Below are 72,089 nucleotides of genomic sequence, written 5' to 3'. Positions count from 1 at the left end.
CGAACAGCCATCGCTCTGCTTTATCTCTTTTATAGCATGAAACAGGCTCCGATGCCCGCATAAAAAGATTACTTAAGGGCGCATTTAGATTGAAACCCAGTGTACCAAAGTATAGCAATATTTGGAATCCCCAAGTCGTTCTCGCATTAGTTTCAACGTGGTTTCCCAGCACAGAACTTCCTCTTGAAAAACTTACGAAAAAAACATGTTATTTTACTTGTACTTTGTACTGCACATCGCGTACAAACTGGCATTGATTAAAATGAAAAACATACAAATATCAGATATTCCGATTAAAATTGCAATACCTGATTTAATCAAAACGTCTGCACCTGGCGCTATTTTGGTAACACAAAATAAGACAACTGGACGTCAGGGAACGCTCTTGCTGACACACAGAGCTTCCCACAGAGTAGCCACGAATACGACCGTGAGCCGATGTGTACAGCAAGTGTTGGATGCGGTGCGGCGGGTGTGGACACAGCAGTTTTCGGCGCGCATAACACGCGGTACGCATCCACGTCGGCCGCGCGCGCGGCTGGAATGCCGATAGAGCTGCACAAGGCTGCGAGTTAGACTCCCACATCTCACATCCTTTATTAGATTTTATAATAGACTTACTGAAAACGAACACACGTTCGCAAGAACCATTTGCTTACTTAATACGCAAATTATACTATTCTAAATTAATAATAATAATAATCTTTATTTATAAAATTATTATACGATTGTACGATTTAAAAATTGTTATAATTGTGATCTTAGAAGAAAAACCGTTATATGTTCATATCTATATATATTTTGAATAAAAATATAATATAGTTATCGATTAAGCCTCTGGTTTTTAATTTACATAAAATCAACTAGAAACAAAACTGAATACTCCAAAACTCTACTTGGTTAAATATTATATCGAGAAAGTAGCGACGAAATATAATAGATGATCAAACGAACTTCTTGAAGTGAAGTTCGATCACTATTATGCGAGTCGCTTTATTCGAAGATATAATCAACACCCAGAGAGATTGTTGATTATATCTTTACCCTTAACATCGTTATATCAGAAATAAATATTCTCAAACTCCCAAATAAGTTTTGCTTTCCACTCTAAAAGGAATGAGGATAGAAAATGACGGTGACATTCAACTGTCGTTGAATGTCAACGTCAAACCATTTTTCTTTTCTCTAAAAACCGTGCAGTATTGCCTAACAAGTTAAGGAAACTACCTGGTTAAATATTATATCTTCGAATGAAGCGACTCACATAATAGCGATCGAACTTCACTTCAAGAAGTTCGTTTGATCATCTATAACCTTACCTTACCTTTAAAATTACCTGATGCTAAGCGACGATGTGATAAACGAAACAAACGGGTACACCGTTTGTTTAAAAAAATATTTACTGTAACCTTGAACAGTCTAAAATCGGCATTTCGGGACACATAGTGAGCATATTTCACTCCTTCGTACATATTTGTAAGCATTAGGAAGGAGAAGCTAAGCGCTTCGTGCAAATGGGTGGTATAACGACATTAGAATGGAGCATTCCGGACTTTCTAGTCGACCTAAGGAGGAATAGTGAAGGTGGAGCTTAATTCAAAAGTTTCTGCGCAGTTTTTGTAACGTATCCGATAGAAAACCAACAAGCGAACCACTTTTTTTGTGGTGTTCAAGTTTTTGTAGCTTTCACGCCACAAGAGAGTCGTTGCTAATAATATTTCATATAATTATTAATACAAAGATTGAGCACAAAGCAAAATTCCCTCGATCCGAAAGGAATCGAACTTGCGTCTATGCCATACCAGGACGATCGCTCTACAACTAAACTACAGATCGATTCAGCAGACCTAACGAATTTCTGTATGCATTTGTTACAGATTTTTAATTTTAGCCCCAACTGTGAGAAATCTATGAAAGACTTTCTTCGCTCAACCAGGTACCTTTAAAGCTACCAGAGGTATGCAAGGGATGTCGCTCTATAAATTGTAATATTGATTGTTATGAATATTATTATTATATTTACTACTATGATATCCATTAATTATTTGTGAAATGACTCCACTAGTTTGTTATAATTATTATTAATAGAAAGATTGAACATAAAGGAAAATTTATTGTCTAAAAAACTGTTTGGAAAGTCACGTACAAAAATATGTTGACACCTTCTACAATCTTAAGGCAGTTTTATATGCGAACCTGCTAGAAACTCAAGTCATCTCTGAAAATAAATCTATCTTCACCGACACAAATCTTCATAATGTGAAAGTCATTGCCCTTTTCAATTTCACTAATTATCTGCTGTAGAGAAAAGGAAAAAATGTTGTTTTCAAATCGGTTTTCAATACAATTAATTCATAGAAGGTATTTTTATATAAACGTTGGAAACAAAGGAAAAACTTGCTAACGATTGTTACTCGATCAATACTATTAATTCCAGATGAGGTCGACGACGGACCGAGTTTACCCAGAAGTTATGCCTAGCCTGTACATGAAGACGTGCTATTTAGGGTATCTTATACCTAACAATATCCATCACTTATGAATTCTTTGACCATATTAAGCCTAATATGGTCAAAGTAACGCGCGCACACACTCATAGCCCGGCACTAGGGAAACTCTGTGTCGCGGGTGCCATTGACACACACATAGACAACCACAAATTACACCCAAGCTCACGAGAGAAATACATGTAGGCCATATAAATATTTCTCCCGGCCCGGGAATCGAACCTGGGACCTCAGCGTGGTATCTTCAAATTATAATTAAAGCGCGATTTTTTTTTATGATGTCAAATGACGGAATGAACAAGTTGTACGCCTGATGGTAAGCGTAACACCTGTGCATGGAAGTTGCAGTGCCACTTAGAGCTTTAAATTGCAAAGAACTGAGTGGTACTGCCACTGCACCTGACACCCTGAGACTAAAGATGATACGTCTCATGTGCCTGTAATTTCACCAGCAGCAACCCTTCAAAACCGGAACGCGGTAATGCTCACATTACCTACTGCTTGGCGGTAAACAGATAAGGTGGCAATACTTCCCTGGACGAATTCTTTCACAAATAACAGATGGGCTATGGATATTCTCTGGACGACTGTATTTTCTACATCCTCACGTTCCAACAGGTGAGACTGTAGACGAATGTTAGCCTTTTTTGTATATGTGTAAAAATATTTGAAATCAACTCCTTTTAAATTGAAAACCAGAGGATTTACATAGGAAATGAAACTATTTTTCCGGATTTAAATCGCGTATATTTGTTTTTTCAAACAAACCGACGTTTCGGGCCCTTTACAGGTCCCATGGTCACGGTTGACCGGTGTAACAATCGCGAAAACCTAAGAACTCGATACAGAGGATTTACATTTAAAATTTGTATTGAAAGTTAAAACTTTTACTACAATTTACATTATGATCAAACATTTCTACAAAACGATAAATAGTTCAATGTTTTAAGAAAATTGTGACAATTCAAGTGTCTATGACAATATAATTATAGCCTTTAAAGCGTACATCAAATAACCCGTTCATTTACCTAAACACTGTCGTTCTATAAAATAGTAATTACTCGTTTTGATACACATAATCTCGATGAAACGGATTAATTGTAGGCGTTCAATCGACCAAATTTAAATGTAATTTGTGTATGTAAAATGTAATTTAAGTTTTTTTACCTAACAAGTATTGTACTAGTAAAAATAAAAAAAAATTGCCAAAATTAAAAATAAAACCAAAAATAAAATAAAATCCACGCTCTTACTTAATCTAAATTGTATAAAATCATTTGTAACATTGTAAAAATAACATTAAAATTGTCTAATTAATAAAATAGTATAAATCATTATAAAAAATAAATAAAATAAAATATTAATGAAATAAGAATCTTTTTTGACCTCTAACATTTTTAAGTATAAACATTAATTTTCATTGTTTAATTTCATTAGCTTTATAGATTTATATTCTTGTGAAAGAGTTCGTCCAGACAAGTAAGTACTGCCACTATACTTACTTGTACCACCAAGAAGGAATGCCCATTCCTGGTGCACGTACTGGTGAAATTACAGGCACATGGGCCTTGTCAACTTATGTCACAGGGTGACTCACTCACTCAGACCTTTGCGATTTAAAAGCTCTGAGTGGCATTGCAGCTGTTAATGGATAGACGTGTCGGTTACCACGAGGCGCAAGAATTGCTCGCCGCGTCTTTTGATACTATTGAAAAATTCTCATTACTGTATACTAACAAAGTTGTCTACTTATTAGTGGTCACATAACACTATTATATTAAAAAATCAACGTCAAAAATGTTTATTACACATTAATTAATTGAAAAAATATAGTCGATACAAACTACAAACTGAGGTTGGGACATATTAAACATTTAAATACTTGTACAGGTGGTCCCGTTCTTTCTTACCTCAGATATACTTAACGCGTGTCACCAGAAGAGACGTGGGAAAAACTGTTTCGATAGATCAAATGGTTTAAGTATTTACTATTAAATAATGGTCTTATAAAAGTAATATACTATATACCTAAGAATATTGTCTAAAAAATATGTCAATTCGTTACATATTGTACTGAAATCGTTTGATGTAATATAATAAAATAATCGATCATATAAAATCTCGAAAACTGGGTAAAATAAAAGTCTAAAACGAATTATTTAAGAATAAAATATTGAAAGTTGCACATAATTTTTAAATGGAGATATTTCTTTTGAAGTACTACAGAGAAACTGCAAAATTTTGTTTTTTAACTGAAGCCCATATAGTTATTAAATTCATATTTATGCCAAAACTTGTTAAGTTTAACGACACGCCGCGCCGTCCACTGTGTCGTCAGTCGCCACTGGGCGCTTGTTAACGTCGGATCTGTATCAAATTTTCTACGCCTATTCTTATTTTATTCATATTAATTTTAAACGCGTGATTTACGCATGGACGGCCCTCCACACCTCACCTCCTAAAATCTAGGCTCGCGTTAAAATACCTCGCCTTAATAGAACTGAATTTAAACACAGACAAAGAATAAAATTTAAAGCAACAAAAAATAATTAGAATATTTCTTCTTTAATTTATGTGTACTTGTACCATAGGGCTTTCCTCCCGGGAATCTCGGTATCAACCGTTTTTATGGCATTTTCAAGACTCGAAAATAATAATTTCAGTTTCAGGAATATTGAGTTAATAATACTTTTGAAACTTAAATCACTAAGGAAATGAAACTATTTTTCCGGATTTAAATCGCGTATATTTGTTTTTTCAAACAAACCGATTAAATCACTAAATTAAATAATATTAATTGATACTTGTTCAACTTTGTACTGTAACATACATTTAAACTGTCACAAAAAATGGCATCATCATCAGGAAACAAGTGCAACATAGTAACATAATTAACTAATTTACAGAAAGAGCTTCTTCGGCAACCAACACACTAAGAAAAGTCTATCATAATGCATTAGTAATAAAAATTGTATAACTAGTAATAAGAATTGTAAGTATACTCAGTTATCCTCTACCATCTAATTTTAAGTTATCCAACTCATCATCTTGCTCAGTCATGTACTACCCGCTACTCCTCTCACTATGGCCAAGGCACCCTTAGTCAGTAGAACGGTCTTGTGAGACTGCTTGACCGGCTACTAAACCAACAATCATTATTTATTTCGGTTACAAAACACTGCACCACTGTACATTAGAACTTAGTATAATCTGTAAAAATTTAAGAACGATAGCAATTGAATCACATTAAACGTTTCATTTCTTACGTGCCCACTACGAAAATCACAATATATTTATTTTTAATTTTAAATTTTTAATTTTATAATTTGAGTTAAAAGACATGTTTCGACTTCTTTTTTCTTTCTTTGTCCTTATATTAGGACTATATTCAGTTTGAATAGTATATTGCCACCTTAGCTGTGAGTGGCCGCATAGAAATCTTCCCATGTATAGATATTAGGTCACAAGGGGCACAACAGTGTGTTGCAAGGACAGTGTTGTAGCACTGCAGTCACATTGAGTTAGCTAGGCTAGGCTAACATCCCTGGACTAAAGCGACCAACTTGATTGTGAATTCGATTCAAGGACTTCCACACGAGTCTATGCAGATCGTAACCTGGTGGTAGTTGCTCTTGAGGGGTTCTGTTTCCACAGTCCACACCTAGTGATAGTCGGATAGCCACTCGTAGCCTTTGTGGCTATGTTTTGTCCGTCTAGTGTCTAGGCTATAAGTATGGAAGCCTACTTATGAAATAGTCTCGAAAGTCTCGATTTTTTTCCGGGGCTTAAAGCCCTATTGTACAATGTAAAGTACACGTAAATTATAGAAGCAAACAATAGTGTTGTATATTAAAAAAGCTTTCTACCGATTTTAAAAAAGGAGGAGGTTCTCAATTCGATATTTTTATTTTACATGTTACGCGATAACTCATTTGCATTTGGTATTTGTGAACTGATTTTAATAATTCTTTTTTTATGTTGGAAAGAGGGTACCTCGGTAATGATCTCATTTAAATTGAAAGAAAATATTCCACCTCTAAAGATGCTACTATGGCAAGAATCCGGTTTCGCGCACTTCCCAGTAACCGGTTTCAATAAAACTTTGCAAATAGATGCAATTTCACCAACTTTTGATGTCGGTTTTTTTTACACTGTAGGTACCGAGTTTATTAACTATGACAGGGTGTTTACTCAGCCTAGAAATCGTCAAATTTATCACTTTACCGTTCATGCAATACCCTAAATCGTAAGTGTCAAGTACTTTACATTCATTATTATTTAGTGTATTCCATAAACATTTTTATGGCTGTTTTACTTAACTAAAGCACGTAACTAATCTCTCATACCCAGCTAGCCTTTCTTTGCTATGCTAAATTTTAAAATTTCTTCCGCAGTAAGCTAATAATAATAATGAATCTCTCTGTTTACGACTAAAAACTATTAACACCAGCAGAATACGCCAGCACGTCAATAAATCACTAGCTTTACGTGTTTTCGCTGCCGGCCATCGATGCCACAAATCACAGAGCGTGATGCGATTGACGGCGCCGGACATCCATCTCTCGAACATTTTGACGAATTGTTGCTGTATTCTGCCTTGTGATTAGTAATTTTAGTATCAACTATGTTTTGGTTCGATGGCATATACCCGACTAAGAGTCGAAACACAAAACTGCAAATCGGCACGATGCGAATTCGCAATGCAGAAAACTGCGACGCGAATTGTTGCGATGCAATTTCGTACGGCAAGGCATCTCACTGCCACAGTTCGGGTAACCATTCCTTCGACGATCATCAACCGTAGGTACTGAACGTGTTTTTTAAACTAGGTAGCAACATAGATAGCAAAAAGTATGTTGCACAGCTGTTATTGATAAGAAAGTATAGGAAAAAAACACAATCAATCATCAAACACAGTTCGTAGATTTCGGCGATGCGGTGTCGCATCCCAGTTTTGTGTTTCGACCCTAACGCGTAAGGAAAAAGACAGCCAATGCCTCTACCACTAGTTTACAATGAGAGCTGTCGCTAGCGACTGCGTAAATTGTGCATCGTTTCAATCCATTTTAAACAAAAAGTAAATAAACAAGTCACTGAGATCTAAGATCGGGATCTTAAACGGTCAATTTTATTGCCAACTACAAATCAATCAATTGATTGAATGAATTGATTTGTTTAATTGAGTCATACTAGCGGTTTTCATTACATAACCTATCAAAGCATATTCAAAATTTCCGAAATCTAAATTTTAAATCCTCCATCAAATCCTTACACTTAGATACTCGTTCAATTGCGATTGAAATTTTCCGATTTACTAATCGATTACAAAAACTTTAATTGAATAAACTGAATGTTTTTTTTCCGTACATCACTATGCAATTATAGACTAATCTAAAACTAATTAAAAAATAACTTCACTTTTTGACTATCAATTTTCAAATATGATTTTATGATGTTATTCAAACGAACATTGTTGGAAAAAGTGATGAGATATCAAGTCAAAATCTTCGAAATATACGTGAAAATGTTACTTATTCGATTTATTGAGTGATTGCTTTACAAATTCAACCACACCTTTTTGGTAACATTTCGTTTAAAATGGTTTGGAATAGACTTCACAATTTTGTAGGGCAAATGATAAAGCGCCCCTAGCGGTCACAAGAAGAAACAACATTATGTATACAAACATTTTAGCATATTTCTTTCAAATTTTGTGTAAACCTAGTTTAAGTATGTATAACAAAATGTTCCTAAATATACACGGTTATTTGTAAACTACTAAAAACCTCCCAGGATTTATTAGTGACATCAGAAACAACAACTTTTGTTTCATGACTTTTTACAAAATATAATAAATTTATCAAAAATAAATTTGTAAGTATTTGTTGTACTGTCTGACACTTTTAAGATCTATATTTGGTAGTAAGACAGAAAGTTCAAACTACCAAGCGTCTTCCCTGACGACCTCCACCGCTGCTCCTGCGTTTTGTAATGGTCGGTATTTACTCTAATGTGTTCTTTGTACTGCACAGATTTATCATAGACAGATTTATTTTTGTACAAAAGTAAGTCTAACAATTATTCAAAGTTATGGAACAAAATTTGTCGTTTCTGATGCTAGTAATATAGTCTTGGGAGGTAAGTACACGTAACGGTTAAGTAAGTTGTAATTAATTAGTATCAATAATCAAATCGATGAAAAAAAAAAACATTTACACGCGTTGTGGTAGAAAAACCGGATTGAATCAATAAGTGTGAAGCAAAATTACCGGTTATATTGAAGCAACACATAATCGTGAGCGACTGTTTGTTTCAGTAAGTCGAATGCAAGAAATATCTAGGTCATTTGGTGCATTGTATTTACATAGTAGCTACAGTTTCTTCGCGGCAAAGAATGCAATATGTAATTCGAAATGATCGAAACAATTTATTTATTGCTCTATTAGATACAGAAAAATATAACCCACGTCCTCTCCAATTCTTGAAACTATTGACTAATATTGTGTTGTAGAGAAAGTTACAGTGACGATTTCAAGTGTAATTTGCTTACTTATGAAATAAAGATTATTTGACTTTAAGTTTATTTTTTTTAAAGTATATAGACTTGCTCTTGACCACTACATGCACCTGGACCAAAGATAGGATCTACAATGGAACGAACTCGCCCAGAAGATGCCTCTTCGGTCGCACCGTAAAGATACTCGGGTTGTATGTGCTCGGAAACACAGTCAGGGACTTCCATTCCTGGGGGCATAATAAAACACGTTTGACTGAGGTGATAAAGTTATCAACCTCAACGTTGGTTTGTTTGAAAAAAACGAATATACGCCATTTAAATCCGGCAAAATAGTTTCATTTCCTATGCGTAACAAACGCGAAAACCTAAGAACTCGATATATTATTATTCTCACTCAACATCTTGTAAGTTATATGAACTTACAAAATGTAACTGCTTGTGTTCACACCCTATTTATGAAGAATATCATTTTCCAATGAAACTGGAAATGACATGAACCACGGTACGTAATATAAATGATTTACCATTATTTGATGTTAAATAGCAAACGTGTATGCAAATCAAAACCGCATTTGCACGTGGTCTACATATTGTAACGCTAGCATTAGGATGAGAACACACCGTGTGCCACTCAACAAAGAACGTAATGTGTTGAGATAACTTAAGGTGTAGTGTTACATGATCTGGCTTCCGGCTTCTACACAACTGCATAATAACAGTTAAAATGTAGTCGGAAAGGGTAATAACATATAATTGAATTTAATAAGATGTAGCGTTATGTTTAATGACCGCGGGACTTTTTTTATATGTATTTAAATGTTTAGTATTTTTCCTAAATGGCGAGGGGATAGAAACGGAGAAACATGACGATTTCGTTTGAGAGATATTGTTATGTATCAATAAAGCCGCTATTTAATTTTGTAGCAATTTCTTTTTTATATATACCCTAAAGTACAAATAGCGGACTTAATGCCATAAGGCATTCTCTACCAGTCAAGTATGGGGCCAAACACAAAAAAAACAAAACGGTGGTGCTACAAACAAAAAAAAGAAACAAAATACCATAAGCCTAATATAATAATATTAATATTGTATATGTACCCACAGCAACAAATATGCATCATTTTTGTGTGTTGAATAAAGGTTTATAAATTCTTTTTTATTGTATTACAAAGGCCAAAAAGTTGTATACTTTCCATGAAAACCTGCATTCTTCAAAATGTTCATCGATTCATTCTTTCAATACAGAAATGAAATTATGTATTTTCATAAGTCATACCAGGCTTTAAAAAGTGTGAGACTAAACACTTAAGATTTAAGTTCAACTATATAACGCTTACAATAAGAACTGTCCAAAGTATGGAGCTTAGCATGCACTTGACTGTACAATAAATTGGTTTGTTTTAACGTTAGTAATGCGGTGATTTAGGTAGACACATAAATGTATACAAATATTTAATTAGTAATACATATACAGTTAGTGACATTCATCAGGGATATGAATTGGTACTTTTAGTAATCTATAATTACCCGGACAACTATAAAAAACAAATGCATTGATTAAAAATTACAAAAACAAGTAAAAATTCAAAAAATATATGAACGAATCACCAGCATTTGCACTTAAAATCGGACTCCGTAACACGGCAAGATTATAAACCATTCATAGCCCCGACACATCAAAGTGAGAGCGGGTATTGTGAAAAAGGCAAAGCGGACAATTTAGAAATGCACCCTGCACCGGGAATAGCGAATGAGCGCAATCAAACGTATTTCCCTGGGCGCTGTCGGGTCTTGTTGCTTGAGCGATTGTTTTTTTCATTGAATTGATTTTTTATGGAACTGCAAACTATTTTACTGTGAAGAAAAATTGTTACAGAACAGAATGAACTATATGATAATACTATGAAATAAAATATAATATTAAAGTGAAATGGTAAACTCAAAATACAATTTAACTTTTTGCTTAAACTTAGACGATGTTCGTTTTATATATAGGAAAAATTTTGCTTAGCTTGTCATCGTTGCTCAATCGAACACAAAGTTCGTTTTATAAATCTCAGTAGTGTCTTTGCGTTTATAATCGCCTGTAATCTTAGGCATATATATTAATAAATCTACCCAAATGAAATTGAATAAGGATTTGAAACAGGATTGGTATTAAGGTCTTATTTAAATGGACTGTCTTTATTAATAATAAATGACGCTTGAGTGCACTTCTTTGCGTCGTGCATCATTTGAAAGTTGACAAAATTGCCGCATATTAATCGCACGCAGCACTAGAGCTACGGCTCAAGATCGATTATTGAGTCAATCAAGTGTCGGGTCTTGATTAGTTGAGATGGTGTCATTCAAGACGCCGATAATTATAGTCTGTTAATATACAAGCGGTTATGATATACGGTGTGGAAACTTGAACCCTCACACAGCAGTGCATCCAGAAGTTGCTGGTAGTCCAAAGAAAAATGGAACGCGCGATGTTGGGTGATCATTCAGAATCCGGAGTCAGACTAAGCTATCTGACGTGAGGCGTGGGGCTCCCGAAACTTGGTTGAGTTCAACGCCAAGAAAACCCAGGTATGCGCGTTCAGCTCCAAAAAATCCCCATTCCTTTCACTTCCCTGTCTTCAGGGTACAACGCTGACGCTGCAGGACAAGCTCAGCCTACTGGGAATGAGCATCCGGAAGGACATGAACAACAAAGAGTATATCGAGAGCGTCATCTGTACCGCGTCGCGCAGGCTTGGCATCCTGAACAAGGTGCACCGATTTTTTACTCCAGAGCTGCGATACCTGTTGTATAAAGCTCAGGTCGGAAGCAGCATGGAGTACTGTTCGCACCTTTGGGACGGCTCTGCCAAGTACTTGCTCGATGCCCTAGATGGACTGCAACGTTACGCCTTCCGTGTTGTCAACGATCCTCATGTAACTGAGCATGCGGAGTCGTTACAGCTTCGCAGAGATATAGCGTCTCTTAGCGTATTCTATCGCCTGTACCACGGTGAGTGCTCTGAAGATTTATTCAACCTTATCCCTTCCTCTCCTTTCCATCAGCGGACCACCCGTGCCGGACTGCGTTGCCACAGTTGGACGGTCAGTTCAATACCGTCCCGCACTAAAAAGTTTGGCAATTCGTTTTTATGCCGAACCATCAAATTGTGGAACCAACTCCCGGCGCATGTATTCCCTCCCCTCTATAACATCGGGTCCTTCAAACGTAGTGTGAAGAAGCATTTGGCCAGACCGGCAAAATGATAGTGACGGAGTGAAGATATTTGTGTTTTCCATCCGTTACTCTCATCTCTGGACTTTATTCGCACTTTCGATGGAAAATGACTGCACCGCGCCTGATGAGGCGCGGTGCAGTCATTTTGCCGAGTCACAATAAAAAAAATAAATTTAAAAAAAGGCGTATCATTGCGCAAAGACAGTGGCGTTGTGCGGACCAAATAAGCCGCACAACCGATGACCAGTGAAGCAGAAGAGCGCTGAAGTGAAAGCGAAGACCGGTACTAGAAGCGTCGGCCGTCAGAAGGCTAGACAGACAAACGATATTGTCAAGGTAACTAAAAAGACCTGGACTCAAATGGCCCGACACCGAAGAGAATGGCGTGCAAATGAAGAAGCCTACAGCCAGCAGTGGATGGAAGAAGCCTACACTCAGCAGTGGGTGATTGAAGAAGCATACTGAAGCGAGTGAGATGCATCTGGAGAGTAACTATTCAGCCTTTACGTACTTAGTACCGGGTATATGAGCTGTTCATTATAACGTCCTTAGAACACCAAGTCTCTTACGTGACTTATGTCATGATATAACTTTACGAAATTATTACAAGAAGGATAGATTGCTATAAATCACGCGATTGATATTTTTAACTGCCGAAGCAAAAACAGGGAAGTTACAAGTTCGAAGCCTTTGCTTGTATTATGTGTGTCTGTCTGTAGCGGTTTTCTTTTATTTCACGGCTAACTCGGTATAGTTTTTTGATGTATTTGATGAATAATATTTCTACTCCGTTGTTTAAAGATCATTAGCTCTTTTTCCTATTATAGTAAGGATCTCAGCCATAAAATGAGTATTTACTTTAATTCCATTTGGTCGATAGACATAACATTAGATGTGCTATGTAAAGCCCATGACACTGCAATAATACAGTAACCTTGACCTAATGCAGCAACTAAGACAGTCTGCAGACTACCTAACTCCTCGAGTACTTACACTTGAACTATCGTGTTTGGGCTTATTGAATTAGTCTCGACGAGTAGTTAGCTTACTGATAATGACTAGGGTTTGATGATAAAGAAAGAATGTGAACACTTTTCACTTGTCAGATTGGTGTCAATGAGTAAATAAATAGACAGAGGGTAACTTTATTGACTTTTTAGAGTCCGCAGTTTTGTATAGAAAAATCCAAGGAAAGCGTAGTCATAACAGAAGGAAAATCTCGTGGTAGAAGAATCTGAGATACTGGTTCCACCTTAGCACACGTTCTCTCTTTCGTGTGGCAGCTTCAAAAATGACGATGGTCACCAACCTTCGTAAAGAAGCGGCACACAAAATTAATATGTAAAGACTTATTTAAAGTTTTTAGATAATGCGAATGTTATGTACGTAGAATTATATCTTTACCTAAGAGTTTAATAATATGTTGATGATAAGATTTTGGTCTGTTTATTACATGATCAGTAAAAACTGGAATAGTATTAGGTATAATGGTAATGTCTACAAAACAGTGTGACGAACAACATTATTTCCATGTGGTTTTGCTTTTTTCTAACGACAATAAGATTGAAATTTATAAAAAGAACTTTAAAACGAACCAAAGTTCGTTTTATAAATCTCACCTTTAGCGTTGACTAAGCAAAAATAGAGAGCAAGTTTTTCATACTTACTAAACGAACTTTTCGTAAATTTAAGTAAAAAGTTAAATGAAACGTTGAGTTTACTTCGTAATTCTTGCTTAAACTCAAGCAAAGTTCGGTTTGTACATGCGAATAATTTGCTTAACTCGCCATTTTTGCTTAGTGGACTATCAAGATTCGTTTTAAAAATATCAGCGTAAGATTCAAGTATTAATATCTCGTATCTTGGATGTCCGATTAAAGTTTTTAAAAATGTGAAATTAACAGCGTGTAAACCAAAACTATAAATCTTATTTATATTTAATAGCGTATTTTACAATGTAACTAACACTTCGCACACCATTACGTACTAATAGATCTTGATGATGTATTCAATTATGTTCTCTAATAGATCGCTATCGAACTATGAAACGTAAAAGAAAACTAGTTATTACTGAGGTAGTAGAATTTAGGGAAAACATGGTTAATTTTGTATATTGCTTGTTAAAACTTCATCGTTTGTTTCAAAAAACAAATACAGGTACGTGATTTTAATCCATAAATATAGTTTCATTTCCAATCTTGACACGTTAAAAGCATTTAAGGAACGTTACTCGCGTTTCAGAAATGCAAAATTGAACGTACAGTGTATGTAATTAAATAATTAAATAATTACGTAATTCATTAAAAACTGGAGATAAAAATTGAAAACAGAGAAAAAAATTCATTTTAAGAAACACTAAGTAACCAAAAATTCATAGCAAAAATTTTTTTATGATGCTGATAGTGACGCGACTAGTCGTGCATCTGATGGTAAGCGACACGCCTGTCCATAGCAGTTCCAGTGCCGCTCAGAACTTTAAATCGCAAAGACCTGAGGGGTACTGCCACTGCGCCTGTCACCTTCAGACATAAGTTGATGTCCCACGTGCCTGTAATTTCACTAGCGCCCTTATCCTTTAAAACCGGAACGCAGTACTGTGAGTATTACTGCTTGGCGGCAGAAATAGGTAAGGTGGCTGACTGCTGTGTGTATTATTGATTTAAATGATTAATTGAAGTTTTCACCATTTCCATCCAGTATTGCAACTGAAATTCCTCGGAAAGCAATTAAAAGTATACCTTAAACATAAGGATTTGGGGTGATTTTTTTAGGAATTGTTGAAAGGTTTTCAAACACTTACATCCTTAACAAATTTACAATTCTGATACCAACTGAATACTTAGTAAACCTAAGACTATAATTTAAACGGTAACAATCAATATATTAAGTGATTTCCTAAAACTGGAAATATTCAAAGGAAAACGGTACAGTCTAGTTAACAACAGTTTACTGTGTTACAGAAATTACTACCCCAAAGAAGGGCCAAGTTCCATAAGTCAAAAACGAACACGTGTTATCCGAAATTACTACAAAGCAGTGAAGCTTTATGCCAAGCTAATTTACGATGAAAGACTTCGAAAAAGGATTTCACAAGTTTATTCAGTACATCAATCAAAAAGTCATTTAAAAAATTGTGGCGTGTCTGGTGCGCTTAGGGATTGCAAAATTTTGATTCCCGGTGCTGAGCTCAGCTCAATACCGGTACTCCCGGTACTCCCGATATTTCTTAAAAAGCTTAAAATTAAGCTGTAACCAGTTTTTTTTGGGTTGTCCGTACCTATTCAATAATTTATGTGATAATAACATTATAATTAATAAAGAAAACTTCATTTTCCAATCGAACGAATCGTTTTTATACAAAATATCTATTTGAGGGATAATTACTATTAATTTACATTTACATTATTAATCAAAATGATAATGTCGTAAAATCACATTGCAGTAAGTAATAAGTTTAAGTAGCATTATAATGGCATTACCAATTATTACTAGTGTTCAAAACGAGTACACATCACAAATTAACTATAGGTTTTCGCGATTGTTACACATAGGAAATGAAACTATTATTCCGGATTCAAATTGCGTAAATTTGTTTTTTCAAACAAACCAACGTCCGACTGACTGACGGTCAACCGTGACCATGGGACCTATAAAGGGCCCGAAAAGTTGGTTTGTTTGAAAAAACAAATATACGCAACACATTAGTTACATGAAAAAACTAGTAAACAAAACAATTTTTCACACTTTAATGGTAAATATTACTCATAGTTCAGTAGGTAGGTGGTTCCTTGCTGGAACGGGCAGTACTGGGAATCTATAATCGCGGAACCGGGACTGATTGCACCTCGCCAATATCGGGAATATCGGGAAGCGCGTCTAAGTTCAATTTACATTGCGGCGAAACGGAATGGAACGGAAGCGTCAATTTCGCCTCGCTGCGCGAGAAGACGCGCGGTTCTTTGGAATGCTCGAGCATTCGCGAGCTTTATCGCGACTGCGCCTTGAGGCTGTACTATTTCGTTGATGTTCGACATCACACTGCGCCTGCCTTAGCGCCACTTCCCGCACATTCGCCAGGCGTCGCCGACGGCAGCTGCGGAATGCTCGCAAATGCGCGAGGATCCTCAAGCATGCGCGAGAATTCCGTGGAAGAAGCGCGACGTGATTGTGGTTCATATCTAGTTTGTACGTTACATTATTGACCATAAAGACCATATTTTTTTTGGTGGTGATTATTTTGTCCAGTGGAAAGTTGTCTTCTTATTGTAAGCCTTTTAGTTCGGGCCACCATTTAGAAAAGCGTTTCATCTGTTTAAAATATGTCGATGCATCAATTGATAGGTAAACTAGTGAGAATTTGTGAATAAAAAATAGCAACATAGATTACGCACTGAGACGCATGCAGGTTACTGATGTTTAATGGCGCAAAAACCTAACTTCGCGTAACATTTGCGTTAAATTAAACAAATAGGGTAACAGGCGATCGTTGAAATGCAGACGAGAAGTGCGATGTGTGAATTGAATGAAGATAACTTTATGACGTAATTAGTTTTCTGTTTCACCTATTAGGTAAGTTTCCGAGATTTTGTGGATGACAATTTAGGATTGGGCCCCCACACATACTGGGTACACACTAAACAAAGGCTGCGGAGAAAGTGAAATATGAAACAGTGTGAACGTCGAGCTGGAAATCTTGTATCTGAAGTGTGGTGTAAGCACGGTCTCTTTCCTTTTACTTGCGAGCTCACCTACCCCACAGCTCTCCACGACATAACTATCGTAGTTAAATTTTTTTTTTTCGTCTAGAGTAATCCCGCCCTCCCCTTTCCTGCTGCGAAACACGCGTACTGGCATTTGTAGTCACCGCTTTACAACTTGGCGTGTTCCATCACGAACTAAAAGGTGTGATTGCGACTTCCTCGGTCGCACAGTCGATAAATGGAACCCCTTTCCGCGCATGTGTTACCTCCGTCAGACGACGTGGGGTCCTTCGATCGTAGCGTGAAGAGGCATGTTATAGAACTGCAAGGTGGAGGACTTTCCATTTAACATCAGGTGCAGTGGGATCATCTGTCTGTCACAATCACTATCTGTCATCAAGAAGCTTGAAGCAGAAGTCTGTTGACAATAATTCACATTCAACCTACTTTTATCTGATTATTAACCTCGTATTGTTTCTTTTCAATGATTATTTTCACAAAGAAGTCAAACATCAACAGCGTCAATAGGTCCCTGATTGCGAAAATTCCTTTTTCTGTGAATGAAGCAAGTTGTTTTTCCTTTAACGACAAGCATGCTGTTTCGAGAAGTTTTGATCACATGTTATAGTACAGTGAAAGGGCCTAACCCACTGAATAAGACTAAGGCTTACACATGGCGCCGCGCAAGCAAACGGGATCATGCGGCGTGATCAACTGAAATCGTATATTAGTGTAGACAATTGCGGCAGCGTTCACCGCCACAGCCGCCGCGCTGCTCCGGTGTCGCTGTCGTTACGGCGCCGTCTGTAATCAGCCTTAGTTTTGATTATAATACAATATTCCCATGAAATAAAGAAATTCTAATAATAATAAATGGAAGGCACGTGGAAAGGATCAAATGGGCTAGATTCAGGGAATAAATAATAATAATTATTGTTTTTTTTTTGTTAATCCGAGGGAATCTGCTTACAGATACCCCAGCCCCGCGGGGGCAGAGCCGGGGTCGTACTGTATTTTCGATTAAGCCTTTTTACTGACAAGTATTAGTGTACATACTCATCATGTTTTTTATCACTTTATTTATATTCATGTTGTAGTAATATTTTATCTAGATATTGCCGATTCTCCAATGGATTCTATATTTGAATATCGTTTTTCTTTTTTTTTCTTTACCAACTATGCTTTATTACCTACTTAAGGTATATCTACAATCCTAAATTATTACATCGATGTAAGTGGGTATAATAAACCGAACTCTAAGATAATCTTTTAGCGAATACTTCTAATTCCTTTGGTTTATACGGCTCTGTAAACTCTGTCCTTCATTTTGAGCCTTTTTTAAAACAGTTCGTAGGTATGAAAAGAAACTTTGATAATATCGACGATATTGCCATCGTCAAAACAAAATTTTGTTAAAATCAATTACACGTATAAGTAGAGTGATGGCACCAATGATCGACATTTATAGGGAAGTGAAAAGACAGAATTTGAAATAACTTTCTTGTTTTTAAGCATAAATCAATAGTGATTAGTGTACTTGACAGATATAATCCTCAAGAAAGAATATGATGTAGTATGTTTCATAAGAAATCGATTATAATTATTACTAAAAAAAAACCTAAACTATAATTTCCCTAAATCCAGTCATGAATCCAAAAATCCACTGATTAATCGACACTCATCAATAATGAACACCCAGTAATTGACACTTACAATAAGAAACGTGTTACTATGATAGAAAATTTTGTCGTAAATCTAATAAGATTTATTAATTATTAATTAATAATAATTATTATTATAAATTATTATTAATTATATTAATTTTGAAATAACAAATTAATTTAAAAAAGGTGTCGAACACCGGTTAGCTCATCGGTCACCCTGCATCGATTTGCAACACAGTGTTTGTGTTTTTTATAGTACATTGCAAGTGGGAGCATGCGTAGCATTTAGAGCGTACTAGGACACACCCTTGATACTTCAAATTTTTTTTTTCACACGAGGACAAAAACAGGATTAACTGCTTCACCCATTCTGCCAACATACGAGTTTCCTACGTCCTAAATGCGTCGGCGCAAGACAGCCATACGGCGTGACGTGTTACACAACCCTAGCGAATATCAAGACGCGCCGGCGCACCGGGCCGTAGTCTTGTGACCCGCGAGCGTTAGACACAAACATGTTCTGCAAAGCTGCCGTGAGTAATTTTCCAGTTTATTTTTTATTTAAAAAAAAAAATTGTTTGGAAAGTGTTCTAAATCACGAGTAGGGAATCTTTACGTGACATGTGGTAAACAAAAGTGAGTAACAAAAATCCAGGTGACAAATAATAGAGTTTTTCAACTTACATTTTTGGGACATCCAACAGTAAAGCGGCTAGTATATTGTGAATATAATTTTGAATGTTTATTCGACAGCCTAGCGTATTAAATTTGTTTTCAGTGTGTTTTTGGTTAAAATTATGATAGCAAGCGACAATGTAACTGAAGAGGGAGCATGCTTCTATTATTCAGTCTCGTTTCGTAAAGGTCCGAGTTTCAGGAAAGTCAAGCAGACAACGCATTAAGAAAAGTGATATAAAACTGCTTAGATTTAGATAATTTTGAGATATTAATTATCCGAATAGTATTTGTCGACACAAAACTGGATGATGTTGACCCCGTATTTTTTTAACGAAAAGCAAACAGTCTTATACAAATTATAAAAAAAAAATTACTTATTACTAAACCTTTAGTTCCCTGTACTTATAAGTGAACAAGTAAAAGGTATACGCAAAGACGAGCAATGCTCAATTAAAAGTACGTATTTTTTCTTACTGCACTATAATACTATAACTACTACTGGTAAGTAATAAAAAAAATATATAACTTAAACAAAACAAAGAAGGATTGAACAATTCATAATGAGCATACGAAACCATTTTAAAATCTGATTTGCTGGTGTGACTATTAAAACTACTGCAAAGAAAAATCAAATACGTCAACTTCACTACACTTTGCATTGTATGGGAAAAAGTCCTCTTGATGAAACTGTTGCTACCGTAACATGTTTTACCTTTGGGTTAACAACAAAAAGATCTTTATTTACCTGGATGTTACAGGGAATGAATGTTACTGGGGGTATTTTTGGGGAAAACGAATGAAAAATTTATCCTAATGAGGAAATTTACGGACGACCTCATTCGTTATTCGAAAATTGAGGAAATTTTTGAGTATGTAAATAAACAGTTTAAAATGCGAGCTGCAATGTTTTCAACTTTCATACAGGAATTAAATTTATTTTATGAACAATCCTAATAGCTCAACCTGTTTTGTTGAGAATTCCTTGTAACATTTCTATAGTTATTTATTCCAGATGTATTATAATTGGAAGAGACTAGAGAAACAATAAGCTATTTTGAATTGCAGTAGTCGCATATTATATTTATGTATCTATAGACGTTGTCAGGGATTTGTAATTCGATGAGTTATGTTGACTCCCGTGACTACTATACAATATTTATCGTTTGAACATGTGGTCAGTGGTTTGAACATTTTAAAACTTTTTTTTAATGTGTGCGTAATGGACCTCCAGCACACCTGATGGAACGTGATAATGAGGTCCACGATGGAGTATGCACACCTAAATAATGAAATAATGCTTACTAATCAAACAAAGAAAGAGCGCCTTTATGATATTATGGTTTATGAAATTATAATTGATAGAAAAAATATTTTATGAAATTTGTCCAACTTCTTCTATCCCGATTATTTTCGTTCCACATAATGAAATGATCCCTTCATGAAACTGAGGCGATTAGCACTAAAAATTTGATTAATTATGGAAAATTCACGCTTGACCAAAAAATTTAATATGTCAAAAATATTTTCACAAAAAAAGACTTAATGGTTCCTAAAATAGTTTCCTTATATATTCTATGATTTCGGATTTCCCCGCGAGGACCTATTAAAAAACACTCTGTATGTAATATCTCGATAATAGTAATGTGTTGCCCAGTCTCAAACTAAGGATTTCCCTATACTATGAGTACCAAAGCAACGGAATTCACTCCGGGGCACTACCCAGAACACCCAGCCCAGAACAATTTAGAAAAGTTCATTTTCCAAATTGATCCAAACGGGAATCGATCCCGGGGCCTCGTCCAGCGTTCATAGTGCAAACCGTTGGGCTACTGAGGTCGTCAAGTGTTTGTAAGCTTTGTTCTATATACAATTAGCAATATAATATACAAATATTTAATTCTAATATACAAATATGTAAATTACATTTGATTAAACTCTAGTACTCATTACTAAGGCAGATTCCCCCGAGAAAAACGAATATGAAACTCTAGGGTTTGCTCATTTTACAATGTAAAGTATTCAGGTACTATTGTAAATACTTTTACTTCAAATGTTAAAGATTAAAACATCTTGAAAGAGCTAAATGGGTCACCAAGGACTTTTGTCATCCAAGTACGCAGAAGCTGAATAATATTTAGTATACAGTTTTTGTTTCACTACAGTTTTAAACTTTGCAAATAACAACTTTTGAATATCAACAGGAATCATAATACATTGAGTTGTGCGTGTGCTAGCAAAGTATTAATAAAAAACATTTATAAATAAAAATATATCAAACTTTGTTCAATTATGTATTTACCATGTTGATCCACAAGGTTTTCCTATTTTTCAGGATTTTAGAATACCCCTTTCATGCAAATTAAGTACTACTAAATATAGAAGTCGTTTTGAAGGGTAAGGGTGCTGAAAAAATCACAGGCACATGAGACGTCAACTTATGTCTCAAGGTGGCAAACGCAGTAGCAGTGTTCCTCAGATCTTTGCGATTTAAAACCCTGATTGACACTGCAACTGCTACTGACGGGCATGCCGCTTAACAGCAGGCGTACAACTTGTTCCTCCTGTCACTTAGTACCATAAAAAAGAAATAAAAAAAAAGTAAAGGCCGAAGCAAGTGAAAATCTGAGTCGGGCGAATACAGTAGATGACGTAACACATCCCAACTAAACTGCAATATTCAGTAACTGTGGTGACTTGACGGCTCTGTAAAATACGTGTGTGGTTTGGCATTATCGTGATTTATATATTTTTTTTATAATATCAAGTGTCGGGACCAACAAGTCGTGCGCCTGATTGTAAGCTACACGCCTGTCCATAACAGTTGCAGTGCCGCTCAGAGCTTTAAATCGCAAAGATCTGAGGAGCACTGCCATTGTGCCCGTCACCCTGAGACATAAGTTGACAAGTCCCATATGCCTGTAATTTCGCCTGATATTGTATGATGAAATATCACACCTGGGGGCCTACTATGAGATTATAAGCAGCCAGCCAAGTTCCATGCAGTTCACTTGACGTGATAAAACTGAATTGCTTAATTTCATATCATGACCTACACAAAGTTGAACGGGAATGGCATGATAGGATAATGATTATTGCTTCTTAAACGCTAATTATTCAGTCTCTGGCTGGCTAGCTGACATCTAAGAAGAGCGAGATAGAACTACATACTAAATCACATGAAAGAAATAGACAGCTTTCAGGATTGTACCTGGAAGCGTTCAAGCACTATTAACCGATTGTGGTCAAAATGAAAATAATTTAATTTTTTGTTTAATTTTATTGTTGATTATACTTACTACGTTGTTTTGTAATCTTTTCAATCATACTCCGCAATTTGTCGTACGACAAAATTACAGATTTAAATAGGATTGCTCTAAGAGCTCATAGTAGGCCCCCTGTGCAATTCAAAAGTTCTGGGCGTTTATCATTAAGGCTGGAACAAGTGCCAGATTGACGAATTAGGTTCTTTTTTAATTAAATTCCTGATAATAATAATAGTCCAATAATCACAAAAAAAATATATGATTGCTGGTAGTCCTTAAATAATTGAATGTATTGAACAAAACTACAATTTATTAATCTCTTTTTACAAAATAAAATTTACAGTTACGTCCTTCAAATTGAATAAAAAGCAATTTGTCTTTACATGCAAACATCCGCTGTTTATAAAATTAACACGAAAAAATAGATCTCAGTCGCCTTTCAGGCTTTGCGAAAGATGGACTGCGCGTGTGTTTTTGAGCGGATTTACCACAATACCAAAAAAATAAATCTAAGGTGAAGTGTGGAATTTGTACGGACAACAGGACATCAGACTACACATTTTTGTTCGATAATCGCTTCCAGTGCAACGGAACAAGATACGTCAATGTGTAGCTTGATGTGCTGTTGACTGCATTATACATGCAATTAATATGGCACTGGGTGAGAAGGTTTAGGTGTTCTGGAAGAGAAGGCCTAGGTGTTCTGGGTAGTGCCGCGGAGTGAATTCCGTTGCCCTTGGTCTCTGGTTTGATTCCCGGTAGAACAAATTTTTTGAACTGAAATGAACTTCCTGAACTTGGGTCTGGTCTGGGTTTCTAGTAATGCCTATGTTTGGATTCAGTTTCTCTGGTACAAGAGTTACGTAATACACTCCGCGGCACTACTCACAACACCTAAGCCAAAACCATTTTAGAAAAGTTCATTTCCCAAATTGTTTCTACCGGAAATCGAACCCGAACCTTCTCATGCAGTGCCGACAGTGCAAACTGTTGGGCCACCAAGATCATCGTATTTGTACTATTATATATACTTATACATTATTTTTATTATTTTTACAAATCGCTTAAAACACGACCACACACACAGCGTATCCCGTGAGAAGAAATATTCACTTTATTTAACACATTTGAAGTTCTATATTGTATTGCTATTTCCAAAGTTCGCCCTAAGCAGTCCGATATCGCTCAGCCAATGTTTACGTTTCAAAGAAATATACCTTATTATTGAGAAGCCTAGTTACACTTTGTAGTGCCCATGGCGGCACAAGCTGGCGACGTCAGACTGCGCCGCGTTGCACCGCGGGACACAAAGAAATACCCACTTTATTTAGTAGAAATGAAACTATAATACTGCACACTACGCAGTGTGCCTTTTTCCGCCCACCGCCGCTTGCTGCAGTTCTGTTTCAAAGAAAATAGAAAACAAAGAGAATAAAACCACCACTGATCCAAAACATATCAAAAATATTTGCCCTCGTGACGACGAACCCATGCTTCAACCAGAAAATAGTACTCCAACTTCAATTAAACCTGCTTGTTCTCGCTATTTAGATTTTGACGCTTTTTAATGTTAACAATTTAGTTATTAAAGTACCTATTTTAATGTGCATTTATTTAACCTCTTGTCTTGTTGGCATTTTGCGTAATAGTGGTAATCACTTTTATTTCTTTTTGTTATTCGCCTAAGAGTTTATTTACGTATTGTATAAAACAAATTGAATAATACAAAATAGTTATACTTTCGATGACGCATAATTTATTAGTAAATATTGACATTTGTTAAATGCATTTAAAATACAAATAATAAAAGTACTTGTTTTAATTTTAACTACATACTTCTCTTTTCGACTTCTCTTTTATAGTTGAAAATAGTAGCATTAGTTGTTAATTGATAGGAGGTAACGGTCGAATCATTGCATGATTCACTTAATACTTTTACTATTTATGCCGTTACGATTTTGACTCTAAAATATTATGTAATGTTTATTTTTACGATGGTTTATTCTCGAATGAGGGAACAACAATGTAGGTATAGATGGCAAAAAAACACCTATGACACTGTCTGTATTCTAGTTTACAACTTTTCTTTATTTGACTTTGTGTAAGTACAAGCGCATAGTCGATAGATGGCGAATTAAATTGTTACTAATGCTTAGAGGTCAAATTGTCAAAGTCATTCGCGACTGTTCAAGCCTTAATAAAACTTTCACACTAAACAGTAAAATATTATTTATAAAATGATCATAGACCATTAAAAAAAATGTTTAACGTTAGTGGTAAAGACACCTTTAGAAACGTATGCATTGCCCCTTAAATGAATTTGTGAAGACGACTATTCCGTATATCAATATTATGGTAATACTTATTTTTCTTAAAAAATATACAAATCTTAACATAAATTATCAAAAATATCAGTTATGTATTTTTCTTCCGTTTAACGTATTATTCTAATGATAAAAATGTAATTAGTTTTTTTTATCTACTCCTATACGCTTAAACTGAAACAATTATTATAGTTCCATGGTCTTGGCAACCATTTTATTTTACGAACCGAAACATGGCAAGATGCACGACGTATTGCAAAGAATTGCGGCGCTTTTCTGTACGAACTAAAGGTTGGACCCTATTTGTCAGCACGCACTGCGCACTGTTAAATAGTGCGTCCGCACTAAGCACTTGTTTTATATGTATTTCACCTAATGCTGAAAATCAAGTAAAATGGACAAGCACCTCGCAGTAAAATCATTTAAAACAGTCATTCCAATAAAAACTACTATAAAATAAAAATATTTAACATTCTTTACTAAAATATTTCAAGTTGTCATTACTGTGGTAGGAAAATGAGGTGAATGTGATATTGTTCAGCACGCCGGTAAAACGAATATGAAGCGTGCTGATGGAATCTCTTATAAATCATAATAAAAATATTTGTTTTTGTTACAGTTATGCTTGGCCGTGGTGGTGACCTGCCATATGTGCATAGCTATTCCGTTACCAGAAGCGGACCCCGGGCACCATAAAACCCAGTAAGTATTTAATAACTACTGACTTTTCAATATTTTTTTGTGTTTTAACATTGCAGAGCTATTATTACTTTTATTTAAACTTTCACATTATTGTTGTAACTTTCGCCAGTCCTTAGTTAATTATTGAACTTGAATGGACAATAATTTTAATGTCTCTATTTTTTTGCAGCATAAAAGTACACATACCCCATGAAATACATACAGTTCACCATCATCATGTGGAAAAAATCCCCGTCATAAAAGAAATACCAATCATCCATACAGTGCCAATCCTTAAAGAAGTACCAGTTGTGAAGCCTATACCCATTGTCAAAACGGTACCCTATCCTGTAGTCAAGACCATACCTATAGAAAAACCTGTGTATGTACCAGTCCATTTTGGTCACGATTGGATCTAAAGACCACGTTTCATCTAAGTAGAACCAATAGACTATCGGAAATATCACGAATAAACAAACGACAATCAGTGAATTTCTAAAATAAAAGTGTGCACTTGAAAACTAAAAGAGATTTAGTTTATTAAGCATAACACAGACGAATGGCATGGATATTTGAAACTGTACTGCGCAGGAACATACTATATGCAATAGTGACTTAAGAATTATGGCATTGAAGTGAATATTTCTTGAATCGATTGTCTGGGGTTTTGCTTCTTATGTTTGGTTTGTATTTATAGTGTGCGATCCCCTGAGATAAAGCATATCTTCCATAATGTTTATAGAAAAACTTGACTGGAGGCCAATGTAAGGCCGACAAAAAAAAGGCAGGTCAAAGAACGACCTCACGTACCTAGCTTCGAGCATGTGTTGATTGACTAAAAATTCATAAATAAGGCTGCCTAGCTCATAATCTAGAATACCTCAAGAAAGCTTGTGAAGATATCAGTTTGCATGATTGTTAGTGTTTAGCCAAACCGGTTGTAAAGTTAACCAAATCTAGATATAAGGTGTTTTATATGGTGATTAGAAAATGTTTTTATATAATATAAAATATATATCACACAAACAATTTTGTTTCCTTTTTGTTTTCCTTTGTCCCGCATACAATCCTCCTCTACCTTTCTGTGAGTATTGAAGAATACGGTTAACTATATACGGTTAAATATATACGGTTATTGTGTCTTCCTACTAATATCTTACTTATTTTCCTTGATGATTATACGATTGTTTGTAGGGTGAAATAATTACCTGAAACAAACAAAACATAATAAACAAATGCCATCATAAGAATAGAAAATCTAATAAGAATTGTATAACACGATAAATGTATAAAATCCAGAATTGCAGCGAATCTTGAACACGCTTGAAGACTGCACGGTACCTAGAATTTAACCTCTTCTTAGAAGAGATAATACAATGGTACGTAGATTACGATACAATCTAGTAAACATACCTACACACTAAAGTTATATTTTTCCCAAAGCAAAACCGAGCGAAATACGCCATATCGAACGACGCAACATTATTTATTCAATAACTAGTAATACTTGACACATATCACGTCTCCCATATATTATGTATGTCTGTATACACCTACATCTATGTCTTTCTAGCTATATAGGGTGCTTATAAACATTTTGGAACTCGTTTATAGTAGAACGGGAAGACAAGTTTCTCGCTGTATGAGTATGAGTCATCAGAGGAGAAGCGGGAAAAACTAGATCAAATGGTTTAGGTATTTACTACATATACTCGTATAACATGACAGCCTTACAAAAACATACGATATACCAAAGGATAGCATCTAAAGATTGTGTTAATTTGTTACACGATAGGATGTACATACTTTATCCGATCGTATAAAATCCTGAAAAGAAGCTATAATAAAAGTCTAAAATGAATTATTTAAGAATAAAATATCTAACTTCATACATAATTTTAATATGGAGATATTTCTCTTTAAGTACTACAGAGTACTTGTAAATTTCGGTTTTCAACTGAAGCCCTATCACATCACATTTATTCCGAAATTTGCGAATTATTCAGCTGTTTAACGACATGCCGCGCCACTCCCTACCCCGTCAGTCGCCATCGGGCGCTTGTCGACGTCGGATCTATGCCGAATTTTCTCCGCCTGTTCTTATTTTATTCATATTAATAATTTACAGCGTGCGATTTGCGGGAAGCGAGAGGCGACTCTCCACACCTCACTTCCTAAAATTGTCTAGGCCTGTGACGGTGTCATCTCCTTGCATCGCCTCTCTCCATTCGTATCGTATCGTTTTTTCTTCTTCTACTCATATTTAAATTCAAAATTTTGAATTGTTCCATTATACCTCGCATTCTGATTTTGTTTCTTTCCATCGTCACTCTCTGCGCGATCGCGGTAGGGAAAACATCTACTTTCTCATTTTTGAACCGTTTACCACTTACTTAAATCTCTTGTACACCGTTTACAGTTTAAGATATTAATATTGTTGTTGTACTGAATAAATTACTATAAGCCGGACTTTCGTCTTTTCAACTGCTAAAACTTGCTAAGTAAGACGTATGGAGGCTGTGGGGGCTGCGGAGGCTATTAATACCCTTGGACCAAGCTATATTACTGCTATCCGGGCCATTTTACACTCTGCAGAACGCCACCAGCACCAGCAGCGCTATGACAGGCTTGCGTTGAAATACCTCGCCTTAAGAACATTTTTGTAACAAAAATTATTTATAGTTGTCGGGCATGTTAAAGTAGAAATCGTCTATTAGATGTAAAAGTTAGATTTATACCAAGCAAGCTTCGCACAATAAAAATGTGCCAGACAACTACGATTGCCTCGTCTCAAACTAGAGAATTCCTTGTACTATCAAGTACCAGAGCAACGGAATTCACTCCGGGCACTTCCCAGATCACCCAAACCATCATCAATTAACTAACTGCCTCCGTGGCCGAACGGTTACCATGCCAGACTGCCACGCAGAGGTCCCAGGTTCGATTCCCGAGCCGGGAGATATATTTGTATGGCCTACATTTATTTGTCTCGTGAGTTTGGGTGTAATTTGTGGTTGTCTATGTATGTGTGCATGGCACCCGCGACACAGGGTTTCCCAAGTGCGGGGTTATGTTGAGAGTGTGCGTTATTTAAAAAAAATTGAAAGTTCATTTCCCAATTTAGTTCTACAGGAAATCGAACCCGGGATCTCCTTATCCAGCGCTCACAGTATACACTGTTAGGTCACCGAGATTGGCAAATAAAATCACATACAGTGACAACACGGCTATAAAAAGTGAAACACAGAGAGAGCGGGTGCGCAGCGGGTCGGGCGCGTGTCGGGTCGTGAGCGCAGCAGGTGCAGTTCCGAGTATTTATATAGACTGCTGAGGTGTTATGTCAATTTCATAACACCTCAACAGTGTTATACAAATTTTGTTAACAAGTTGCTTCTATAACGAACGCCGCCTGTAGGTAGTAATCGTTACTAAATGGGATATAAAGGCGCTATAAGTAAAAATTTCGGAATATGAAAAAAAAAATTTCGACTTGAACGTGGTGGTTGAAAATTCAAATACGAAACCGATTACTATTCATGCGAAGGATAAAGTTTTATTATTCCCCTTTTCGAGCATTCAGCATACATCTGTCCCCGATCTATATAGGTACGACAAGTATACGCCACACATATATTTGCGTTCAAAGTTATGAATAAAATATCATTCTCGTAACACAGCTACGTTCGGTGAATGAAGAAATTATTAAAATTGTATGAATGGTAAAAATTATCACTTTTAAAAAGAAAACTCCAAAAGATATATTTTTTATAATAACTAAGTGGCTGGACGAACAACGTTTGTGCGTCTGATGGTAAGCGACACGCCTGTCCATAACAGTTGCCGTACCACTCCGAAACGCGCGTACCGCTGCTGGTACCGCTTGGAATATTCAGTAGGATTGTAATGTAACCAGGAGGCTACATTACAATCCTACTGAATATTCCACTACTACAACTTTCCTGTAGTAGCCTCCGCAGCCTTCGCAACCTCCATACACGTTGCTTAGTAAATTTAGTTCAAAATTCAAAAGGGTAAAGAAATAGTGGTAATAAATCCAGTTTTATAAATATTATTCCCGTTATATTAATATTTGTGATATTTAAAATGTTTATCGCACAAGAGATTTTTGGTAACTGGAAAACGGTTCAAAAAATTAACGAGAAGACGTGTTCGCTGCCGCGATCGGGCAAGGAGTTACGATGGAACGAAACAAAATCAGAATGGCCAGGCAAAGGAATTATTAAAGAACGATTCAAAATTTAAAAACGAGCACTGCACCCAACACCCTGAGACATAAGTTGACAAGTCCCACGTGCCTATAATTTCACCAGCACCCTTACCCTTCAAAACGGGAACATAGTAATGCTGACATTACTGCTTGGCGGCATAAACAGGTAAGGTGGCAATACTTCCCTGGACGACCTCTTTCACAAGGAGTTCTACTGCTACTAAACATGTTTGGGCAATTACGATGTTGCAAGTCCTTTGGTGGAAATCGAACTCGCCAAGATCGCCTTCTGTGTAAGAGGTCATAAGTTTGATTTTACATCAAGAATAACAGCTGGGTTAAACAGGAAAGCCTTATATTTTATTTTGATTCAATGTCATGAAGTTTTTACTACCCTGATATTCATCTATTTTTTTGTAAAAATACTCCACTAATTTATCATTATTGTTGATACAAAAATCGAAAAACACAAAGAAGAATTCCTTCCATCCGATTGGACGTGGCTAATATGTATCAATAATAATAGGAACGCTTTATGCAGAATTAGTAATCTCTTAGGCATCCCAGGGTACCCCGGATTCTCTCGAAAATGTATAGCAATCTAGGGAATACAAAACATCCATCCAAATCTTTGGCATTTGTAATAATAAAAATGCCTTTAGCCGGAGAATATTGACTCTACCAATTTAAAATTCTAAATTTCTTTTAATTTATCTTTAAGCCTTGGAAGAGGCAAGAATCTAAAACACTATTAAAAACAATAAGCTTCATATTGACTTTTATTGAATAATAATATCATGGTAATATTTATTTAATTTTTTGTAAGCCGTGGTTACCCAGGTTTGATCTACCGCCTCTCAAACAGAGGGTTCGAATACGGGGTCGCACCTCAGAATTTCTCTCGGAATTTATTGTATACGAAATTTGATTTGAAATTTACATTGAGTCTTTAGAGGAAGTGTAAGAAGGTTCACAACCAGTATTGGGCCAGTTTTTTGGACTATGGCTAAACCCGCTCCTAAGAGGAGACCTGTGCTCAGCAATGGGTCGTATAAATGGGTTGATGATATGATGTAATATTTTTTTTTAAATCATTTCACTAATTTCGTTCGGTTGTTCCACTAGTGTGTTTGGTTGATTGTAATGTTGTTGTTATCGTATGTGCCACTCAGAGCTTTGAATCGCAAAGATCTGAGGGGCACTGCTACTGCGCCTATCACCCAGAGAGATAATTTGGCACCAGCAAACCGGAACGCAGTAATGAACACATAACTGCTTGGCGGCAGAAATAGCAAGGCAGTACTTCCCTGGACGAACTCTTTCACAAGGACCGAGACTGTCACTAAGTAATATCTTTGTTTAATGTAAATTTGAATTTTTAACGAAGATTTGCTGCACTAATTAGTAACTTGTTTGTAAACTTTTATTTAACACATCTTATGCATTAATTTCATTCACGAACGTACTAATACATTGACATTATATGAAACACCAAATGCGGAAAATCAGTTTGCAAAAACAAATTTTATTTGCACGATTCGTTATCTGTTCATTTACGCCCAATTAATCCTTTTGTTAAATCGCAAATACTTGTTACTGTTCAATTGTTTCGTTTCCGGTCCTTGACAGGTCCGATAGTGTAAAATGGAGATGTCAATATAAAAGCCAATTTGATTGTATTCACGTGAAATGGTTAAATAATTAACTACGGTTAAGGGATTTTTAATGAGCTATCTGGTATAAGTAGGCGGATAATATGTAATAATTTTTTAATTGAAAAGTAAACATGTAGAACAGAGTAACTACACACCTGAAACTTTTGTTATTTACATAGCTACCAAGTTGTATATACAATCTCGCAAAATTATATATTTCTAGCTTCTTTGTCATCAATTTGTAGAATCTTTATAGAAATAACTATTAGATTTGAAAAATATAATGTTTTCTTTTTGTCTTTAAAAGAGAAACCCGAAAATTTGTAAGTTCCCCTAATGGCACGCAAAATTAATTTCTTTTTGTCTTGACCACAAAAGCGAAACTTCGCTTTTTTGCGGGAAATAAATTTTTTTTCATGTTTTTATGATAGAACCAAATAGTCAAAGTCAAGTAATCTTTTATTCCAAAGGTAAAAATTTTACACTTAAAAACGTCATTTTTTAAACTACTGCTCGTTCACTACGCTGACCTCCCTGAGAAGAAAGAGCAAGAAACTCTAGGATTGCTCTCTTCAAATAAACTTAATTGCTATGGAATACACTTTGAATCATAATTTTGTGGAATATGTAATAATATGGAAGACTCATGTTGTCTTTCCATACATCTTTACCCAACACATACTCTTCAATTTTGTAATATGATTAGAAAATAATATTGATAACCCAGAAACAAATATCGTGTGACATGGTGATCTGCATACTTTAAATTTTTAACAAATTTATTAGGAATACATGTACAAAATAGCATACCTGTTCTATAAACAGTAGTTTAATGTATATAGCTTGTTAGTGGCTAGAGGTGATCCAATAGCCAGTGGTAAACCATTGGTAATGTGGTCAGCATTGCAGTACCCTAATGCGCTACATAAACTAGATCAAACCAGTAATTAAGTAAATAATGCAAGTATACTGCATCCGGTGTGTGAGTGTGTGTGGACTGAAATGGAGACGGTACGTCTGTTTCCGGCTTCACTGATTTAAAAACAATGTGTAAAATGTAATATTAGACCAAAAACATTCGACTTCAAAATTGCTACGTGTTATTCTGTTTTTAAGGTTTAGTAGTATTAGGGCTCCTGGTGAAAGAATTCGTCAAGGGAAGTACTACATCTTACCTATTTCTGCCGCCAAATGCTCGCACTTCTGTGTTCCGGTTTTGAAGGGTAAGGGTGTTGTTGACATTACAGGCACACGGGACTTGTCAACTTATGTCTTAGGGTGACGGGCGCAGTGGCAGTGTCCTTTAGATCTTTGCGATTTAAAGCTCTGAGAGGCGCACGACTTGTTTGTCCCGTCAATTAGCATCATAAAAAAGAAAAAGGAGTTCATAATTGAATTCAAAATCTGACAATTACTTTCGGAGTTTCATTCTTTGTTCAATATATCTGGAGAAGATCTCAATATTTACTTTTGAAACAGTAGCGCGAATGAACGATTCGCCTGTAATTATTACGTAACAAAAAAATTGTCACAATGGCGACATTTTTGCCATCGAAATGAAACAATTTATCTTTCTCACTTGTGCAGGTGTACAGTGCTAATAATTCTCTCTCTCCCTCTCTCTCTTTTATAACTCAACATCAACCGAGTTGACCCTGCAGCAGGCAATATTATAATATAGATATGGCCGGCCGTATTTAGTTTGCTCGTCAGACGAAACAGGCGTTTTGTATAAGAAAATCAGGCGACTAATTGTCGGGTAAAAGGTAGGTTAGGTATTTTGTTCATTAAGTGGAAAATTTTATAGACGTACTCATTATGTTTCGATTATCAATTTCTTGTGGCAAGCTGATGGAAATTGTATTGTAAACCACGAACTCTTCGCACTAACACATACCCAACAACTCCATTTATAAATTTGTAACTTCTCAAAACTCTCACAAAATTTCCAAAACGTTATTCTCCTGTGCAAAGTTCATTCAGAAACTTCTTGGCAAAAAAAACTCTTTTCGCTAATGGCGGGCTTAACTTGCAGTGAACATTAAAAAGATTGAAAAAGACCAACTAAGTATAATCTTCCTAGAACAAAACGTAATCTCTTGAATGTCCCGAAACATTTTACCTGAGACCTTCTAAAAGTTTTCGTAGGCGTTTTGTTTTACCTACATAAAATACTATACACCCTATTTTCACATTTCCTTTTTTTTTTTCAATAAACGTTTATTCTGCCATTCTAAAGTTGATTAAAAGAAATTACATACATACAGATGATCACGACGTAGGTAAAAACTATAGAGCTCCACCTGACAAACCTCCTTCGCCTCCTCCACTCCCATCAATCTTCTTGATACTTTTAAAGACATCCGCAGTCTGATAGAGATATGTTCGCCGAGATCTACCTTTCCTCTCGCCTCCATCCACATTCGCTTTATAAAAAAATTGATATCTAGCATTTACCTAGTCTTTGTTTCTCTACTTGTTCTTGGGTGCAATTCGTCTTATATGTTTTGCCTCACCTGTAACATTTATTCGTTTATAAAAGTTGGTAACTCTATACATGCAAGTTTTTCGAAATCCGCCAAGAGGTAATAGGAGCATTACTGCGTTCCCGTTTTGAAGGGTAAGGGTGGTAGTGAAATTAGAGACCCATGGGACTTGTCAACTTATATCCCAAGGTGACGGGCGCAGTGGCAGTGCCCCTCTGAGAGGCACTGCAACTGTTATGGACAGGCGTGTCACTTACCATCAGGTGCACGACTTGTTTGTCCCGTCACAGTAGCATAAAAAAATCATCCACTGACCTAAGGCACAAATTATTACTAAACTCGTATACTACAAACGTCCTCCGTAGCTCAGTTGGAACAGCGATAGCACGTGATATGCGAAAAAATGTCGCTGCCTTCAAGTCCAGCCGAATCGCAGGAATTTTTCTACATATAAGTTTGTTCGATCTTTGCATCAATTCTAACACAAATTACGAATTTCTGTTAATAATTGCTCACCAGCTGTGGATGATGATGATGATGACTGTGCGTACGTTAAGAAGGTATTATCTAATTCATTTTTATTACTAAAAAAGTAATCTAATTTGCGTAATGTTACATTGCTTCTATAATGTGTCATTTGTGTGTGTACAATGTCGTTTAGTTGTTTAGTGTTGTCAATGTTGCATTTTGGTTTTGTATTTTTATCAGTAGAGAACTGTTTTTGCTTATAATTATTTAATATACAGTCTATTACATTGTGATAGAAGCTGTTTGTAGCTGTAAAAATAAAAAAATAAAATAAATAAATAATCATTACTCGCCAATTAACTAAACATGCTATTCGATTTCGTTTTCAATGACTCAAGAAGTTGATACAATTTTAAAGAAAATGAAAGACGTTGTGGGAAAATCTTTACATTTCTAAAGATACGGAACACCACAATCCAACTTACGCAGTACATTTGATCAAAGATATGTTTATTTCATGCATAGGTTCCGTCCGATGTCGCCCGCTATAAAATCTGAAATGAGTATATTCCGAAAGCGGGCTTCATGAAATTTACGTCGTGCGAGTTTCCTGTTACTTTGCTACTTATTAAAGCCTTAGTTAGTTAATGTAATTTAAACATTAAAGTTGAAGCGACACCCAACACCGCCGTAAAGGCAGAGGTGGAGTATAGCATTTTTCGAAACATTAACAGATTTAACAGGAGGTTTATATTCACTTTTTTGGTTAAAGAAAGAGGGTCGCACTTGCGTATCGAAGACCAAGACTGACATTCCATACCATCAAGCGCAGTGTACAAATGGCCTTTACTTTGCTCTGGAACTTACCCAATTGTGGGACATAAATTATTATTGTTTCTTCGCAATATGTTCCCATAATGGTCTCTTGAATAAAAATGCGAAATAAATGTCAAGAATCTTGAAAGAGAGGTTCTTATTTCGTCTCTGCACTCCAGCCTCTTGTTTCGCCGACTAAGTTTGCAAGTTTGAAGTTCCATGAAGGCTTCGCAGTGACCGTCTGGACTATTCAGCTTGATAATCCGACGTTCGACAGCCTGATATTGAAGGTTATTACAAGTGTATTTTAAGATTGTAGAACTGTATTGACGTTTGGAACAATTTCTCTATTTAATGTTTATTTGACCTTAGTAATTGCTTATTTAATTTCGGATAAATTTTATTGGCAAGACAGCGGCATCAGAATTTGCAATAATTTCGAAATTTTGTTCATAATTATACTTAACAAACATTATTACATCATGCATTTAATAATTCAACGATAAAAAGCTATTGTTCCTTACGCACCAAATGGAACTGCTGAAAAGACAAACACCAATCAAAAATTCCGTTATTCAAATTTTAAGACCTACACGTCGTATAATGATTATATTTATGCGAAAATATATTCCAAGCGTCCAAAATTAATGCTCGTAATCGCAATAGCTCGTCTCATTTGTTTAACTCATCAAGGAAAGATCAATTAGGGAGATTAGTTATCGCCTTTCGAGATTACGACATTGCAAGCAAACGAGGGGGTGTGGTGGTAGGTGGCTCCCGAGGCTATACAAAGTGACGAAAACTCAATGTCTTCTTCATTCGAGGTTAGCCCCAGTTGCCTGCGGCCGATTTCGGGTGTCCTTGTAACTTTCACTGCCGATTTTGTACATTTAAGTGCTCTGTTAGGTTTCATTTCCGTGAAAACTTAGCTGTGGAACTTAATTCTTTTTTTTTGTTAATTAAAATGATGGTAACAGAATTTCAAATTATGGTTTACATGGCTCTCGCTCACACTCGCACTGACAGAATCGTTGGCACTCTTCATTATCATGTGATGTGTTTTGTAGAGCTTTATAGCTCGATGTAGCGCAATTCTCATAGCACATAAGACCTTACCCCCCGTTCACCGGCATTGTACTACAGGGGCAGTTGCTTCAACTATATCAAGCACAAGTCCGTTCGTGTATGGAGTAGTACTGCCACCTTTGGGATGGCTCTGCCATGAATGTACCAACTAGCCACCTTGGATTCAATTGCGATTGCGAAGTTGCAAAACCTTAAACACCGCGGTAAAATTGCCTGCTTATCGGTGTTTTACAGGATATATCACGGTGGGTGTGCGATGGAATTACACGATTTGATTCCGCCTCCCCTTTTCATCATCGGGGGACTAGGCGCGTAGGTTTGGCTTCCACCCCTATGTTGTGGATATTCCAAAGATTCGCACGAAGCGTTACGCTTCCATATTTATATGGCGAATGGCTATGGAGTGGAATTCCCTGCCTGCAGACTTGTTCCCTAATCGTTATAACTTAGACTTTTTGAAGGCGAAAGTGAATAGGCATTATTTAGGTGTGCACGCTCCATCGTCGACCTCATCGTCACTTTCCATCAGGTGAGATGGAGGTCAAATGCACACTTACATTTGAATAAAAAAAGTTGTTTTGCAGTATAACTCTTACCGAATAAACAATGGCGCATACATTAGATATAAAACTGTTCACTCGGTGTTTGTCCTGCAAAAGCGCACACAACTCTATAGAGCTTTATACGTTAGAACGTTCTACGTCTATTTATGTGTGTAAACGTAAACGTTCATCGAATACGTAACGGACTTGTCAAGCAAATCGAATGAACTTTAAAATATTCGGTGTGCAGTGACGCGTAGTATTAATGCATCTCTTTCACACGGCGCGTAAACGCGTAAACGCGTAAAGCGCGCTCAGTCATACGTTTTTTATCGAATATTCATTTAACAGACGGCGCTAGTACTGAAGTATCTTTTGGAAGGAAGGCACGCATAATTTTATTAATATAAAATGGCCGGCGAATCTTTTGTGGATAACAATTTAATCTTGAGTGGAAGAAGGGCACATTTTTTTCATCATTTCTCAGATTTTCGTACAATTTTTCAAATCCTGCTTCTTGATTCATTGGATAAACCCAACAGACGTGTTCTCAGGGCGTTTGCTGTGTGAATACTGCGGCTATCCGTCTTTTAAACGCATGAAAATATATCGTGTGAACATCCCGCTGTCTGTCCGTTTATAATCGAGTACGTTAAAAAACGTATAGGACAATGCCGTGTGAACGAAAACTTACTGTGCTCATTATAATCGTCGTAAACAAGCCACTTAAGACTTGTATCATGACATTAACATTAACTGTTGCATAACATTAACGTCACAACAGTAATGCATTTTTATGTAGTAGACTAATAAGTCAAAGGTGCATTTAGATATATTTTTATGTTACGAAGTGACGGGACGAACAAGTCGTACGCCTATCCATATCAGTTGCAGAACCTTTCAGAGCGTTATATCTCAAAGATATGAGGAGGCTTGCCACTGCGCCCGTCATTTCAACACGAGACATAAGTCCCATGTGTTTGTAATTTCACCAGCACCCTTACCCTTCAAAACTGGAATGCGTAATGTTCACATTACCGCTGGGCGGCAGAAATACGTAAGGTGGTACTTCCCTGTACGAACTCTGTCCCTGGGAGCTACTAAACTTTCTTTATCTACATTGCAAATGATTAGCGGGTAGAACTACATAAGGTAAACACATAACTGAAATCGACAGTGATATCAGTACATAAAAATAGTTATTTACTATAATAATCTTGATTAACAGTAAATACCTCCATCCGGGTGTGGCAAATGGCAACGCACTTACTCACGTACGGGAAATATATTAGAAGCTGAAAATGTTTCTCAGGAAACAAATAAACACAAATGAACAGATAAAATAATTAGTACCGGAACACTAACTACCAATAAAGAAAATGTATAAAACCACGGAGTATCAGATGATAATTAATCGATGTTATCAATACAAAAAGGAGGTTTGGAAGATATATGTCGCAATAATAGCAAACCTTGTTGAAGGGATGTCTAAGGTGGCCAGGATTAAAAGTTAAAAATGAGACATCAAATAGACCGCTCCTTACAGCTCTAAAATTGCTGTCCAAATAAACACAGTGAGGGAACACTCTACCAATTAAGATTAACAAAAAAATAGTTTATTTTCTCAATACAAGGAAAATACACATATAATAATAGACTAACAATATTGTATCCCTCGTAAGAGACTAGAGACTGTACTAGGCTATATTACAGCTCACCAGGCCCTCATCCTCAGAGTAGTCGTAAGTAAAGCCAATAATCTTAAAAGAAAGAAAAACAATAAACTGAAAATTTTATTTTTTATCGACATGTTGCTGCACCGTAGCATTGCTCTAACCATTTAAGCCGAAGGACATTTTTCTGTGTGTTCGATCCTTGCATTCGCAATCCTAACAAAACTAGTAGAGTATTTCACAAAAAAATCTCAATAAAGACAATAAAACATTGACCAATGAAAATTACAAATATCTTAATGCTAAAAATGCGTGTTAATGTGCGTAAGTTTGAGTGTACGTAAATAACAGAACTCATCGTCGGTGGCGAGACAAGTCCTGATTGACTACGTCTTCTTAAATAAAGATTTATATCAGACAATTTAATAAATGTTACAAAGTAAGAGCCGAATAGTATGAATCCAATAAAATAAATATAAATGTACCGTATTGAGTTGTTATGTTTTCGCGATTGTTACAAATAGGAAAGGAAACTATTGTTTCGGACTTAATTCGCACATATTTATTTTTTCAAATAAACCAACGTATCGCGCCCTTTACATGTCCCACCACGGTCATAGCTGACCATGTAGTGGGCGTAGTAGTTTGTTTGATTGATTGATTGAACGAATAGTTTCATTGCCTATAAACATGTAAGACAAAGAAAAACATATGTAATATGAAATTATAAGAGTACACAAAAGCCATTTTATACGACACCCCTATTCACCTAATTACTCCGTTATGGTAAAGAATCCTGACAAAAGGTGTTTCATTTGTATCGTGGGATTTTTCCGTGAAAAATGTAATGCATGGCTACGTCAAGAATGGCCCAATTTGGCTTGTTTAACTGCTATCTAGTGGCGATAGCGCCTCCGGAGAGTTATTAGTCTTTAACAAAATTGCAAGAGATTTTTCCCAGTGAGTTATGTATTTAGATCGTATCCAAGGGTTAGTAAAAGACAATAATTCTTTCAGGGTTTAAAAGGTTGCTTTTACCAAGACAATTTCTCATTTTTCTTTCGATTTCTAAATTACAAGTTTTTTTATAGGACTAAGTGAAGGGGCGAACAAGTCATTCAGTCGCTTGTGGTAAGCGTAAGCGTTTATTTTCTGTTTGGTTTGGTTCTGAACGATAAGTAAGGGTGCTGGTGAAATTACGGGCACGTAGGACTTGTCAACTTATGTCTCAAGGTGAGGGGCGCAGTGGCATTGCCCATCGGATCTTTGCTATTTAAAGATCTGAGTGTCACTGCAACTGTTATGGAAAGGCGTGTCGCTTTCCACCATAATCGGTTTAAGACCCGAGGGACACTACCACTGCGTCCGTTACCTGAGACATAAGTTGACAAGTCCCATGGCCAGTATTTTCACCAGCACCCTCACCCTTCAAAACCGGAATGCTGTAAAGCCCACTAGTAAGCAGCAATTACTGATTTAGGTAACGTGGCAATGCTTCCCTGCACGAACTCATTCACAAGGCTACTCATAATCTTGTTTCATTATGTACTTCAAAATTTCTGGAAAAACTCAGTTGATAATTAGAACTCAACTGTTTCTCAAGAGACGTAGGCAATTGTATAACACAAGCCACGTTCAAGTCAGTTCGTACCGTTCGTACTCTGTTATTGCGACATAGAGACTCATAATGAAAGAAGTTTTGTATTAATGTCCCATCGGTGACTGCAGAGTACTTTAAAACCTAATTAGCCGACGTTTGTAACTGTAATGACAGTTCTGTTCGGAGTCAATGCGCTGGATAATGCGAGTGGTCTTAACTTAAATCACTTGGCTGCTAAATTGCATTTTTTCAGTACGAATATGAAGATGTTTCGGATGTTTTGCTGTCGTATTTTAACACACTGGTATTTTTAGTATATTTTTATTAACTCCCGACGTTGAAAAAAGGGGATTTATATACTTGAAATCTCTGCAACTAACATTTTTATTAAAAAAAATGGTAATTGCAAAGTTAGACAAAACGGACAGAGTCTATTAAACAAGTTACACAATATACAAAGATAAGAAGGTATTATACAATTACAGTATATCGAGTCCTTATGTTTTTTGCAATTGTTACACATAAGAAATGAAACTATTTTATTAGATCTAAATCGCGTATATTTATTTTTCTATAAAAAACACTTGTTAAGGGCCTTTTTTTAAACCGACTTCAAAAAAAGGAGGAGGTTCTCAATTCGACTGTATGCTTTTTTTGTATGTATGTTACTCGATAACTCCGGTATTTGTGAACCGATTTTGATGATTCTTTTTTGTTGGAAAGAGGGTACCTCCATAGTGGTCCCATTTCATTTTGAAGATAATCCACCTCTTAGGGTGGCTGTTCACGCATGAAGATCCATTTTTATAAATAGCACCTACATTTTATTATAAGGAGCAATTATTTTGATGGTTGATTTTGCTATTCTCCAAATCAAGGCGCTTTTCTCTCAATATACTTTCGAGTAGTGAGAACCGATTTTGATTATCTCCTGTGTCAAGTACCGTATAGTGGCGAACTAGTGGATGAATCCGGGTTTGTGCACTTTCCGGTAACAGATTTCAATAAAACTTGGCAAATGGATGTAATTCCACGTACTTTTGAGGTCGGTTTTTTTAGTACACTTTACTGAGATTATTATAATATCAATTGATGAGACGAACATAGCATGCGCCTGATAGTAAGATGTGTAGACACCTGTACATGTGTTATACTCACCTGTATATAATAGTAGCTGTGCCACTCACAGCTTTAAATCGCAAAGATCTGAGGAGTACTGCCACTTCGCCCGCCATGCTGAGACATGACATAAGTTGGCAAGTCCCACGTGCCTCTAATTTAACCAGCACCCTTCATAACCGAAATGGCGGCAGAAATAGCTAGGGTGGCAATACTCCCTAGGCGAACTCTTTCACAAGCAGCTCCACTACAATTAAATTTTAAATTAAATGCTTCTCTTTAGAAATTGTCAAATTCTTGATTAGGAAATCTTAATTCTAACTAGTAATGGTAGTAGCGTTTGTAACCACATCGTTCCCTAAATCATAAAGGTTTGTTTGAAAAAGTTATTTACATAGGTCGACTTACGATTTCGTGTTCCATGTTGTGACGTAGGTAAGTAATAAATTTTCAAGAAAATCGAACTCGTTGAGAAAAGTAAAATCAATATAATAAATGCAAACATGCCAAGGTCAAAGAATTCATCAGGAAATCGGATCGTCGGCTTAGGGATCCACTTTCTGCACCTTACTTGGTGCAACAAATTTCCTTTACTGTGCTGCCAGTGTTATGGGGACGTTTGAGCCGGCTACGATTCAGAGCGGTAATTTTTAATTCTTATATACTTACTTACACACGCGCGCGATTTTAAGCAGCGATGCAAACGCGATACTAGCGCGCGACTGCATCGATGCAAACGCGCGACTGCATCGATACAAACGCGCGATTGCATCGCTCCGCTTGGACAAAAAGGCGATTGCATCGATGCAATCGCGCGTTAGTATCGATGCAGTCGCGCGTTTGCATCGATGCAATCGCCTATAAATCGCAATAATATATGCTAAATGTCGCCGTGTGTAACAACTCTTATAATTAAATAAAAATGACTAAGTCTGTCACAAATTGCATTGTTGATTTTTACGTGACGAAGCCTTTTGCTTTTGCGTTTTAGTTTTTTATTTACATTTCGTATGAATATACCCAAAAAAGTTGAAATCATAACAATAAATAAATAGATATACAGATTTTAGGTACGAAAACTTTGAAGGTGCGTTTAGATTTGAAGACGTCAGTGCCGTAACGGTCGGCACTTTGGGCGCTGGATAAGGAGGTCTAGGATTAAATTCCCTAAAGTGGTTCTGGTCTTGGTGTTATGTGTAGTACCCTGGAGTGAATTTCGTTGTTCTGATACAGGGAATTCTCTAGTTTGAGAACAGGTGATTCGTGCAATTGCCTGTCTGAATCATAAATATACGACTATAAAACTTGCGTTCCACTCTCAGATTTTAATAGCAGTAGAGCTCTTGTGAAAGAGTTCGTCCAGTGAAGTACAGCCATTTGACCTATTTCTGCCGTCAAGCAGTAATGTCAGCATTACTGTGTTCCGGTTTTGAAGGGTAAGGGGTGCTGGTGAAATTACAGTCACATGCGACTTGTGATCTTTGCGATTTAAAGCTCTGAGTGGCACTGCAATTGTTATAGACAAGCGTGTATTTTACCATCAGGCGCAAGACTTGCTCGTCCCGTCACTTGACAATATTAAAAAAAAAGTTCTTTTAATTAACTTAAAAGCGACTCTTTTTATCGCTACGCAAAAAACTTAGTGGTGTAACTGGACTTACTAAATTAACTAGTTATAGATTATTTGTTTACATTTCAATAACTACAATAGATATTCGAATTTTATTGCAAATAGAACGATTAAATTGTAATAAAACAATTGCTTAATAGCAAAATGTAATTAAAATAATGTCAGTTGTGAGTTTTATCACAAATCTTTAGTTAATTAGCAGTTATAACTGTAACAGTAAAGTTAATTAATATTATTATTGTAGTAACACTTCACGTCACGAAAACCTTGCGTGCCTTAGTCGAGGCGAAAAATAATGGCAAGCACGAAGGAGTTAAAAAAAGAAAGATTATTGACCCCGTTTAGGGTCGGTGTATTACTGAATGACGTTAATATCTGGGATACCAGTTAAGAAGTTTTATAACAGAAAATTTTGTTAGCAAATCTTTTGTAATAGGTTTTAACCGCTAACCGATTTCAATAAAACTTGGCAAATAGTATAATTCAACAGTCTTTTGAGGCCGGTTCATTCTTTTTCTAAAAAAAATCATAATTTATTATTGAATGCTACTAACGCGAAACAGTAAGGAAAAAAAATGATAACTGTTAAGAAAATTTTAGTATTTCTGAAGTTACGGCTGCATTTGGAATAGCGACAAAGCTACATAATAAATGATTTTTTTTTTTGTGAAATAACTCTAATGTTCGATCTGTGTATTAATAATTATTACATAAATTGTGTATTGAGTGCCTGTTAAAATCATGTTAATCACATTTAGTTTTTTTTTTGAGTCCTAATCTTTTGTTATTTCCAAGTATAAAAATCGAAGAATTCTGAAGTAAGTTTTCTCACATACCCTTTTTTCATGATACCAAGTGACGGAACGAACAAATTATGCGCCTGGTGGTAAGCGACACGCCTGTCCGTAGCAATTGCATTGTCACACAGGGTTTTAAATAAAAAAGATGTAAGGGGCACTGCTATTGCGCTCGTCACCCTGAGGTATAAGTTACGAAGTTCCACGTAACTGTAAATTCACCAGCACCCTCACCAAAACCGTATTGAAACTCACATTAATCCTTGGCAGCAGAAACAGGTAGGTACTTCCCTGGACAAATTCCTTCTTTCACAAGGAGTTCTACTACTAGTAAATGTCTTTATATTTTTTATTATACTATATCAAGTGACCAAAAAACCTTGCACTTTATAGATTAATGCATACGATTTAGAATAGTAGTTGTTTATTAATAAGCTGTAATTTTACCAACTCTCAAATAATACTTAATCCATAAGAAATCATTGATATGCACTCACTCAAGTGATATTTATTAATAAAGACATTTGAATCAAGTGAGGTCTTAATATAAATCCTACTTGTGATGGATTTGACATATGGACCGTTTTTTTTTTTTTTTATATATATATATGACAGGCAAATGACTCCACTCCACCTGATGTTAAGTGGAAAGTGCTATCCAAACGCGAAGGAACCTAGTGCAGCGATGAAACCCTCACTGCACTAGCCACCTCCACCCTGCCTGCCTACAATATGCCTCTTCACGCCTCGTTTGATGGACCCCATATCATAAGAGGGAGGGAAGACATGTGCCGGAAGGGAGTTCCATTTGTCAACCGTGCGGCAGAGAAAGGAGCCACTAAACCTTTTAGTACGCGATGGAATGCGGCAGGTAGTGAAACGGTGACTACGAAGGCCAGCACGCGTGCTTCTGAGCAGGAACGGGGAAGGGGGGATGAGGTTGAACAGCTCTTCAGAGCACTCACCATGGTACATGCGGTAAAAGGCGCTAAGCGATGCAACATCTCTACGCAGTTGCAGATGTTCAAGGCGTGATGAGACCTCTTCGTCGCCTATAATTCGAGTAGCACGACGCTGTAATTTATCCAAGGCATCGAGTAGGTACTTGGCGGAGCCGTCCCACAAGTGCGAACAATACTCAACGCAAGACCGGACCTGTGTTTTGTACAGCAGGCATAACTGGTCCGGCGTGAAAAAACGTCGCACCTTGTTCAGGACTCCGAGTTTCCGTGAGGCTGTTTTGATCACAGATTCGATGTAGCTCCTTGGATTTCCATACCGAGCAAGGTAAAACTGCTCTGAGGTGAGAGTGCTGTGCTCATCAGAGAAGGCATGGGAAGGAACGGCGACAATTTTGTTGTTAACGCGCAAACCTGTGTTTTCTTGGCGTTGAACTCAACAAGATTTCTAGATCCCCATGCAGAGATGAGGTCCAATATCAATACCGTAGTACATATAGTAATAAAATATATTGAGCCAAATAACCATAGTACTGTGGAGCGTAGCCATGGTTGTAGCGTAGAGAGAGGTACTATTTAATTATAAACGAGGAACATATTAATTAAAAATTTACTATGAGCGTTCGGTTTAAAGTTTTGTCCAGAACTCACCTGATGTTCATTTGACAACAAACTATTTTTTATACAATTCTAAATATAAAATAAACCAGCCAGCGATACATGCTACAGTACTATTGCAGTTAAAAAGAGCTGTATTAAGTTTGCGTATATACATGACTTGCGCATCTACAATTAATTATAACTATCTTAAATAAATAAATACAACAAGCGCATGGTGAATAGTGCTTCGGGATAACAAAATCACGAATAGGATTTTGTTGTGTTGGTCTTGTTGGGGTGCCATGTGTCACCGGATGTCAGCAATCATTATAGCAATTTGGGTCCGTGAAGTTGCGGCTTGGGACAGTTCTGTGGTACTCATGTTAAACCACTCTACAAAGATTTTCAAGTAATGTAGTTTTTCTTCGACCACGTTTTTTTTTATAAAATATAAGTGCGCATTTGAACTCCGTCTCACCTGATGGAAAGTGACGATGAGGTCGACGATGAAGCATGCACGCCTAAATAATACCTATTCACTCTCGCCTTGAAAAGGCCCAAGTAATAACGTTCAGGGAAAAAGTCTGCAGGCAGGGAATTCCACTCCATAACCGTTCGCAATATATGTAAATGTGAAAGCGTAACGCTTCGTGCGAATCTTTGGAATATCCACAACATAGGGGTGGAACCCAAACCTACGCCTAGTCCCCCGGTGATGGAAAGGCGGTATTAAATCGTGTAATTCAATCTTGACAGTATTTTACAGGATATATCAAGGAGTGTGCCTCCATGATATATCCTGTAAAATACTGACAAGCAACTTTATAGTGGTGGTCAAGGCTTTGCAGCTTCGCCTCCACTAATTCCGAGTCACATATAAGCCTCTTGGTATGATTGTCAATTGAATACAATGTGGCCAGTTGATATGTAGCAGAGCCATTCCAAAGGCGGCAGCAGTACTCCACACATGACCGGACTTGTGCTTGGTACAGCTGAAGCAACTGTCCCGGTGTAAAGTAACGCCTCACCTTGGAAAGGATGCCAAATTTCCTTGCTACATTTTCGGCCATGGATTCAATGTATCTGCCGAAATTCAAATTGGACGACAGGTTCATTCCATGTAGCTGGAGACAGTCGGCTATCGGTATGGATATATCACGAAAAGTCGGAGTCAGCTCAAAGGGACTCCTCGGTTGCGTTAAATTTGATAAGATCGGAGACTGCCTGGAGTGTCAAATCCAAACGTCTTCTGCAGCCCTGGAATGTTCCCTGCAGTATGAGTTGCAGTAGAGAGTATATGCTCGAAGTGCTGCAGCTTCCCTGATCCCTGATTGATTTCTGCGACTCCAAGCCTTTGTCTCTCCAAGCATCCTCCGCTATACGCTGTCATTGGTGACACTATCTGTCTAGAAATATATATTCTGTATAATTACTAAGAGATAATTTGCATTTGTGTACCGAGCCAGTGGTCTTTAAGCAGTAGACGTCACCTTAAAGCATTTCCAGATGTCCACGTCACGTCAGCCCCAGAGCCTGTCTGCGCACGCCTGAGCCTACCTGTTTGTAAGAGATGCGCTAAAATGCATCCCCAAGTAAAAGTTGCTATTACTAATATTTCAGTTTTAGTATTAATTCGTATTGATACCGACATTTATATTATATGGTTATTATTTATAGGATATGTTCCCAACTTTTTGGCTCACATAGGCAAGATATAAAAATTTCAACGCCGACCACCACAAAAAATAATTGAATATGTACGAATATGTATATTTTCATATTAGCTCAACACAAAAAAATCACAACGAAAAAAACTATATATGATGTGTAGAGTAGTTTATATAGACAATTCAGTTTTTTTTTTTTCAAATCCAGTAGCACAGCCTAGATAGAATCAATGCCTCCCAATTGCTTCCAATGCCCCTACTTAGGACTTTTCAGCGCCCACTGCGGGGCCACTTAAGGCAACTATGATTTATAACATTTAAATCGGTAAATATTCAAACAGTCCACCGGAATGAAAAATGATAATTGCCATCTATCTTGACATTTGTAAAGAAATATCGCAGTAACCATAGAACTGCCTTCGTGGCCGTATGGTTACCATACTGGTCTGCCACGCATAGGTCCCGGCTTAAGTTCCCGTGCCGGAAGAAATATTTGTATGGCATATATTTATTTCTCTCTTGGGTTTGGGTGGAATTTGTCGTTGTGTTGTGTCCATGGCTCCCGCGATACAGGTTTCCTCTAGTGCGGGGCTATGGGTGTGTGCGTTATTAATTATTATTATCGTATTGTTTTAATAAAATGGTGTCATTATACACTGAAAGCAAACAATTGGAAATAGAATGAAGAAATCATTACTAAGTCCTGCAGACAGCGTTAGCAATTTCAAAATGCGATCTAACAGCGATCACTAATCAGCCTGTAAAACTAGGTGAGATTCTAGCAATTATTATACTAACTGATTATTTATTTCTTAAACTAAAGCCACTGGTCCATACAAATAAACCTAAAAAGTAAATAAAAATAATAAATAATGTACCAGACAACCACACATAGGCATTGCCTGGTTTGGAACTAGGTAATTCCCTGTACTATGAGTATCACTGCAACGAAATGCACTCTGGGGCACTTCCGAAAACACCTAGTCCAAAAACTAATTTTTTATAACAGAAAATGATCTTATTAAGCGCCCACAATTGCCAACCGTTACGCAACTGAGTCCTTCAAAAACTGAACTCCATTCAGCTTCACAGAAAAGTTCATTTCACAAATTGATCCTATGCGAAATCGAACCTCTGACCTCATCATCACCGAGGTCGTTAATATAAGCACTTATGTGTTTTCACATATCAAATGAAAATAAATATCTATTTACAAAATACAGATTCTAGAGTTTTAAATTCATTCCACGCATGAGAACCTGTCGTTGAATACGGTTCAACTATTTTACTTATTTTTTTTTTAAATAAGTCGTTAGTCTATGTAGTCCGTCTGCTGGGCACAGGCCTTCCCTCACAATGGAAGGACTGTGGCTGTAGTTCCCACGCCCAGCCCAATGTATGCAGATGATAATGACGAGAGATGTTTTCTGTCACCTAAAAGCTCATGGTGAATTTCAAAGCAAAAAGAACAAAGGCGAAATCGTTGTTAAAAGAATTCTTTACCATATTCAAATGTCTTAATTACAAAATTAAATCTATCAAAATTAAGTCTGGAAATAAAATCATATTTAAAAGAAACTCAAATGATTAATTAGTACGTAACCGGACTGATATCTACAACTGTCAGTTTCTTTACGTTGAGCAACAAATAGCCGCCAAAAAAAGATTTTCAGTACCTATAAATCGGTCTATATTAAGTTAGTTTACGTAATATCGCAGGTACTGATTCGACCGATTGGAAATAAAAGATTAACAAGGTATTTCATTACATTATAAAATAAAAAAGATAATTCCTTTTCGATATATACCACGTGAGAAAGTAGTAAAACTGAAAAAAGTTCCCGATATCAGTGATAAATGGCACGTTTCACAAAAAAACATTATTAGAATTTGTGTTCGACTTACCGTTCGAGTTAATACATACTTAACTCAATTTTCTTTTGTTATGGCTTGGCTTCATACTTTTTCAAAATTGGTATAAAATAATTTTATCTCAACTTTTGTCACGTCACAAACCCACCGCACCATTGAGCTTCTACCAACTCTGTTTAAGGCTTCTGTAGTTTATTTTGATATAAAAGTACACTGAATATATTTTATTCATTTCATGTAAAACATAACCTCCTAAACTTCAAACTGGAATGTCTTTAATTCTAGACTTCACAGAATGAAAACCTTAAGTCAAATTTGTTCAGGAATTTAATCTATATATTTTCACATATTTTTCATCCGCATCCGCATACAGGCGCATACAAATTATGTCAACAAAAATTAAGGGAGTTCGCCATTGTTCTTTCACACATGAATTCCGAATAACTCAAAGCTGCAAGTCGGAATTCGTTAGTACCAGTAGAGCTCCTTGTAAAAGAGTTCGTCCAGGGAAGTACTGCCACCTTACCTATTTCTGCCGCCAAGTAGTAATGTCAGCATTACCGTGTTCCGATTTTGAAGGGTAAAGGTGCTGGTGAAATTACAGGCACATGGGACTTGTCAACGTGTCTCAGGTTGACGGGCGCAATGGCAGTGCCCCTCTGATCTTTGCGATTGAAAGCTCCGAGTGGCACTGCAACTCTTATGGACAGGTGTGTAGCGTATTGTTCGTCCCGTCAGTAGATATTATTAAAAAAAAAGGACTCACTACCTCTCTTTGCTCGAGCGGCAGTAGGTCGGACCATTCGACTACCACGGCATATTTTCAACGATTTAAATTTCACTTGTCTACTTGTAAAATACACATATATGTAGTGAATATTTTTTTCTAGTTTTGAACATAAAACAAATATAACGTAAATACGAATACAAAATAATATTTAGGATTGTATCCCAACTCTATAAGAGAGACTATTGGCATTATGCACGACGGTAAGCCCCGAGTAAGCCGGGGGCCTCAGTCTGACAGGTCGAATGCTAGGCTTAGCAAGACATACTTATTGCGGACAACCATTTTTGATAGCGAGACGTTTTGCTCTTCGAGGAAATTGTAAGTATGTAAAAAACCTTCAATATATGCCGCCATGCGGAAGATAAAGATAGATATTGTGTTTGCCGTTTTACAATTTGAGAGTACATACATTTATCAGCAGTTGAGCTCCTTGTAAAAGAGTTCGTCCAGGGAAGGACAACCACCTCACCTATTTTTGCCGCCAAGCAGTAATGTGAGCATTGCGTGCTTGTCGGTTTTGAAGGATAAGGGCGCTGGTGAAATTACAGGGACATGGGACTTGTCCACTTATGTCTAAAGGTGACGGGCGTGCACCTGGTGGTAAGTGACCTATAACAGTTGCGGTACTATTCAGAACTTTAAATCGCAAAGCTTTGAGGGGCACTATCACTGCACCTGTCACTCTGAGTCATAAATTGATACGTCTCTTGTGCCTGTAATTTAAATCAGTACCTTTGTCCTTCAAAATCGGATTCCTTAAGTTTGATATCATCAGGTGCAATGCACGATCGGTAGTATAAAATGTACATTTTATAGATTTCATGTACAGTCAAAACGTGCAAATGATGCAGAGGTTCGGTGATAGCTTTTCGGTATGTACATATTTAATTAACCCGAAAATTGTTACATGGTATTCATATCATTTAAACAAACAACTTTAAAGTAGGACAACAAGTGTACTTAAATATTTCTTTCATAAGTCATGGAAATCGATGAACAGGTGATTCAAATAAAACGAATTCGCAGTCTTAAAACAAAAAAACACTTTGATTTTAGTAATAGTTTAACCGCTAAAGAGGTTGCCGGTTAGTAGAATAAAAACATGTGTATACTCTCAAATTGTGTTATGGCAGACGCAATATCTGGCGCTATATACGGAGTTCCAGTCTTCAAACATTATGACGTCTTTGAACATTTTTTATAACGCACCGTCATCAATCAGATCAGTAAAAAAGCTATAGTTAACAAGTGAACATAAGTTTCATTACGTAATTTTTAAACGTATCACATCAACTTTTATGTGAATCTCACCAATCATATCAAAGATTTCGCAATCATTCTCGTAGAGTATATGCAGTTATGGAGATATTGATAACTATCAAATAAAGGTACCTGGAACAAGATCAAAATATATTAAATATGTATTACTCTAAATAAAATCTATATAACACATAACGTTTTAATTGAACCTAAACAAGCGCAAAGATTTCGACTAATTATATTAGACAAACCCTTTGACAAAGTATGATCAAAGACTAGATTTGACTTAGGTAGACAACACACTTATCGATGCGGAATCGGCTTGAGCCAGAAATATAACATTTATTACGCCTCGTTGCCTTTTGCACAGTGTCTATTATTTTCATTGGTGATAGAGTAATAAAGGAAGTAAGATTTCAAGTCAAGAATGAATAGGCATTATTATAGAGTGAATAGGATGTGCATGCTTCATAATCGACCTCATCGTCACTTTTCATCGGGTGAGATGCGCACATATACACATTATATATATATATATATATATATATAATGTGTATATGTGAGCGACACTCTTATATATATATATATATATATATAAGAGTGTCGCTTACCGATGCAAGCGATACGCCTTGCCACAATCAGAGACATAAATTGATAAGTCCCATGTGTCTGTCATTTCACTAGCATCCTTAGGTACCCTTCAAAACAGGAATACAGTAGCGCTCATGTGTTTGGCGGCAGACATAGGTAAGGTGGCAGTACTTCCCTGGACGAACTCTTTCAGAAGGAGCTCTACTGCTACCACAGGCAATCCTTGCCCTAAGAGCGAAAAAGTCGTTGTCGTCGACGGATATTACAAAACGACATAGGCGAATCGTGCAACGTGTTTTTGCTCTTATTGTATGGACATAAATCTTTTTCTAATCGGCTCAAATTGATTTCGCGTCAAATACGGTGACTCCCTTACGCTAACATTGTTATGACGTAAGACAACTTACACTTTGAAACAATTAAGTAAACCTCAGTTCAGTAACAAACGGCCAAGTGAAGGGAAACTTGCGGTTATGGTTACGACAACTAGTTGTTTGTTATCGAACGTTATAAGTCAATTATTATGATAGCCAGTGTATAATTACGTATACACTATTATGCATGAGAATCTTCTAAAGAAATTAGTCCGAGTCATGCTGACCTTATAATATTCGGTACTTGACATTTGAAAGTATGTACTTCGGACATAGTTTCAGGAATCCCAATGGTCAAGAAAGTTTTAAAAAAATAATCTCAAACGTTACATCTATTTGGCAAGTTTTATTGAAATCGGTTAACGGAAATTCAGTGAAATCCAGTACACCGGATTCATGTCAAATTTGCCACCCTTAGAGGTGGAATATTTTCTTCAAATTCGAATGGGACCACTACCCCTTTCCACCAAAAAATAGAATCATGGAAATAGATTCACAAATGTCGGTGAATTGCGTAACATACACACAAAAAATACAGTTGAATTAAGAACCCCTCTTTTTATTGAAGTCGGTTAAAAATAATAAAAACATCTATTAAAAGCAAAAATTCAAAAAGGGCCAAGAAATGGCTAATAAATGTACATTTTTATTTTTTTTACGAAATTTAAGTGCGCATTTGACCCCACCTCATGTGATGGAAAGTGACGATGAGGTCTACGATGGAGCATGCACACCTAAATAATACCTATTCACACTCGCTTTGAAAAGGTCCATGTTATAACGTTCAGGGAACAAGTCTGCAGACAGGGAATTCTACTCCACAGCCGTTCGCCATTGAAATGTGGAAGCGTAACGCTTCGTGCTAAACTTTGGAATATCCACAACATAAGGGTGGTACCCAAACCTACGTCAGTCCCCCGATGATGAAAAGGGGAAGTATTGCATTGTTTGCATTTGTAGTACTGCATTGTATGGTAGTGAGACATGGACTATGACAGAGGAATGAACAAGCGATTGGATGTATTTGAGATATGATGATGGAGTAGAATGTAGGTAATTAGTTGAACGGAAAGGAAAACTAAAAGAAGCTTAATAAAGACAACAGAAAACCGAAGGTAAAAATGTCTGGGCATCTGATACGTCACCACAGTGTTAGAAACATCATAGAAGGGAAGACCGAAGGAAAGAAAGGCAGACGACAACCGAGATGTAGTTATTTGGATCAGATAAGGGAAAAAAGTTAATGTTGCTTATCAGGAAGTTAAAGTTTGGCACTGAACAGAGATGGTTGGCGATTACTCCACCGTCAAGAGCCTAGCTCTTAAATAAGAAGAATGATGACTGACACCAATTGACTACTACTGGGAAGGTTCCCACCCGCCCAGGCAGGAGTCAGACACGTACCTCTTTAGACTATTAAGCTGCACTGTAGTGTTCCGAATTGGCATGGCAATGGAAAAGGGACAGTAAGGTCTACTATCACAAACGTCCCAAATTTCTGTCCGAACTGACTGACTTTAAGCCGATTTGAATGGAATAAAATAAGGTGATTAAATTTTTTTTTTAAACTGCAAATTATCCGAAAAGGTTGCGATGAACATCCTGAGGACCGTGGTTGCTTGCAGCGTGATGTTTAAATCGCAGGTGCTACTACTAGACTAAAATATTTGTAACGTATTGATGCTATTGCACAGGATTTGCCTAGTTTGAGCTTCTGTCAATCATTTAATATTTTGTACATGTTCGGACACAATAAATGATGTTATTGTTTCTAAGAAAAAATTCACTTCACCTTCAGCCACCACCACTGCTACTTCAGCTTGCTTATTACTAAATCGTGTGTTAATTTTAAGTGTCAAAATTTCTAACTTCAACTTCAACTTTTGTATCTGTGGCTCCGTCGTGTTGCGCGACGATTTCGCCAACGTCAGGGTTGAAAGACCCGCTCCGCCGTAGACGTACGGGGAGAAGGCGAAGGCAGTTCGCTGCTCGCCTGATCCCCTAGTGAGACCAGCGGGCTCTGGACAGGGACTCCGGAGCCTGCATTGCACGGCCTCACTCGTCTGGGGGGCGGGTCGGAGGACAACCGACTCGTCCCTCCGTTGGCGCGGGAGCCCTGGCGCTAGCTAGGGCGGCCGGGCGGCGTCGTGGTGAATGTTCACTGATCCCACGGCGCCGACTCAACCGGCGAGAGGGAAACCCGGGGGGGTTTTAGTGGGGTAGGCCTTCCAGTGTGGAGGGAGAGTCCCCACATAACCCCTGAGTCTCCTCTCCTGGGCTCAGGGATATACATAAAGATTCCCCCCCCTAAAAAAAAAAAAAAAAGGGTTGAAAGACATGTAGAGCGGTGGCGAGATAGATTTCCGGTTATTAAAATACTTCGGCGATTATTATACACATTGACAGTTATAAGTATATTAGTGAGAAATTGACATCGCTGACGTTTACAAAAACTAATAGCATCAATTTTTTTTTAAACTCAATTCATAACCTCAAATTAATATAATCTCCATAACTCTGACCTAAAAAAAATTTCACCAAACTTTTATACCTCGAGGTTACGGCAGTATCTATGGACTTAGTTTCCCCACGAGGGCAATGCTAGTAATTTATCGGCACAAAATCCTTTATCTTACTTATCCGGAACATTTTTTACAGAAAAAAGGAATTACCGACGCTCATTCAGCCGAGGTAGATCACATAAACAACCGTACTGAACCATACAAAAGTCTTTTTAATTTCCGAATTTTCTGATCCACCAATTCACATCGTTTACGAAAGAAATGGGGTTAACAAAACGCTAATATGTAATGTGTTTTTTTTTGTCTACACCACCGTGTACCACAAAGGAAAACTTGATACATTTATGAAGTTGTCTACACTACTTCTGTTGTCACCAGTGGAAGGTGAAAATGTATCACTAAAAGAATTTGAATAAAGTATCCATTTTCCATTAAGAATGAGTTCTTGCAGACTCTTTTAAAGTGAATATCAGCTAGTGACATTGAGTACTCGACGTCCAACGGGAGGGGGTGGAAAATGGTGGAGGTACGTCTAGGGCAGCCGGCGATCAGTCACTGTCAACTTGCCGATAGCAAAGGACGTCTGAGTATCGCAGAATTTTATCGCTAACGATATCAACTCGTATTTTTAATCGAAACTTTGTTTGTCGGAAAAATGGAACGCGAAAAATTGAAGCATCTTTTGCTTTCTTATTTTTGTGAAAGGAGAAATCATAATTCAATTATTTTAAAAGTCTTCGGAATCACAGCGGTAACGATTTGTATGGGGGAATTCTGAATAATTGAGAATATTTCGTTTGTCTTAATGCTTTTCAGAGGCAAAATTTTTTGCCAAAAAGATGCCATGAAAAATGTTTTTTATCGGCCGTTTGAATCAAAATGCTTATATTCCGCCAAAGATAACAAAGATAATTCTCAACGATTCGCTTAAAAATACGTATATTTTACTAAAAAGGAATGTAATTTCAAGACCTTGTGTCGTCGAAAGGCTACCTACTCGTACATAAATTTATAAGATAGGAAATTCCGCCAATAGGGGAACAAGATAGAGAATGCGTTATACGATATTCAAATCCGTGTCTAAAACACAGCTTCGGTATCATTCAATTCAATCGCCCGGCGTCACACATCGTACGGACCGTCGAGAATTTATTACTTCACTGATTTTTTCAATTGCTCGAATGCTACCGAGCGAGATTTATAAGACATTCTCACACAAAGAGTCACGTAATTCCAGCGCTGGCACCGGCGACCCGTGCTCGAGATAAGTTCTTGGCCGATGCGAAAAAATAAATCGATGAAGATGACAAGTTGCAAAAATGCTACATTGTTTTACTAGAGCGAAAAGTGTGTTATGGCAAACGAGTTGACACTTCGAGCCCGAGCACAGGCGGGGGTTTAAGCGTAAAGAGTTTGCAATAAGATTGACGCTCATGCAACACGCGACATTTTTCCATACATTTTTATTTTCCACATAGTTTATTTTCTTTAATATAATATATATAATTTATAATTTTATAAATAAATTTTAAAAATAATTAATATATAATTTTCGTAAGTCGCAATGTTTAATTCTAGATTTTTTTGATAAGTACAACTTCTGCTTTACTCAAAACATGAGGCGAACAAAATTCTACAATAACGCTCTTCATCAGATGAAAAACTCGTAATCATGTGTTTTACAAATAATAACAACAGTTAATGTTAAAATAATAACAATGATTACGCTAAAAAAGGGTAAGGGTTTGTCTACCTATATAATTGAAAAAATCGAAGGGGCATAGAGAGAAAGTAGAATAAATTTAAAAAAAAATACATATATAACATTTGCTAATAAAAACTAAGGAATGAGTCTAATTATCAGTTTGCTTTATTTATTTTTGTACATAATTAAAGTATTCGGTTTTACTGTCACACATAAAGAAACTCCTTACTAGTTCACTGTAACGGCATGTAGAATTTTTTTCATTTATATTTTGTTTAGGAGGGTGAAAAGTGTTATATTCCGCGAACTCCATCGCTATAACATGAACTTTTTGAGCCACTCTATTGACAATATAATGTATATTTAAAATTTCGAACCATGTTCGTTTTTTTATAATGAATTAATTTCAATATAACCATTCTCAACATAGTTACACAGGAAATACATACAATACACAGAAAAATTACGCGCCTAAAGCAAGTTACTACGTAACCTAAAACACTAAAATACTCCCGAGGAGTTAAACTAGGCAAGAGCTTGCAGTTAAGCTAGAGCAAAAAATCTTGTATAAATTATAGCTTTGTTGACACAAATAAAGTACCAGGCAAACAGAAAATAAGTGAAGACATAAAAATTGCTGGCTCAGATGCAGCCACAGACTGAGCGGCACAACCGCGCGAGATGGGGACGACGTCTTCCATAGTTTTTACTACTGAAGCGTGACTTTTTTGCTTAGCAGCGTCGGCGGCAGTCGGATTTGCATCCTGCAATGGACTTTGAATAAAGATGTAGGAATCGTGACGATGCAATTTTGTTAGGAAATCGACATCGAAGATTGTTGTTCCCTCCTCCATTTTAGCAAACGCTCGTTAAACGAATCGTTAGAATAGACGATTGAATTATAAACTTGACGACATATAAATAGCAGAAAATTGATTGAAATGAATTAAGATTACAAGTAGATGTATTACACCGATACCTATTTAAGCTCCAGCTCACGCACTCGACTGCGCACAAAAAAACAAAGCCATCTCGTCTTATCGTCCAATCAGTATTCAAACAATAAGCGGCCAACCGATATCCGGAACGAACTTGTCGGTTTCCTACCCCCTCACAATAACAATGAGTAAGGCGATAAAGACTAGTCAATATTCAAATTTTATCTGCCCGTTTCGCAAGACGTCCTTTTTTGGTAATGACAAATACGGAGCCGAAGTTAAATGAGGCAGACAATTTTGCTGCCCACAGCCTATTCGTGAAGATTATATTTAATATAACATTGGAGCAGTAAACAAACCTATCTAATAAAGGAGCGTAAAGTTATGAGAAACCTAATACTGTTGTTCGTAAAGTGAGAAACTGATAAAAGCTCATTCGTATTTTTGAAATATAATATTTACAACTGAAAATAGAATTTATACTGGGTGATAATTGAACATTAAATTATTAATAAGAAAATGAACCGCTTGAATTGAAATCAAGTTAAAGATCAATTAGAAGCCAGTCCTGTTGAGTAAAGAAAGTTTAGTAAACCTGCTCTAGGTGAATTTCTTTGAAATAGATGATAAAATCGATAACTTAATCAGTTTAAGTTATCAATTTTAACATCTAGTCTCCGTAGAAGTGGGATATTGAAGAGAGATATTAATCAAGATTTGAATAAGGTTCAAGAGGCCAACGAAGACCTCGGAGACCTTTAATTCCTTTCACACATTAGTCAGTGTGACACCCAACTAAAGATATAACTTTTTCATTGCCTTTTGTAAATTGTTTCTAAACTCAATGTAATTGAGAACGTTCTCGAAGGTTCGGGATTTTAGAAATTATTTACTGTTTAATAAATGTTTCTGAGTACAGATGAGAACTTTGATTAAGTTTATTTTTTTGACGAATGAAAGAAAAACAAATTGCAAGCAATAACTATACTCTGACTTATGGCTTACCAAATAAGTAATTTTTCAAGATAAATGTGACCCATAAAGCAACAAAATAAGTAAGTCAATAAATAAGGAGATATGATAAATGTGTAAACAAGATAAGGATGTGAATATTCTTAGGAAGGCTGCCAACGTCAGCGGCGAGGCATCGAGGCGTGATGCCAGAACGGACGTGACCTCCCGACACCCCCGTATTTACACTTCTTTTTCTTTGTCTGGATTCAAAGGAACATAGTGCGATGTATAGTTGAAATGCAGACGACAACGTTTACTTGGTATGTAAAGAACGAATAAATGATACGAAAAAAGGCAAAATGAATTGAAAAGCTTTTACAGCCCAATGCTAAAACAAGTCCATTCTCCCAAAACAGATCACTCCTTGCAGAAATTAAAATTGATTTAACTTTCCCATTCAATTTACCTAGCAAACGAATTAATACCAGAAGAAATAGTGTCCCCAAAAAAGCTTCTTATGACGACTCAATTATAAAACTTTTTCCATATAAAAAAAAACATTTGCAAGAATTCGCACAGTTGTCATCAGAATTGAACTTTTAGTAAACTTTTCCCTACTTTTTGGTGATCGCTACCATTTGTTAGTGGGCTTCAAACATGTCAAACGCCGAACAATTGAAAGGGGCTTCGGCTTTCGGCCTCGTATTGTGTTCGATCTTGACAGGCCCGACGAGAAAAGGTTCGGTGCTCCTTTGTATCTGCGTTCAATTTGCCGTAAGATATCGTCTGTGGTAAACTGTGGCATTTTGACCAATTGTCCATCTGTACGTTTGTAGCGTGCTCCGAATGACTAAAAGCGCAATTTGTGAAGATACTCTAGTGACTTCCAACGTTCCTTATACTACACAGATTTAAACAGACAAATTTAAAACGAGTTGACATTTAAGCGGCCTGTAAGGTTTTCCTTTCAAAAAAGACATTTAAGGCTTTAATATGCTATATACAACGATCTCTTATTTATAGCATATTAAAGACGATTTGAAAATTGCGCGAAGTATTTGATACTACTCGATGCATTTAGAAAACCGTTGACAGTATACGCAGATCATTCCTTCATTTCCCTGCTATTCTCGTAATCCGATTATTGTGAATTCTGTAGGCATCGCAAAATATTTAAAAGGCAAAACCGCCAGACTACGGATATTTGCTAAAAGCTACCGCTTATGCCAAGGGGTTGAAATATACGGTCGTGATGCAGAATAGTAAAAGCCACGATAAAATTATCTTTTAGCGAATGGTGCTTTAAAATACAATGGAATTTCGTGAAAAAATGCCTGTGCCAACGGTTGCCAACAAAGCAATAAAAATACTCAAGATTATAGTGTATTATTGCTACAAGGAGTTAGACGAAACAAAAAACAATCCAAAAATGAGTCTGATCATCAACAAAATCCTGTAAGCAAATACAAAGTTCACCTTGAGTGACAAAGCATTATTTTGTCAAAAAACTTTGAAATTTTTTGCAACCTCAATATTTTGGTAATACGGGTAGCTTCCAAGATCCCAGACAAGAAGAAACAAAAAACGCACGGTGCTAGACCAAATCTCGTCCCCTATATTGCCAACAGGGGGAAACCAGCCAACCGTTACCGGCCCTCTGTTTACCCGATCTACGATAACTCTATTGTATGACTAACGTTTGATATTGTAAGGGTTATTGCAAAAAACTGCAAAACTTGACTTCTGCTCGGTATTTTTTCAGTTTGTGTCACTAATTATAAATAATAACCGTAATTTCCTTTTGAATGAGTGTATTTATATGTAAAGTCAGGATTGCCATGATGTTGTTCAACCTCCTGGTGTATAATGATAGGAGAGGAAACCTAAGAAGAAGACTTTGTAGTTAATATTTGGTGACAGTTACGAATAGTAATTACAACGGTTCTACTAGGCTTGATTTGAAAATAATTCTGATTTGTTGCCTGGGGTTAATAATGTAAAGAAATATAAACGACAAGTGGTGATGCACAATCGTACAGAGTTTAATTAAGTGGTGATTAGACATCAATAGACGCCACAGTATTAATAAAGATCTAGTTAAATAAAATTATAAAAAAGTTTTTGATAAACAAGACACACAATAATGCTAAAACCACAAACGCAGAAGTTACATCTATAAAACATTAAGCGAAATCTAAAGATTAGTTAGATCTATAACGAGAATAGTGCGGCATAATAAATCAGACAGAGAACACAACGCATTAGATATTCCAAACAAGGAAAACAAAGCAACTATCGATGTTCAAATTGCAAACGGGCTAACTGTATCTCACATTAGAACTTTGAAAGATATACATGATAATGTCTAATTTGAAATCAAAGCTATTGCAGGTAATAAATAATACGAACGTTGTTTCTTTAACATATTTATATGCAACGCAACGTGACTAGCCAAAGACAATGAAAAAATTAAAAAAGACGCAACGTATGAAACATACATGAAACGAATACTGAAGGAACTGTTACACAGGTACTGAATCAATTTGTATAAGAGTTTCGTTTACATTTTATTAAAAGTTTATTTGCCATATTTATGGACAGTAAAATAACCACACCATGTGACACCTGCCCTTATGCTCCTTTGACCTATTGTCGACCTTATTGACTCCCCAAATGCACTTTAACGATACATCTATTGTTGCCTTTGAATGGACTAAATTAATAAACAAAAGTTTAATGAATCCTTACAAAACCCTTTTTACATTATGAGGTGAAACAAGTGAAGCTGAAACTTGTTTAAAAAAACTACACAAAATTTCATTTAGGGCACAAAAAATTAAGTCATCAAAACATTCACTTAACTGGGATGAAAAATTGATACCTACCGATTTAATTCAAATTCTCCATTTCTTCTCCAAATATTTTTTTACGGAAACTTTTCTAAATCACTTATCGTGTACTCAAGGTAGATTTCCACTCCACCAACATAATAATATAATGTAATATAAGTATTAATAACAAGAAATTGAAAAGACATCAAGGTACACTATGGCCATGCTACCGAATTTGCAAAACAAACCAGGCTTGTGGTGAGCCAAAATTCAATCCAATCTTGCCCGAGGCATCTTAGTTTACCAACCGGCTACAGGACACTAAACTAGCAGGCGGTTTTCCAATTAGTATTCTACAGGAGATCTACAAACTAGCGACAGATCAATAAGCCGTTACTGCTACGGAACTACACAAAAGTTATTTGTTTCTGTATTGATAAAGAATTTTTAATAGAATAAAGCAAAAGGAACAGTAACAAGAATCTTAACGCTGATGGCAAACCAACATCGCAAAACTATCTCCATATAAAAGACAATGCTAATAAATTTACAGGTTCATGGGACTTGTTAACTTATGTCTCAGGGTAATGGGTGCAGTGGAAGTGTCTCTGTGATCTTTGCTATCTAAAGATCTTGAATGGCACTGCAACTGGTATGGACAGGCATACTGGTTACCACCAAGTATACGACTTGCTCGTCCCGTCACTTGGTACCATAAAAAAAACAAATCCCAAGTTCAACGGAAGTAGCGTATATAATGAAGAATCTTCCCTGACCTGTGTTCATCATGGCTGGAAAGTAAATGCGTCCAACGTCAGGTCCTCTGTCAATCTTTATTAACCCGCCACTATAATCGATTGGTGAGATTAACGAAGACATTCTTACTTCACACGTTTGAGTGCCCAGGGCGATTTGTGTAAATTGGTCCGTTGATTAGATTCCCCCTACTCCGAGCTGCCGTCTTAATCTTTTCGATTCATTACTTGGTAAAACTGAGAAGCATTCGTGATTAATCGTTCCGTTTTGTTTGTTTACAGTCACTTGTTTGGTGTAAAATGGTTTGGAAATGTGAGTTCTATTTGCGAAATGTACTTTATGCATAAACGAATGAGTTTGCGAATTGGTGCTCTTTCTTTTACTTATATTCCAAACGTTAATCAAGAATCCATGATATCCATGGATTGATTATAAAACAAGGTAGCATATAAAATTGTCGTCATTTCGAAACTGTAAAAATTGTAAAAAGATTGATAAGTGCGACAAACGAATCGAATGGATGACTGAGTAAGAGATCTCCTAATAATAACATTGTCAGCCTTCATTGTCCGTGGATGACCCAATTATAGTCCGCGAATACCACACTGCAGCGAAATTGTTCAATCTGTCGACGGAAATTAAATTTCTGAATACCCCTTCGTCCGATTCGATATCGAAAGCAAAAGTGTAGAGTATCCACTTAAATGAGATCTCTGACATTTTGCTGAGGTATCTCCATTGATACTTTATGAAGTCGAAGTTTTATTGGATCGGAATCTAGGACTCTTTCTGTTTCAGAAAATGAAGATAGTGATTGTGACTAGTCTATGGAACGGTGACTTTCTTAAACGAGTCCTCTTTGCACTGCTCTTGGTTTTCCAATTATTTCTGAGACCTTTTATAAGAATTTATCGGAATTTTTATGTCCTCTTCCATACCAGTGATTCTGACATTAATAACTTCTTTATTTACCATATTTTAAACCAATGTTAGCTCATTACATCAAACGTTGGTTAAAGAACAAACCTTTCTATAAAATTACAATTAAACATCAATTTAACTTATATCATCCTAGCATCTTTGGCGTTCTACAGTACCTACACATTTTACTCCTATTTGCCGCCCTCGATGCCGACATTAAATTGACAAGGTTTGTCCTTATTTCTATTAACTTACGGTGGAGATCGTATTAATTTGGTATTGCAATAGGACTCGGATTTTCCCTATTCATTTGTTATTTTTGGAGGCCCGCAGAGTGATCAGTTCACAACTGGTAGGGATGTATTGTTGGCCCTCAGGCCATTGTGTTTTTTTTACACTGACGAAGCACTTTTCCAAGGAAATGCTTCCAAGTCTTTAGGGGTGCGGTATCCTAAGGGATATTTGACAGTCTGTATAAAATGTGTACCTAATCCCTGTAACAACCAGACAAGTTATTTTGCTCTTTTTAAATAAATTTTCTCTTAAGAAACACGAAGTTCAGACATAATAAACTTAAATTCAGCAATATAACATGTTTTATTTGTATTTTTATGATACCTAGTGACGGGACGAAAACGAGTCGTGCGCCTAATAGTAGTCAACACTAGTAATGAAAAAGGCTCAGACTTTTAACAAGAACAATTCTTGTTTTTTATACAGAGTCTTGGAGAACGATACTTCTGCATGTCTAGATATTTCAGTGACTTCACAACAAAATCGTCACCGGAGTATTTATACTTTATCTCAATCGTCCAGTTCCATCTGATTGGATGAGTGATTCCTCTATGATTATAGAGGAATCAACTTAGTTCATCGACCATTAGGTATTATTGCTAGTGACTAAGTCCTGCAATTGTCCAGTTAGTAAACAATGCTGATTGCCCCAGCCGCTCGCCGGATGCTAGTAATTACGATCCAGTGAAGTCGTTTGCGGGGACATATGAGTTCACTTTACCTGCAAATACAAACTATTTTCCACCTAAATTGGTAAATAAGTTTTAACGAATGAAAAATTATATTCAGTTTGAAGAGGAATATATTGAATAACAATAAAGGGAAAATGTTACAATGTCGAGGTAGCCCATAAAATACCATAAACCTACCAACCACTGCTGTTGAAACTACCCAGAAACTATACTAACACATGTATACTCCTAACACGTATGAGACGATCCTGGGTTATTTAAGACACATTTCTTTTATGTTAGAGGCATTAAATATAAACTACACTCAACAACATACACTCACACTCACACACACTCACAAGTACCATATTAAATCAAGTTGCATTAGCACAGAGGTTAGTATTCATTTTAAAGATAGATAACAGACTAACCTGATAGATAAGCCTACCGCTTATATCCCATTCTACAGAAGCGGAATCAGTAATAAGTAACTACAGAACCCAAGCTAGCAAATACAAACAAAAGTTAAACAAAACTTGTACCCAATTATCGATTCCGGCCGAAATCTTTCGATTTACTTCTCTACTTACTGGAGTTACAAACTTAATGCCAACCTTTTGATCTTAAGTTAGATTTTTCCTGATAGAATCAAGCTAAATGCTTATATATTTTTTGAATATGTTTACTTAAAGCGTTTTATCCACGTTAATCCACTACAAAGCGAATACAGATAGTGAACAATAAGTTCGACTATGCATCAGATAGTATTGTTTGTTATATTCCCGAAATTCATTTTAAATTCGGAAAAATAATATTTGATGTCCAAACACGAAACACAAGGAACCTTGACAATGGATAATTTGTATGGGTAACCAAATTCCATCTTGACGTGACCTGCATGATTTTATTATTCGCATCACCTTACTACATTCAATGGATTATTATCTGACAGTTACTTTGTCAAAACATCCGAGGTCCAAACGGAATAGACCTATGTACCACGCCAGTACATCAAGCTACACATTGACGTATCTTGTTCCGTTGCAATGGAGGCGATTTTCGAACAAAAATGTGTAGTCTGATGTGCCGTTGTCCGTACACATCTTATATACTTATAAGAAAGAAAAAGTGCGAAATTAGGAAGCAAAAGAGGTATATAAGTGTAGTCCCTATAAATCCGTATTATGTGCATATCTCATTGATATATTATGTGTGTACTACGCTTGCAACCTTTGACAGTCGAAGCATGCTGAATTTCTACCCACCTTGTGGACTTATAAATTTCTAGTTATTATATAACTAGAAAGATGTTACCTTCAATAATCAATCCAAACACTCCCTTCTCCTGGTTTTCTTTGAAGAAATGGTTATTGTCTACCATACTGACCTAATACAGGTGGATCCAAAAGAGGTAAATTTTTCGCAAATAGGCTACCAAATTTATGCATTTATACATATTTTATTTAAATATGTATAAATGCATAAATTAAATTTATACATATTTATGCATTACCTAGAAAACTATTTAATTAGCACATTCCTAGAACCACGCAGAAAAAAATTCTTGTACAATGACCTACGAAAGTTAAAGGTGGTTGGTCTCGTAATTTTATCTCCAGATAGATAAAATATCGATGTGTTGGTCTCTTCGATAAACCGATTTGATACTATGAGTGTAACACCTGCAGCGTTATTTTCATAGATAATGTTATAAAAAATATTTCCAAACAATATTTCCATAATTTTTCACATCTCATTGAGTTAATGTTTTCTCTTTTCCAGTTCAGATTAATATAATAAATTGTATTATATTAATGAGAAGTTGAAGTAACGACGAAGTTGAGGTAAATATTGATAATACTTTTTGAAATTCCCTTAGGTACGCTAGTAGATAAACACACATTTGCTTAAATATTCGTCTTTATCGATTACAAACGATTTCCTTAGCGCCGAACGTCTTTTAATAGTACTTACATCACGACCCTTTTTAATGTTAAATTCGAGTAAAACGCACACTAACTTAAAATGGTTATTTTTAATAATTGACAGTAAGGTTATTACTTGTATCGTTTGTACAGCTTACTTCGTTGCGCTTGAAGTTTTCCAATCCTCGTAGGTAGTAAATGTTAGGGAGCTAGTGTGCGTTCCAAACGAGTTTTGATTGTAAACTGAGATCGTACTTAGCCGTCTTTTATTTTGTTTAATTTTCTATTTCTGAACACCTTTTGCTAATAATAAAAATGTGATCTAGCCCTTAAACGTCATTTTACTTAACACTAACTAGGATGCTCCATGTGACACATCATTTGACGTTTGTCATAGGCAGTCAGGTAAAGTCGATAGATTTTTAGTGCATTTGGTTTTTGACGTAAGGTGCTCTCTTATGGTTTTATTTTTCTGATGTATTCTAAACGATGTACAGAGGTGAGAGAGAAAACACCTTAAGTTTTGTATTATATTGAAGGCAAAACACACAACTACAATTCAAATGCAATTCCAATTGATATTTTAGTAAATTTCTAAAAAGATTTATCATATCATTAATTTATAGGTTTAAATAAAGTAATAACACTGACATTGTCAACTGACTCCTTATGACTAAAATTAGAATTAAGAATGAACACACGCACTACAAATTTTTTAATAAATCATCGAAAACTCTTTATCGATAGATAAAGATGAGAGACTACGGATAAGGTACCTAGCAAACGCAGCGTAATGAAAGAACCTTTGCAAATTATTGAATTTTAGAACAAAAATATTTCTTCACTGGTATTTCGCAAATAAACATTGATTTGGTGTTATATTTACTTTAACTCGATATATTTACTTAAACAAAAGCTAATTTAAAAGTGAGGCTTATAAAAATAATTTATGAAATACGTACATTAGTGAACGTCAATACATGGTTATATTGTGTAGATTTTTGTGAACTGTCACACAGGGATCATCCTGCATTATATTTAGTATAGTTAACAAGATCGAGCACGCTACTGGCCGCCTTTACGATGCTGGCCGCCTTTACGCCGCTACGCAAAAAGATCCCTTAACATGGTAACGCGTCCATTTTGTTGATTACATTAAGTTTAGTATCGTGTTATATTTAAGCATCGCCAACTTTAGCTATATTATGGAATTCCACGTGAGACGTCTAAATTCAAGCTATACATTTAAAATCCGGTTAAATAAAACTAAACAATTTACCCGACATACAATCAGTGGTAAGCGAAACTAAGCAAGCATCTTCAATAAAGCAAATACGGCGGTATTTAAAGCGGTGTACTTTAGTTCTTGTACCAGTGATTGCAAAGCAATCCCCTTCAATTTCCCCCGTAACACAGCAGTGCTCATTTGCGGTAGAAAAAAGAAAGGCGTTGGCAGCTACTCAGGCGGGCCCTGCTATTTATACCCGCTTTTGCTTCAAAACACACTTCTACAAATAATCCAATTGCGTCCGCCAATCACAGTGTTAGTATCAACTTCACTTAAATTGGATTTATAAAGTACATTGTCGTTCAGTTTGTTATGGGATATTTCGTCGATTGAACCAACTGAATCAACGATTTTGAAACCATTGTAATGTAAGTACATTCTAAATCAAAGCAGTTTAAAATTAAAATAAGTAAAGTATTTCATACTGCTAGAAACCTGCGATGAAAGTTTAGATGACACTTTGCATATGCATGATGTTCTTAACCGGCACGAAAAATATTGGCAATTAAGAAGTACTAGTGACATTGGAAAACTTAAGTTTATTCAGTTACTTTTGAAGCTAACTGTATGTAAGTCATAAAATTTGACATAGTGTAATAGTTGAGATTGGTAGTTCAACGTTAACAAGGTTATGAAACTAGTACTTAAAATTATATACTTTTCGTCAACCTTAAAAATAATTGAAATTCATTGGAATGTTATATAAATACATGCATTCGGAAATGACGAGACAGGAAACGGAAATTATTTATTTCTGATATCTGACGTAAATGACGCCACAAAAGAAAAAAAAAACATTTATTCCCTAAAATAAGTTGGATACATTATAAATATTGGTAATAAAATTAAATTGGAGAACTTAATTCTATTCAACCATACGTACACAAGAGCGTGCAAATATACAATATTTAAAAAAATTTAATTATGTTTTATGCATCTTAGAAACCATTTTGCTGTAAAGAAACTGAGTAAATACTAACCACTAAATTGTGAATTGACTGCTTGAGTAACTATGGTATAACCAAATTTAAAAGCTACGCGATAGTTAACCGAACATAGTACGAAGTTTTAAAATACAAATGTGTCATTTAACGGTCATTTAGACTTTACTGCCGTCCAGAGGCGGCTCGTCCTAAGGAGCGCTGGTGCAGTGAACTCCCACTCCTATCCAACCCACCAAAATAAAATTAATAATTTATTATTATATTATAATTATATTTATCATTTTTGTTTATTAAGGAACCACAAACATCAATTAGATTTTTATTTCTCTTTTATAGTATTGCATTACGAACCCTTGAGTGGGGCGCCCGGCGGCGTTGCGCTTCCATGAACCGAAATTGTTTACAAAGTTCAGCACTGAATTCAATGAGTGCGAAAGAGAAATTTCTTTACAGCGCGACACGTGAAACAAAAGATTAGTATGAGAAAATTAGCAAGATTTGAGCGGCTCTCCGCGCAACATTGCCGTACCACGACTAGCTGATTCTGCACTCCGCCTCCGTGAGCTGTTGCGAGTTTTATTTGTCAATTATTTCGTTTTCGTTGTGTTGTAAATAATGATATTATGTAAAAATCAATATTAATCAATCTTGAAGCGTAGTGTTGTGGCATTGTTTAAAATGGAACAATGTAATGTGAGTTTTATTTTTAATTTAAAATATGCAAATGGTCAAATATCCATTTTAAATAGAAAAAAAAAATGGCACAAAATTCTCTTTTAAAAACAGTCACAATTAGTTAAAGTGTTCGACTTATCGGAACCTAGCCTAACGATGCGTAGCTGAAATATCATGAAACAATTTCAATATTGTATAACTGGGTTATGCCTTTTTTATGACATCTCAAAAAAATAGTTTGTCACTTAGCCGCGTTTTAGTTAGCGGACGGCAAATTACGCGGAGTGTAGTCATCTTACTGATTACTTTGTATCTGCTAAATAAAATAGCGTGAGAAAAAATATGACGATAGTTAACATCTGGCACTACAGACACATGCACTTAAATTAAGGACGTGTTAGCAAATTAAGCTCGTAAGACATCTTTTTCGTTCCTGTTCTGTTGTAAACAATATATTATAGGTTTCACTCGTCTGAAGACAGTTGGTTTTAGCTATTTTTATTAAGATACCCATAGATTTGATAGATTTTTTTGTCGATCGACAACACAACAAACAACGAAAAGTAAACAACAGACCATCGATATCGTACATTTTGTCGATCGACACATATGATCGGACAAAATCGAGTAAACATGTAAGGAACAGACGATCTACATCATACGTTTAGTCTATCAACACTGTGAACATACAAAATTTGTTCGATTTTAACCTTGATATTTATCAATTGCTAACAGGAGACAAAAATTATTGATAAAATCGATCAAATTTGTTTGTTAATCGATAGATCTTATTGATCGTAACAACAGAGCAAATAGTAGTCGCCTTTTTGATGGTCAAAGCTCACTATGTCGAGCAACAATAACGATCGCCATAAAATCTAGCAATCTGTATTCACCTTTAGGAAACCACCAAACTGCAATTTTTGGCGCATTATCTATTAAAGCGACATGGCATTATTCGAATATTTTAATTCCTATGTGACGTAACACATCTCCTAAGGGACATTATATAACAGAGCGGAAGAAACAGAGTGTCAACTACTAATGGCGTTTTATTATTTTGACAAAGCGGATAGAGACATCACGGTTCCGAAATAAATACTGTTGGTAGTTGAAATATAAATTATTATCTATTCCAATTTATTAGAGGCCTAGGAGAAGAAAGAAGGATGAGAAACGTTACTTCATATAGCAACCAAAATCTGTGGCTCATTCCAGTCTCCACAATCCATCTCTAATTTTTTCCAAAATTAATAAAGCATCCCCAATCAAAAACAAAAGCGAGCCAGCTATCGGGTCCGCGATAAAAAAGTGCCTATCAGAGAAAGAAACGGGAACTCTCAATTTTATTAACCGTTTTGCCAACGCCATGTGGCTCGCAGCTGCCGTTCACGATTTTTTTACCAACTTCTGACCCCGCTGTGACGATCACTCATACGAATTGCTTTTCGTTTAGAACTTTCTCAGTACTTTAGGGTTTGGGTTTTTGAGTGATTTTCTTTTGTTTGTTAATAATAGAATGGCTAATAATTACCAATTCCTAATTGTGTTGTTCATCTTTATAAATAAGAAACTACGACCAATCATTATCAAGATTTCATAGTGTTTATCATTTTTCGTGTGCGTTTTGTCGACAGCGGTTCTGACAGTAATCGAGACAGCACTTCTATGGCTTTTTTCTCCGTGATTTATATTCATATATAAAAAAATTAGACGACTATAAATAGAGAATAATCGCTTTTGAAAGCCGAGTAAGTTTGTACGTCTTAGGTCACACGGTCAACCACCGACAGCCACACACCGACCCCGTCCATTTCATATTAATCTCTAATCGCTATGCACTGATCCATGCTAATCGCTAAGGACGCATCTACATTACCACGGCATGTGAAAGGCCGCCTTAACACAAAGGACTAATATTAATTATCTCATATATATTTTCCATATATTTACCGCACCAAGCTAACAACTCCGTGCTAACATCATTAACTTCTCTATTTCGGCATTTAGATGAGTAAATACCCTAGAGCTTATTGCTCGTAATTTCCAAGGTTATCTGATTTCCGAATTATCTGTAGAGTTTAAAAACGTACGTGTTTGAAAGAGTAATTTGGTTACCTATGAAATAAAGAGCTTTTAAATTAATGAATTACTAGTAAGTACCTACATATGACATAGAACGAATAGAACGAATATAATTATTTTGGTAGTGCTTCGATGTGAATTCCATTACTCTGGTACTCGTAGTATAGAGAATTCCCAAGTTTGAAACCAGTAAAAATAATGTTACGTGACCTCACTATGGATCCTAATTGATAATCAGTACTGACCAGTACCAAATACTGAATTAGTGACCGTTTTTTTACTGTAATTCCCATTGACTTACAATTATATGGACGTCGGGTCCGCGCTAAAAAGTGTCCGCACTTGTAAGGCGCTAAAATCGTATACAGAGCGCGACACTCCGCTTTAGTCTTCATTTGTTCTACTGACAGCGCGATACTGCGATGACATTACAATTTAAATTTCGAATAGGTTGACTTGGGACATTTTTTCGTGGTTTTTGTATTAGACCCGTCGTCCATTTATTTGTAAGTCAATGGTAATTCCACACAAAATATCTTTATACGCAGTACCTTTTTTTTTGTAAATAATTTTTGTTTTTTGAGAAATAAAATAAATCTAATATAAAATAGAATTTTCAAATTTATAAATAGAAAATTTCCTCGAGAGCCGTACTCTGGGGCATCGTGCCCAGAAGGCTGGCAACAATTCCCCTTTGAATAATTAACTTATTCTTTGGCGGAAATAACAGTCAGTCTTTGGTCACCGAAGGCTTTTTGAGATTTCTACTTACAAACTTTTAAATACTATATTTATATTCTCAAAATTATCATACATAGTCTATGTGTCAGAAATAACTTGTGTTCTATTAGATTTTTTTTCTCTGTGATTTTGTATTGTAAATATATTTTTCTTACTATTTTTGTTATGTTTTTTTCATTAACTTTAAATTAATTTGTTTAGCTTTTTTGTTGTATAACGTCATTTGTGATAGTCAAATAAAGTATTTTCTTTTTTCCTCTCGAATGGAGCCACAATCAGTGTCATGATATCTACCACTAAAATACATCACAGTAGGAGGCAGACAAAAATTTTTGTTACAAAATTACAGCATTAGTGCTATCGCCAACAAAAATCCAAACAATCCCAATATATTCTCAACTACATGACCCGTGACGACACGAATTTTAATAACAATAAAAAAAAAGGAAAAAATATACCTAAAGATGATAGCAATAAAAGTGAAATTCGCACATAGGAATCGCAAAGGAGCCAAGGTTGGGGAGTCCGCCACTCCCAACCAATTACGTATGACATGTGCCGTAAAAAGCGACCATCGGAACTGAAAAGTATGATTAATATTAATGAAGTAGAACTAGTGATGAAAGAGACTCTGTCTTTTAAGGCGTTTTATAACGACTCGACTCCATTTTACAGGACTCGGCTCTAAAATTAAGACTGGGAATTCGAGTTTTTATTAATAAGACTCAGCCGTTATACTAAAAGACTTAAACGACTTGAAAGACTTAAACGACTCGAGTTGTTTGTAAAGGACTTATACCTATTTTATGTCTTATTAAACCCGAGGTTTATAAATAAAAATGACGTAAGTAGTATGTAGTACCTAAATAATCACGTGTATTTACTCACAATAAAAATCGTAAAATAAACACCTTATGGGTGAAATAAAATCACGCCATACGGCTCATGACTCGCGACTCCCGAGGCTACGAGGCGCCAGACGTTTTAGTCGTTTTAGTCCTATAAATCTATAAGCTTCCTAGGGTTAAAAGATTAGACTAGTCGTGAGGCGTTAAAAATTAGTTGA

General features: G+C 36.2%; 1 protein-coding gene across 1 annotated transcript; it reads left to right on the top strand.

Annotated features, from left to right (window-relative positions):
• The first annotated feature begins 19,070 nt into the window (after nucleotides 1–19,070).
• Nucleotides 19,071–26,402, top strand: LOC113231049. The gene is made up of 3 exons (XM_026465209.1): nucleotides 19,071–19,147; nucleotides 25,499–25,581; nucleotides 25,751–26,402. The coding sequence occupies exons 1-3, from the start codon at nucleotides 19,130–19,132 to the stop codon at nucleotides 25,977–25,979; spliced, it is 330 nt and encodes a 109-aa protein (XP_026320994.1). The 5' UTR covers nucleotides 19,071–19,129; the 3' UTR covers nucleotides 25,980–26,402.
• Nucleotides 26,403–72,089: the final 45,687 nt, after the last annotated feature.

The sequence above is a fragment of the Hyposmocoma kahamanoa genome, unplaced genomic scaffold (assembly GCF_003589595.1).
Source record: "Hyposmocoma kahamanoa isolate Upper Pololo Valley unplaced genomic scaffold, ASM358959v1 64, whole genome shotgun sequence".
In the NCBI taxonomy this organism is placed as follows: Eukaryota; Metazoa; Arthropoda; class Insecta; order Lepidoptera; family Cosmopterigidae; genus Hyposmocoma; species Hyposmocoma kahamanoa.
The sequence above is the reverse complement of the archived record's forward strand: the minus strand, read 5'-3'. Positions and strand labels throughout refer to the sequence as shown.

Bases quoted from the DNA above. Each gene is read 5' to 3' on its own strand.
- LOC113231049 (XM_026465209.1), top strand. The intron at 25,582-25,750 runs GTAAGTATTTAA...ATTTTTTTGCAG, and splicing joins CCCGGGCACCATAAAACCCA to CATAAAAGTACACATACCCC.